The 72,089-nt window shown below is 39.6% G+C and overlaps 1 long non-coding RNA gene across 1 annotated transcript; it reads left to right on the top strand.

Annotated features, from left to right (window-relative positions):
- Nucleotides 1-35,656: 35,656 nt before the first annotated feature.
- On the top strand, nucleotides 35,657-63,722 carry LOC144583322 (uncharacterized). Its single transcript, XR_013537046.1, has 3 exons — nucleotides 35,657-38,723; nucleotides 56,062-56,169; nucleotides 56,381-63,722. It is a non-coding gene; the product is annotated as an uncharacterized LOC144583322 (long non-coding RNA).
- The last annotated feature ends 8,367 nt before the right edge of the window (nucleotides 63,723-72,089 follow it).

Here is a 72,089-nt window from a genome sequence, read left to right as displayed (position 1 = left end):
ATGACACAAAATTGGGTGGAATAGCTAATATGCTGGAAGATAGAAAGAAAAATTCAAAATGATCTAGATGGGTTTGAGTACTGGGCTGAAAACAACAGAATGAAATTCAACAGGAATAAGTGCAAAGTACTGCACCTCAGAAAAAGAAATCAAACACAGAGTAACAAGATGGGGGATACCTGACTCAGCAATACTACAAGTGAGAAGGATCTTGGAATCATAGTTGATTACAAGCTGAATATGAGCCAAGAGTGTGATGTGACTACAAAAAAAGGCAAATGATATTTTAGGATGCCTTAATAGAAGTACAGTCTCCAAATCTCTCAAGGTACTAATTCCCCTCTATTTGACACCTGTTAGGCCTCATCTTGAATACTGTGTCCAGTTCTGGAAATGCATTTCAAGAAGGATGTTGACAAATTGGAACAAGTTCAGTGGAAGGCAGCAAGGATAATGAGGGGGCTATAAACCAAGCCTTATGAGGAAAGACTGAAATAGTTGGGCATGTTTATCCTTGAGAAAAGAAGACTGAGGGGAGATATGATAGAACTTTTCAAATCCTTGAAAGGCTGTCATACAGAAGAGGGGCAGGATCTGCTCTCAGTCATCACAGAGTGCAGGACATGCAACAGTGGGCTCAAGTTACAGGAACCCAGATTTCAATTGAACATCTGGAGAAACTTCCAAACCGTTAGAGCAATATGGCAGTGGAACCAATTATCTTGAGAGGTGATGAGTGCTCCAACACTGAAGGCATTCAAGAGAAATTTAGACAACCTCCTGGCAGATATCCTTTGATCTGTATTCCTGCATTGAGCAGGGAGTTGGACTAGATGGCCTTACAAGACCCTTCCAACTTCATTATTCTATGATTCGTGGAAAACAAATGAAATTAAAACATTTAAATCATCACCTCAAAACCTGTGCAGACCAAGATTCTCAACTCCCAGAATCTCTACTAAATAAGCATGTGTATTTATTAAAATCCATTTACCCTATCTTTCTCCTAAAAAAGGACCCAAGGCAACTTACATAATTAAAAGCACAATATTAAAAGTTAAAACAGCAAATTATTCAAACATAAAGAAGAATTAACATCTCCACTATATTTAAATGTTAGGTAAAAGCATTAGATTTAGAAGTCACAAAATATAAGCCATTCTGTTTATTGTCTCCTTGATAGTCAATCACTGAAGGAAAGCCTGCCTGAAGATCAAACTTGCTCACACTGACCACCAGTCTGGACACTTCATTCTGGACCCTGTGTAGTCTCTGGGTCAGGCTCAAGGGCAGCCCCACGTACCTACCCCCCCCTATCGTATTGCAAGGTTATCCAGCAGTGATGCTATGTGGGCTTGGGGCAGAGAAGGTGCCTCTGTGATCATTTCCAGTTATTTCAGTATTTTCTTAAGGCTGTAATCTTACATACACTTTCCTGGGGATAAGTCAGTGGTGATTAGCTCTGAATAGGCATGTATAGGATGTTGCTGTAAAGCACTTGTTTGGATCAGAATCGGTGCATCAAAATAAAATATGACAAGTCCTATGAGGTCAAAGGCCTAGATTCTTGGCTTGTGGAGATGCACACAAGTTATTTCATGGGAGGAAGCTGCTTTTGTACATAAGGAGAAGCTTCACTTATGGATACATAGGTCCTCCTATACAAACAAAAGGCATATTTGACAGATGAGATAGTGAAAAGTATCTTAACACAGAATGAAAAAAAACTAGTGATAATAGAGACATTTCCATTTATTATTATCTTCAAGAGAATCTGAAATGTGCTTTTTAGTATAGTATGATACATTTGAAATATATGTTTTAAGTGTAGTGTTTGAATGTAGAATGTAACATAGAATGAGCAGTGTAGAATGGCGTTTCCAAAATTTATTTTCATACCAAGTGGAACATTGCTGTGAATATGACAGTTCAAAAACAGAAGATCTTTCTCAGATCTTGCAGCATCTAGAGATTTGGGACTACAGCTCTCATCATCCGCAGCTGAACCCTATTGTTTACGGTGAGTGGAGTTAAGACTTTTGGAGAGCACCAGCTTGGGAAAAGATGCCTCAAAGATTCCATGTCTTCTCTCCCATTCATTTCTTGCACAGTTCATAAGTCATAACTCTTCTGAAGATTTAGACAATGACATTGATAATAAAGATTTAGATAAAGACATCTAAATATTGAAAATAAGATCAGAATATTCAAATCCAACATTTTAATCTGAGAAACTACATTTCCCCCCCAGGAAGTAACTGCAGCAGAAGTTGTTTAGAAGACAGGACACGATGCAATCTTAGTTATCTCTCACAGCCTGGGAGAAATAACTAAAATGGTTCCAAGGCCTCGTTTTAGAGCAGACCTGAGTAATATATGGCTCTTGGGATGTTGTTGTATTAAAACTCCCATCATGCCTCATCACTGGCTGTGTTGTTGGTGGCTAGGGACTTATGAAAGTTGAAGTCTGGGGGGCTACATGATTTCCACCTGGTCTGTTTAATTTAGAACCATAAAACTCCAGCAAAATAAACAAAACATAGAAGAGGGGCACACTGTAATATACATGTATCTAAGCTGCTGCATTTGCCTATGTTTCAGTGAAAGAGATGAGTAGTGTTAGACAGTAAGGATGCAGTGCTATGCAAGCAATATTAACATAGATTCAGCCATTTGAAACCTGGACTGATTATCTAAGTACACTTTCCCCCTTGTAACAGAATTGTGACCACATGTGTTTCTAAGAGGTGGGGGGGAAGGTTTATCTTTATTTATTTATTTATTTGTTTGTTTGTTTGTTTGTTTGTTTATTTATTTATTTATTTATTTATTTGTTTGTTTGTTTGTTTGTTTGTTTGTTTGTTTGTTTGTTTGTTACATTTCTAACCCGCCCATCTAGTCATTTTGACTACTCGACTACTAATACAGTGGTGCCTCACTGTAAAATCACTGTAGAGCGAAAACATCGTCAAATGAAACGAAAAAATCCCATTGAAACGCATTGACAACCCGTTCAATGTGTTCCAATGGGCTGAAAAACTCACTGTCCAGAGAAGATCATCCATACGGCAGCCATTTTTGGTGCCTGTAAAGTGAGGAATCCATCCTAGAAAACAGTGGGGGCCATTTTGAAAGCCGGTGGCCATTTTGAAACCCGATGAGCAGCTGTTTGCTGATCGTCATAAAGCGAAAAATCGGTTCCCGAAGCAGGGAACTGATCATAGCTAAACGAAATTCCCCCATTTAAACCATTGTTTTGCAATCGCTTTTGCAGTCGCAAAAACTTAAATGTAATGCGGATTCGTCGTAGAGTGGGGTAATCGTCCAGCAGGGCACGACTGTAGAGAAATATACTTGAGAAAGGAAAGTGTTAGAAGTCCTAGCTCTGGATAACTAAGTTGGAGGTGTCAGGAGCCACAGCTGCCCCTTTCATCTCTAGAGAACAAATCCAAGATGTCTCCTTCTTGGGGACAAGAAAGAGGTGCGAGAAGAAAGGAACCTAGGATTGCTAAAAATAGCAATCTAAGGTTGTATCTCTTCCTTAGTCCTTTGTGTGTCAGTCCTTCACAAAGGGAAAATAAACTAATTTTGCACAGAGGCATTTTGTGCAGATCTCAGTGGGGTATTTTTGTGCAGGAGATTCACTCTGCCAGTGAATCTCCAGCAGGCTATTGCAATGTGTCAAGATAGCCAGCTTTGTCAAGAATGAGACATTTTTACAAGTATTCTTCACATCCTTGTTTACAAGTCTCTAAATTGGCATCAGTAGTAAAACATCACACTGCAGTAGTAAAATATCAGATTGCATGATGTGTTCAAAACACATCTCAAGCGTAATAATACTAGCATGCACAGATAGGTGCTATTCTCCATATGACATTGAAATTGCATAGGAAATGTCAGTGATTTTAAGCCGTTATTTTCTCACTGTCATAAAAGCACAAGGATTGACTTAAATTTCAAGCAAGAGCAATTCCTTCATTGATGATGTTCTATATACTCCTAGGATGTCATCTTTTAATAAGGCACCAGAGTCATGCTGAAAGAGCAAAGATCAATCTTCAGCAAAGCAGCCAAAAGCACATAGAACTTGAATCCAAATTAGTATAGCTGAAAGGCTCACCTTGGTTCCCCTGTCCAAGTTAAACCAGCACCTCTCCACTTAGCTCATGCCATGTGATTCGTTTGTACACTCTTTCTCCTACTCCCCCCCTTTTTTTGCTTCTTTCCTCCTTTGAAGCTGTGTAGGCTCTGGTACAAAGGATTTATAGTTACAGTAAAAGCTGTAACTGCCTGGTTGAAATGACTGAGTAGAAATATATTTCCCAACCCCCCAAAAAGAGAAAAATCTCATGGCTAGAAAATTTAGTGACAAGAACGCTGGAGTGCAATGAGCTCAGCAAATGAGTGGGGACCAATAGAAAAATGTTCTTTGCACTGGTCTACATATTCTCAAGAGTGACCTCTTTGCTACCCAGTCCCATTAAAATATGTTTCAGGTTCAAGTCAGTTTAAGTTTGGGTTGAAAGCCAGTGTGATGCAGTAGATTGTGTATCAGACTAGGACTTAGGAGAGCTGTGTTTAAATCTCTGCTTCATCTTTGAAAATCACTTGGGGCAGTAATGGCAAACCACTTCTTGAGCATCTCACATGCCATGAAAGACTAGTAGGGTTGCCGTAAGTTAGAAGTAACTCTAGTTCACACAATAACAAATTTGGGTTCAGTATGTTTGCTACCTGGGGAAACCCATATGGAGCACTCTAGAAGTATATTCAAATTAGAGGGTTCATGACATTTTGCTGCCTGAGGTGAAGGGCAAGAAGAGATAGGACAATAGGTAGTTACTGGGTCCAGGAGTTGTATGATCTGTTTGTCCTAAGATACTACAGTGGGGGAAAATATGTGAAATGCTATGGGGTTGGGATGGGTTGACTCACATTTCTTTCTGTTGATCACACAATGCAAAGGGAAAGGTGAATCAGCCCAGAGTCCCCTTCACTGTACCTGTAGTTTCTTTCTTCACCACTGGGCCTTCTACTTAAAAAAAAAATTAAACAGTTTCCATTGGATCTGATGCAAAAAATCCACTGTGCCAGTACACTCAGGAACAGCAAACAAATCCCATTGATGAAGCAAAGCCTCTTTTTGCTTGCAAAGCTGGCAAGAATTTTATTTAATTTTTTAAACATCTTGGTGCCAGTGCCAAGGGCACCTAAACAATTCTTTAGGGGGGCTGCCCTGTGTTTAAAAAAAACCTGAACTACTTTGGTTGCCTGTTAAATACCATGCTGTTAGATACCATGCTGGTTTTACTTCTGGCTTACAAGGCCTCATATGGCTCAGGACTAGAGACAGGGGTATTCTTATACAAATACAAATACCCCCACACAGCTGGACTTAAGAAGAGTCTAGCAGTGGCAGCCTCAGTCAGCCTTCCAATTGCTCCTGGAATACCACTCTCTTTCTGCTCATTTAGCCAGCTCCAGGCAGGGGGATAGAGGACGAATCTTCCTACACAGCTGCCGAGTGACTAGATGAGCGGAAAGAGAATGATGTCCCGGGAGTAATTGGAAGGCTGGCTGAGGCTGCCACTGCCACTGGACTCATGAGGGGACAGTCCGACCCCAGGGGTTGGAACCTCATTAAGTTTGGCTGTGCGGGGGTATTCATATTTGTATACAAATACCCCCATCTCTACTCAGGACTAGGATATCAAAGGGACCATCTTCTCTTCTGTAAACTGTCCTGGTTATAACATTCTGAGAGGGATCACTGCTGACTATGACATGGCCTAATCAAACTCATTTCCCTATTGTCATACCTAGGACGTGGAATGGTCTGCACCATTGGGATCATCTTAGCTGCCAACTGAATATCTGTATGTTTGTCTAGATAATTTCCTGATCAATGCCACTTTTTCATAAATATATTGTTTTAATTGTATCTTCTAATCTCATTTTTTTTTAACACAGGGCAGCCCCACTAAATCAATGGTTTCATTCTGTTTCTTATTTGCAAGTCTGCTTTCAGATTTTTCACTGAAAAGTGACATAGAAATGGTCTTAAATAAATAATGTTGTGAAATAATTAATAATAAAGGCAACAATGTAGTACACGTATGTGTTTTTATGATTATTGTAATCGAGTGTTTTTAACTCACTAGTCGAAATCCTGTTGGTAGAGTTGTGCTGTACAACAAGGCAGAAATGAAGGCAGAAATCATCCAGTTTTAATTTTTTGTCCTCCCCATCCTGTTCTGCAAAGGCTGTCTGACAAAGGGAATCCCTAGTGATCTCCCAGACCTGGAGAGGCTCGGGGAAGTTTTATATTGCCCTGAAACAGCCACCTCATGGCTATGGCTGATGACATCTTCCTCATGGCATGGCATAAAATTGTGCAACAGGATTTCAGTCACTGCGAACTATGTTGTTGGGGTAGTGTGACCAGAATGGTGAGCAGGATTTTTTTTGAGTAAGTGACTGAATGAAGAAAGTATTGGGTTTCCAACTGTGATACCTCCATTGTCAACCTCAGTGAAGACCACACAATTCAACTGAGTGCTACCCTTCTGTATCAGCATAGCAGGCCCAATAAAAAGGATTAATTTTGTAACCTCTCCTTGGAACTGAGAGGGCAAACCTTAACATAGCCTGTTTCAAGTCTATAGTCAACTTGTAGGGGTAACTCACTTGACAAAGATTTTTAAATCATAATATCTTATGGCCATCCTTTGTAATGTGACTTTAATGTACAAAGAGGTTTTCAGAAGGCAGCAGCTTCAGGAAAAAATGTTCAAATGGGGTGGAACAGAGATATTTGGGTATTTCTCAATCAGCTACAGGCCGTTCAAAAAATCCCCACTCAGCCTCATATTGGTCTGCACACCCCCACAAATCACTAAAGTTTTCTCTGGCAGTTTTGGGATTAGAAATGCAAACATCTGAGAAATCAAAGGTTGGAAAAAATTCTTGGTGGCTGTTGCTTCGAAAAAGAAGGATGCGCCACAGTTTGCTATATTTAGGATTGAGCATGTGTGTATGACTATAGGAGACTCACTCTCTTGTGTCAACTTTGACAGCTTGCTCCTCCCCACCCCATGAGATTAAAAAATATTTTACTTTTCAGTGCTTCCTGATGGGTGATACAGGGTGGATTCATGAAAAGGCATGGCGTAGAGCAGAGTAAGGAACAAGTGCATGGCCCCTGAGTAGTGAGGGAAGGAAAGAAGCCAGCAAGCCAGTAAGGAACTTGACGTGAAGGACCTCCACATTACCAAAACTGATGATGCTGTATAGCACCCCTCATTCCAGGTACAGCTGTTTGTTTTCCACATCTGCAGTTCTTGTTCTCCCATCTAGGAACTTGCAAATACCTGTATGAACCTCAGTTTACCTCACATCCCAACCAGCCTGGAGAGTGTCAATCCTGACCTGTGCAGCAAATATTCAGATACAGATTGGATTGGATAGTACTCACACACTCAGTTCTCAGTGTCCTTCAGTGAAATACAATGCTGAGAGTATCCGTACTTCAAGATCCTATTACTGTATTTCATTGTCTGTGTGAGAGAAGTTCAAGAACCTGAACTCAGCTCTTCTCATGTGATTTAGCTATAAACTCTACTTCCATATGTAGGATTTCAAAACTTTTAAAAATTGTTAGTAACATTGGCACCGATGCTACAATCAAATTACAGTCATTCCCCCTTTCAGGAAAATGATGGCTCAACTTGTCCAGCAGAGTGAGAAATATTTTAAACATAAAAATGACAGTTGTTGCCTGTTTGTGGTCATGTCTCATTTCATGAACATGTATTCTTCAGTAGTTTCAGAGCTTCTTAGGAAAACTGTGAAGCAAAATAAAGGCAGTTTCTTTGCAATACTTCTTTGACCTGCTATGTTGGCAGCGGGCAACACTGTCACTGCAGAGTTTCTGTTTCAAAGTGTGCTGCAAATTATTTTGCTCACAACATGGAACATCTCAAAATACGTTAACTGTGACACAGCTTGTTTGGTGCATTTTCATCTGTTTTTAAGGTACATGTTGCAGTCTAAACAAAACATAATATTTTTGTACAAAGATGCAGAACCAGTCCATGGATGGAGTACAAGGCGGCTATTTAATTTGCTTTTATATTTTAGATTTTGATGCTCTTCTTCTTAGGCAACATTAAGACAAGTTAATCAGGCACAGCAGAATTTTTAAGTGATAAGAAATCAGCTCTGATAGTTTCACCAGATAAAGAATGTTCTTTCTATTAAAAGATAAATGCTTTTACTTAGCAGTAGTTGATCAAATCTATAATAAGTTATAACGCAGCCCCCCATCGCACTTTCTGACACATTAGATAAGACTACTATATTTTGTTGGAGACCTGTCAATATGATTTCTTGGGAAAAGAACCTTCTAGAATTTTGTATCTCAATCCTATAATGCTTGCTCAGAAGTAAATTGCACTGAGCTGAACAGGAATACAATCCGTGTATATAATGTGTATAGGATTATGCTGTAATTCTATATATACTGCATATATATACATTGCCTATTTTTCTCAGTGAGAGATAGGTGGTACGAACTACCAACTTTATTCTCATGACTATCCCATTAGGCAGGTCAGGCAGAGGGGATGTCTCTGTCCAGTGGTCACTCAGTGAGTTTCCACTGGACAGAGCAGGGATTTGAATCACACCACAGTAAAGGATTAGGATGCTATCACAACGGAGGCTGCTCTTTGAGCTTTTCCTGTGTATATAGCATTCGGTTCACTCACTTCTTGATCAGCTTCTTCATGGTTCTTTCGCATTAAAACACTGGCTTTCCTCTTTCTCCATAATTTGTGCTGGAGACCAGCCAGTCACTTTCCAAAAACCTGCCTACACAAATGCTGGAGCCACTGATGAGCTGAGGCTTTGGGCAGCACAGCTAGCTCTTTGCCTCCCACCCTTGGATAGTGTGAGACTTTATTGGTCTGTTGAGACTTCTGAGTGTAAGGGGGGAATGGCAGGTTATTTAAGGGGCATTCCCCGTTCTAGCCGCCCTCTTCTTTTTCGGGCACTGAGAAAGAAAGAGAGCTCCATTGCTAGCTACAATATCGTGCTGCATCATCAAGAGGATCCGTGTTCCTGAAGGAAGGGAGGGTAGCATCGGCTCCCTCCCAGGGTGTTGTTATTTATTTAATTACCTACTGGACTGCTAAATTAATTTAATCAAGATTGTTGATTGCTTGGTAAGATGGCGAAATGCGAGGGGGGCAGCAATGGCAGAGCAGCTTGCGCCGGCTGCGCTCACGTGCAAATGGTTTAAAAAAATTAAACTGACCTTTCAACAGCAATTAAATAAACATAAAAAGGTGGGACTGCAGGCTCAGGGTCGCGGCACCGGCTGCTGGTTTGGGTTAGTGAGTCTCTACCCAGCCAACCCTCTTTTCCTATTTTGAATAGCATTTGGCACGGATGGGTTTGGGTGTGATTTCAAGGCCTCGACCATTAGGGATCAAACCCATGCCACCCTTTCCCCCTCCGTTTCTATTTATCCATAGCCACTCTGAAGGTGGGCCCGTGGAGAATTAGGGTGAAGGCTAGGCCCATATTGCATTGGGCTAACAGCTACTAAATAAATAAATAAATAAATAAATAAATAAATAAATAAATAAATAAATAAATAAATAAATAAATAAAAATAAATGATAGCTAGATAGCTAGCTAGATAGCTAGATAGCTAGATGCAGAAAATAATAATAAATCTGGAATCAAATTAACAAATTAAATACTATTAAAATAATATATAAATAAATATAAATATAAATATAAACATAAAAGGGTGGGACTGCAGGAGTGTGTGTGTGTGTGTGTGTGTGTACACACACACACACAAACACACACTGCGCCTAGAGACCTTCAGGTAGTGTGGGAGGCATATAAGTTAAATAAATAAATAAATAAAATAAATAATTAATAAATACTATATTAAATAATTTAATTTATTAATATCTATATAGTAAATATATTAATATCTATATACAACTATAGTAAATTAATTAAATTTTAAAAATTAAGTAAATGGTTAATAATTAACTATTATTGAATAATTACTTAATTTAGCCAATAAATGACATTTAAAGCTGTTTATTAATTAAATTAATAATTAAATTTTAATAACGAGATTGATTGAATAGGACAATTAACTAATTAAGTATAAAATTGGTAAAGAGTTCAATAATTTTGGTCCAAAAATTTAATAAATGGCCAGGACCCTTTTTACTACTGTGCAAGTGATTAGTATGCAACTAGGGGGTGCTAAGTTAGGAACTCAGGCTGCAGGGTTTGCACATAATTACTAAACAATTATTCATCAGTGTTAAGTGGCAACCAGTTGAATCTATGGCTGAGGCAGGGAGGTTGCCTTTTTGGGAGTGCACAGCTGGAATCAACAACGGGTTATTTGTCTTAACCTGTACTGAGAAGATTTTCAGCTGACTTGGCAACTGTATTGCCGAAGCAACTGTGAGCGCTTACCCATTGGGAATCCTATTTCCTAATGGCAGCATGGAATGGCCAGGGCAACAAGGAGGTGAAACAACCGGCCAAGAAAAGGCCAGCTCCTCAGGTGTCACCTTCCCAATCCTCTTCTGGTGAGGAATCCTGGCCGGTATGGCAGGAACTGTAAGAGCGGATGGTGAGACAAGCTCCACAGCTATGCAAGGTGCAGCCTCGCAGATCAGCCACGGACACCAAGAGCCACTGTAGCGCTAAGCTCAGGGCAATAGCGCATGATCTAATGGCCAGATTTGCTGTTCTTGAGGCACAGCAGCTACCTGAAGTGACCAACAGATGTGATGCAGACGGGGCTTCTTTGACACTGCAGTCACGGTGTACGGAGAAGGGGAGAAGGTTGTAAACTCCTGGGATGATGAAACAGTAACTGTGACCCAAGAGCTGCAAGTAGAAACAGATGAAGTTGGCCCTGACAAGCTATATGCTGGGGATGGACCAAGTATGGCAACAACCTCATCAGGTGAGTTAGCTGTTACAACGGGCATGTACATACCAACCCCCGCATGGCCTCGGGCCAGTGATGTCCAATCACACTTTACGCACAATACAATTCACAGAGTGGGGGACTTCCCAACACTGAACGGTAGGCCCCAGTCCACAATTCAGTGGCTGGGGCATGCCATACCTTCATTTCACATTGCCAGCCCAGCCTAGCAATGCGGCTAGCACAGGCGTTTGGCCTTATCCAGCTGTCCCTGACATGGGCTATAATATCATGCTGTTGCGTGCATTGCTGTGGTGATTACTTGATGCCTTTGGGCGATCACCTCACCCCGGCAACACATATAAAAATATGGAGAGGTCAATATGTGGATGTTTTTGAGTTATTGAATAGAGAAGTAGAAAGGAAGGATCTCGACACGGAAGACGGAGAAGAAAAGGAAAGATCTATGAGAGAGAAACCTGACAGGACATGATCAAATTGGCTGCCTGGGTTTTTGATTTACACGGGGGTGATACTCAAGGCTCAGCTGTGGGGGGCTCAATCCCTCTTCAGTACCTGGATTTAATTTATAGGGCTTATGTTGACTTTGTAGGGCAGGTGTGGCTTCATTATGACAAATTGTTCCATAGGCGGAATGCGATTCACCTGAGTCTTCATTGGGGCAAGCCCCTACCGGGCCCATAGCTGCAGCACATGACCCCCAACTAGGCCAAATTTTGGTGACAAGTTTGACAGCGGATATTTGAATAAGAAAGTCACTCTTGGGCAGAACCCCCACCCTGGAGAGGGGCAACCCTGTCTACTCTGTTGGGAGTATAACTCCAAGGTCATTTGCACAAAGAGACCTGCAATGCAAGACACTAGGGTTGAAGAGGGGAAGGTACAAATTATTATTCAGTGATCCAAGGCCAATCAGCTAGGAAAGGGTACCCAAATCACCCTAGCGCAGTGCTGCACGAATAACATCTTCCCTGTGAAAGCCTCACAGACATCTTTGAAGGTTAAGGGAAAGGACCCCGGCTATTGCTTTCAGCATACTGATAATTCACTTTTGACAAAGTATCAGTTCTGGAAATTGATGGACTTGGCATTATGCAGAGTAGGTGTCCTAGGTAAGGGGTTAGGCACATACTCCTTCAGAATTGGGGCAGCCTCCACTGCAGCAGCCCTGGGTCATAGCTCAGAAGAAATTAAACGTTTGGGTCAGTAGTCTTCTTCCAGTTACTGCATATATATAAGAACAAGACAGGAGCCTGATCTTGTTGTGTCTTCGCAGGTCCCATAGGGTCGGTAAGACGGAGGCACACTGTGATTGTCAACTACAGCGATGTATGCTGGGCAGAGCGTTATGTGGCTGCATTCCCATGGGGAGCAACCTGGGTCTCGGAGCCAGAGTGCACATTGCATGGAAAGGACTGTGCAGCATGCTGTGGAGCCAGCTTTATAGTGTGGTGGCCTTAGGCCAGTCTCCACTGGATGTGTTGGTGGTACACCTTGGTGGCAATCATTGGTCAGGCATCATGGAAAGGCACAGATCCTGGATGATATACGCAACCTGGAATGGTTGAAGGCTAAGCACCCAGCCATGCGCATCGTGTGGTCCACGATCAAACCTCGATTGGTGTGGAAAGACGCTAGTTTTTTTCCTCAACATTCACACGGCACCCAGGGGTGTTAACCGTGAGGGTTTGCAGTGCAGTCTGCAGTGGCCTTGGATAGGTGATTGGTCACCAGAAGATCTGATTGGATAGGCCTGTGTTCTTCCTCAACGTTAACATGGCACAAAGGGTTGTTAAACGTGAGGTTTCAGAGCGGTCTGCAGTGCGCTTGGATCGGTGATTGGTCACCAGAGGATCCGATTAGATAGGCCGGTTTTTTTTTTTTGAATGATGGAGTCCATCTGTCCAATTGGGGTTTGGATGTCTTCTTGGAAGACTTCAAGGGGGGTCTGCTTCTTGAGCTTGGGCGGCTCAATGGCGGGCATGGGACTTATCTATGCTAGTCCCTATGCTGTGGCAGGTAGTGCAGAACTAACAGGCATTTTCCGGTGAGTCCCACTGTAAGATCAGGTAAGCTGACAGCGCATCAGACCTCCTGGCACTGCAGATTGTGCAATTACAGTGCTTGTGGGGAAAGATGCACTGGGCCACTAGCAGACCACCAGTCATCAAGTAAAGATGGCTTGAGGTCCGGAGGTGTTTATTAGTGGCTGGTTGGGTTCCTGCTGTCTTTAAGACCATGAGAACCTGGGGCCAGGGACTTGCCCATCTGTTAACTATGGGGTATTTGGATACCTCTGTGATTTACCTGTTTCCACACTACAGCAGGCCCCCCTTTGCCAAAGGATGGCAAATCTGCATTATAATCAATGAAGTGTGGCCCCTGTTTTAACCCATATTATTTGTCTCGCGTCTTTATTCTGGGGTTGGGAGAGCAAAAGTTCTTCGCCTGCTGGCAGAAGAACAGCATGGAGGAAGCCAAAATGGTTTCCCTTAGGAATGAGTTCCACAGCCTGACAGCATCTATCAAAGATGACCTCTCCCATGCCTTTGCTAAGATTGCAGATTTAAGCTAAGCTGTGAATCAGAAAATTCACAGTTACATCTCACCTTTCCCATATCACTGTATGGCTTTAAGCGTGGTATTTTCCATCAGCATCAGTCCCTGCTCTAGGCAAGCTATAATTTAGGTGAGAAGAATAAAACCAACTTCTTCATTCATTTCAGAAGTAATCCAATGGTGCTTCCTCGAATGGAAGGATCTGCTGATAGGTTCCTATTATTGCCCAGGGGATGGCCAAATGTGTTCACAATCCTCACACTCTTCAGGGAGGCCCCTTCCACATCGCCCAATACCATCTTATGTTACAAAGCTGTTGAACTGTTGTCAAAGTGTCCAGACGCGTATGAGAATAAGAGTTTCAGGAATAGGATGCTCAGGTGAAAAGACAAGGTGGTTGGCTCCAACTGTAATAGCTGCATATAAGAGTGGATTTCAGAATGTTTAACATGTTACACAAATGACGTCGTCTCGTCGTCGTCTAGTTGCTTAGTCGTGTCCGACTCTTCATGACCCCATGGACTAGAGCATGGCAGGCCCTCCTATCTTCCACTACCTCCCATAGTTGTGTCAAATTCATGTTGGTTGCTTCGCCGACACTGTCCAGCCATCTCATCCTCTGTCGTCCCCTTCTCCTCTTGCCATCACACTTTCCTAACATCAAGGTCTTTTCCAAGGAGTCTTCTCTTCTCATGAGATGGCCAAAGTACTGGAGCCTCAGCTTCAGGATCTGTCCTTCCAGTGAGCACTCAGGGTTGATTTCCTTTAGAATTGATAGGTTTGTTCTCCTTGCAGTCCAGAGGACTCTCAAGAGCTTCCTCCAGCACCACAATTCAAAGGCATCAATTCGTTGACAGTCTGCATTCTTTATGGTCCAGCTCTCACTTCCATACAGCACGACAGGAAAAACCATAGCTTTGACTATTCAGACTTTTGTTGGCAAGGTGATGTCTCTGCTTTTTAAGATGCTGCTGAGGTTTGTTTGCTGCCTCCATATCTTCCCCTTCAATTTCCCAGGAGGTGATGGGACCAGTGGCCATGATCTTAGTTTTTTTGATGTTGAGTTTCAGGCCGTTTTTTGCACTCTCCTCTTTTACCCTCATTACAAGGTTCTTTAATTCCTCCTCACTTTCTGCCATCAGAGCGGTATCATCTGCATATCGGAGGTTGTTGATATTTCTTCCGGCAATCTTAATTCCAGCTTGGGATTCCTCCAGTCCAGCCTTCCGCATGATGGGTTCTGCATATAAGTTAAATAAGCTGGGTGACAATATACAGCCTTGTCGTACTCCTTTCCCAATTTTGAACCAATCAGTTGTTCCATATCCAGTTCTAACTGTTGCTTCCTGTCCCACATTTAGGTTTCTCAGGAGATAGATAAGGTGGTCAGGCACTCCCATTTCTTTAAGGACTTGCCATAGTTTGCTGTGGTCCACACAGTCAAAGGCTTTTGCATAGTCAATGAAGCAGAAGTAGATATTTTTCTGGAACTCTCTGGCTTTCTCCATAATCCAGTGCATGTTAGCAATTTGGCTTCTAGTTCCTCTGCCTCTTCGGAATCCAGCTTGTACTTCTGGCAGTTCTCGGTCCACATACTGCTGAAGCCTACCTTGTAGGATTTTGAGCATAACCTTGCTAGCATGTGAAATGAGAGCAATTGTACGATAGTTGGAGCTTTCTTTGGCACTGCCTTTCTTTGGGATTGGGATGTAGACTGATCTTTTCCAATCCTCTGGCCACTGTTGAGTTTTCCAAACTTGCTGGCATATTGAATGTAGCACCTTAACAGCATCATCTTTTAAGATTTTAAATAGTTCAGCTGAAATGTCATCTCCTCCACTGGCCTTGTTGTTAGCCAGGCTTTCTAAGGCCCACTTGACTTCACTCTCCAGGATGTCTAGCTGAAGGTCAGCAACTACATTGTCTGGGTTGTCCGGGATCTCCAAATCTTTCTGATATAGTTTCTCTGTGTATTCTTGCCACCTCTTCTTGATGTCTTCTGCTTCTGTTAGGTCCCTCCCATTTTTGTCCTTTATCATGTCCATCTTTGCACAAAAGCTTCCTCTAGTATCTCCAATTTTCCTGAACAGATCTCTGGTTTTTCCTTTTCTGTTATTTTCCTCTATTTCTTTGCATTGTTCATTTAAGAAGGCCCACTTGTCTCTCCTTGCTATTCTTTGGAAGTCTGCATTCAATTTTCTGTAACTTTCCCTTTCTCCCTTGCATTTTGTTTCCCTTCTCCTCTCTGCTATTTCTAAGGCCTCGTTGGACAGCCACTTTGCTTTCTTGCATTTCCCTTTCTTTGGGATGGTTTTTGTTGCTGCCTCTTATACAATGTTATGAGCCTCTATCCAAAGTTCTTCAGGCACTCTGTCCACCAAATCTAGTTCCTTTAATCTGTTCTTTACTTCCACTGTGTATTCATAAGGGATTTGGTTTAGATTATACCTGAGTAGCCCAGTGGTTTTTCATACTCTCTTCAGTTTAAGCTTGAATTTTGCTATGAGATGCTGATGATGAGAGCCACAGTCACGGTCTTGTTTTTGCTGACTGTATAGAGCTTCTCCATCATTGGCTGCAGAGAATATAATCAATCTGATTTCGATATTGCCCATCTGGTGATTTCCATGTATAGAGTCGCCTCTTGTGTTGTTGGAAAAGAGTGTTTGTGATGCCCAGCTTGTTCTCTTGACAAAACTCTATTAGCCTTTGCCCTGCTTCGTTCTGAACTCCAAGGCCAAACTTCCCTGTTGTTCCTTTTATCTCTTGGCTCCCTACTTTAGCATTCCAGTCCCCTAGAATGAGAAGAACATCTTTCGTTGGTGTCAGTTCTAGAAGGTGTTGTAAATCTTCATAAAATTGTTCAATTTCAATCTCCTCAGCACTGGTGGTTGGTGCATAAACTTGGATTATTGTGATGTTGAAAGGTCTGCCTTGGATTCGTATTGACATCATTCTATCATTTTTGAGATTGTATCCCATTACAACTTTTCCCACCCTTTTGTTGACTATGAGGACTACTCCATTCCTTTTATGGGCTTCTTGCCCACAGTAGTAGATATGATAATCATCTGAGCTGAATTCGCCCATTCCTGTCCATTTTAGTTCACTGATGCCCAAGATGTCGATGTTTATTCTTGCCATCTCCTGTTTGACCACCTCCAGCTTCCCAAGGTTCATAGATCTTACATTCCAGGTTCCTATGCAGTATTTTTCTTTGCAGCTTTGGACTTTCCTTTCACTTCAAGGCACGTCCACAGCTGAGCATCCTTTTGGCTTTGGCACAACCACTTCATTAGCTCTGGAGCTACCTGTACTTGTCCTCCGCTCTTCCTCAGTAGGATGTTGGATGCCTTTTGACCTGAGGGGCCCATTTTCCAGCGTCATATGTTTTAGCCTTTTGTTTCTGATCATGGGGCGTTCTTGGCAAAGATACTGGAGTGGCATTGCCATTTCCTACTCCAGGTGGATTGCGTTTAGTCGGATCTCTCCACTATGTCCTGTCCATCTTGGGTATCCCTGCACGGCATAGCCCATAGCTTCTCTGAGTTACTCAAGCCCCTTTGCCACGACAAGACAGCAATCCATGAAGGGGCAAATGACACCTGCCAGAATTTCTGATTAAAAGTATCTCTGGACTACAAATTCACAACACATATTTCATTTTGTGTGGGATACACCCTTCCTGTTGTAGATATTCAGTATTGTTAGTTTCTGATCTGAAGGACAGGTGAGGGAACTCAGGGTGAGATGTTCCCTCTGCTAACAACATGAATCACCCCTGAAACCAAGCTGTCATGTAACAATAGCACTGATCACTTGACAAATAACAGTTAATTATAGTTTACCATACTGATTCCATGAAACACAAAATAATTTGATTCTAAGTTAAATTGAAGAGTCTTCTAATCCTCATTCACATTGACCCTGATTTCATTCCAACAAGTTTAATATTTTCTAACCAATATTGTAATTCAAGCCAACATTGATTACGAATTAATTTGTATTTTCTAAACATACAAATTCTGCTTTTAGCCTTTGCAATCTTTTCACACATTTGCAGAGAGAAAGCAGTGTTCCTTCCTTGATAAAGGAATATGAAGTTATGAAGTTATTGTGTCATTACCTGTACAGTGGTGCCTCAACTTACAAATGTCCCGACATACAACCATTTCAAATTATGACCAGCTCCAGCCGCAAAATATTGCTTCTACTTGTAACTGGAGCTTCAAGTTAAAACCAGAAAAAGGCAGGGGAAAAAGGCAGGGAATTCAAACTGCTAACTGTTGGTAACAAAGAGGCTGTTTCTTTGTAGCTCTTTCACCCCAGCAGTTAAAGTGTGCTTCGGACTGCCTGGTACGGTGCTGCTTTCTACTTTTAAAAAACTGTTCTGGGTGGGTTTTGCATCGTGATTATTTACGCTGGGTGGTGGGATTATGTTTCTACACTGTGAGAGGTCTTGCAGGGTTTGTTTTAGGGTTTATTTTCCCCATTTCCAATGGATCTTGCAGGGTTTGTTTGTTTTTTTTTCCCCATTTCCGATGGGTCTTGCAGGGTTTGTTTGCTTTTTGGTTCCCCACCCCCATTTCTGATGGGCCTTGCAGGGTTTGTTTGCTTTCTGCTTTGCTTTTTTGCATTTCTGATGGGTCTTGCAGGGTTTGTTTGCTTTCTGCTTTGCTTTTTTTGCATTTCTGAAGGGTCTTGCATGGTTTGTTTGCTTTTCTCTCCCCCCCCCTTTTTTTGGCCTGTTTCTGATGGATCTTGCAGTATGTTTTTTGTTTGTTTGCTTGCTTGTTTGTTTGCTGTTTTTTTTTTCTTCAGCCGGAACGGATTAATTGCATTTCAATGCATTCCTATGGAAATGGTGCTTCGACTTACCACCATTTCGAGTTACGACTGGAGTTCCGGAACCAATTATGTTTGTAAGTTGAGGCACCACTGTACATAGAAATGAGATGTTATTTCCCCTATGTACTCCATTTGCTTTTTCTATCCCATCTTCTCACACGATAGAAAGGATTTTCTGCTATATGGGAAGTGCACTTTCTGCAGCAGATGCTCATGATTTGGTGCCAGCTACAACTGACAGGAGGGAAGAAAGAAGGTTCCTTCCTCATTATTCTCATAGACGTCTTTCCAGCACTAAGTGACACATTTGATTTTCTAGGCCCCAGAGATTTTATGATTATGCTGGACAGCATCCAAGAGAGGATTCATAGACCATTTTAAGGGTCGGTGTGTGCATAAACTCAAAACTACTACAACAACACAAGCTGTAAAGGAACTGGACTCAGGTGGAACAACAATCTTGGCAGCATATGCTTGATTTGAAAAAACAACAGGCCCCTGCAGCTCTCAAGACCAGCTGTTGTTGCTACTTAGGTACAGAACTTGGTTCAGAAAGGAACAGAGGTCTAATCTAAAATATGTGACTGCCATAATATCAAGGAGTCGCTGAAAATTGCAGTCTCTTTTACTACACTTGAGAAAGTTGAGACTGAATCTAAATACATATATTTACAACCAGTATAGAAAATCATGTAAAAATAAAGTGATAGACCCTCTATATATTTCATCAGGATTAGTATAGCTGGCATTAGTCATCTATAGAAAACACAGTTTACATGCATTTGCAGGGTCCAAATGACACAAACAGTATTATGTTCTTTTTAATAGAAGCGGTACGTATTCATTTATAGTACAGTTGCAAGAATGCCATGTCTTTGAGATAGATAGATAGATAGATAGATAGATAGATAGATGATAGATAGATAGATGATAGATAGATAGATAGATAGATAGATAGATAGATAGATAGATAGATAGATAGATAGATAGATAGATAGATAGATAGATAGATAGATAGATAGATAGATAGATAGATAGATAGATAGATAGATAGATAGATAGATAGATAGATAGCATGACACTGTGTTCTCTTTAGTTCATAGATGATTTTTTTTGGGGGGAGGAATAGTCCAATGCACTGCTGGTAATTCATGTGGAATCACCAACTAATTGTTGCAGCCTGATTCAAGACATGGATGCTCGAAACCAACTCCCACAGATTTTAATGGGCTCTTCCTTTTAAGCAATGCTCCCTGCTCCTGTGCTAGGTTTTGAGCTTTATATGGCTTGCTGTTAAAAAGAAAGAAAGAAAGAATCTCAAATTCTGTTGCTTTACATAGTAAATTTGACTAAAATAGACTTATTGAACCAGGGGTGATTTTGTGCATCAGCTCTTCCATAAATTCAATTGATTCAAATGGGCCTACTCTAATTGTGACTTACTATGCTAAAACATGGTACTTTTATATAATATAATTCCAAAATCCCCACCCCCTTTCCACACATATTGGGTACTTCTTAGTTAAGCCCTCAAGTCTTCTCACATGGCTGTACATCTCCTGGTGCTTTTGTGAGAGAAACTCAAAGCCGATAACATATGGAGTCCTACTCAAATCAAAATTAATTGTACACTCCTGAGAACACTTTTTCTAGGCCAGTTGCTTTCTTGTTATACCAGTTCTTTATCTGAAGTGGGCCAGAAAAATAATAAAAGTCTTTCTAGCTATATGGTAGGGAACAATAAAACAGACAATGTAAAATGAATTGTGCCACTATCAGATAGGTTTAAATAGGTTTTGCTTTTTAAAGTCATTGAATCCGATTTGGTGAAAGAAATCACTTACACTGGGGAAGAAAGATCAAGATGCTTGCTTTTCAAATTGTCTTGCTTGTATATTAGCACTTGTAAAAATTGAAAACACATACAGTTATTCCTTACTTTTATAAAATAGACATTCTGCAAGGTCTACTATTCTTGGCTTGTTTGTCTACATAGTGCTGACATCTGTGAGGTAAACACATGGATACAATGGTGTCCTAAGATTAAAACTACAGAGACCCTAATTTACAACCTGCTAGAATATAAAAATGCCAAATCTCTAAATAAGATTAAGTGATTAAATGATTTATTATTTATTGGTGGTGAAACAGGCACAGAGAAAGAGAGATGGAGCAAAAATTACTCTGGAAGCTTAAGGTTTTTGGAACTCTCTTAATATTGCCCACAGGGCTAAATGGATGGTCAGACAAATAGTCATGAATGAATGCTACTTTAGAAATGCTTGATTCTTTTTCACTTCAGTCAATTATTTCCTTATCCAGGTGCAGGTATGTCTGTGATAACCTTCCAGCCATATTGAAAACATGGCTTGTACATTGTTGGCCTATCAAGTATGCAGATTAAGAAATGCACATGGAAATAATCAAAGTTAATCATGCTCTGATTACCTTGGACCCTACTTTCATCCTGTGTTTCTTCCAGTGTGAAAGCATGATGCAAGGAGAAAACATTGGTAACAACAAAAATGAACAGGAAAAAAGAAGATGAAAAAGAACCCCACAGGACAAAAGAATTACTATTACAGTGGAAATATAAGAACAGGTATTAGGGGTGGGAGGAGTGAGAGTCCACATCTTGCATTCACAAATTGGTATGCTGAATAATGTCATCTCAACCCACTACATTGGGAACCAAACAAAAATGCATAGTTTTCTCTGTCCTTTGCTTGCTATCCTGAAAATATATTATCCTATAGTTGAATTGTGTGCCAGCCTGTCGCTCTGAAACCTAAACAGATTATGTCCACTCCTTCATCCCTATCTTGTTCTCTCCTTTTGCCTTCCAATAAGACAAAGATTTATATTCTTACTCTCCTCAGTTGAGTACATCAATCTTAGTCAAGTTGCCTGTCTCCGCTATGAACCTCCATATATCAGAATTGGGTTAAATGTAATGTTGATAAATGTGAAGAGTATTTTATGGACATATGGCATCAATATATTCCATCATTCTTGATACTTGACACATTACCAAGTGACAGCCTTTGTGTTGTTTCATGAGCCAACTAAACAGGTATAATTTGAGTTAAATTAGAAATACAGTTGTGGGCGAGTAAAGATGATTATAAAATTTATTTGCAAACACTTGTAAAGAATTTCAGAAAACCAAATCAAGTGCTCGCAATATACTTCTGGCTTTTACAGAAGCTTTCTAACATGGCGGTGAACCCCTCCCCTCCTTCTTTTTTCTCTTTCGCTTTCTTTAATACAATCACTCCACACACACACATACAAAGCTTTTGAAGGCCACAAAAGTGTCCTAAGGAAAAGGAGAGAAAGTTTTCATGTTATTCCTATATGTCTAATGTCACTTTAACCCAGTGTCTTTACTGCCATCTAGCTGAGAAACTAGGCTAAGAAGAAATACAAGAATTTCTAAACTGCTTTTTTGATCGCATGCTCAAACCTTCCTCGGTGAGGTAATGTTCCAAAAAGTAGCAGTATTCCTCCCTTTTTGCTTCTGGCTTTGAATTTCTTATCTGTACCAGCTTCAACTTATTTTATTTGCCTGTAAGTATGGGATACAAAAAGGCTGTATATTGTCCCCCTGCTTTTTTAACTTATATGCAGAATACATCATGTGTGAATGACCAGACTGGAGGAATCCCAAAATGGAATTAAGATTGCCAGAAGAAATATCAACAACCTCCGATATGCAGATGATACCACTCTGATGGCAGAAAGCGAGGAGGAATTAAGGAACCTTGTAATGAGGGTGAAAGAGGAGAGTGCAAAAAATGGTCTGAAGCTCAACATAAAAAAAACAAAAAACAAAACTAAGATCATGGCCACTGGTCCCATCACCTCCTGGCAAATAGAAGGGGAAGATATGGAGGTAGTGACAGATTTACTTTCTTGGGCTCCATGATCACTGCAGATGGTGACAGCAGCCCTGAAATTAAAAGACGTCTGCTTCTTGGGAGGAAAGCGATGACAAACCTTGACAGCATCTTAAAAAGCAGAGACATCACCTTGCCAACAAAAGTCTGAATAGTCAAAGGTTTTTCCTGTAGTGATGTATGGAAGTGAGAGCTGGACCATAAAAGTATTTTTTTTTCCAGATGATTGCCAAAGAAGTGATGCTTTTGAATTGTGGTGCTGGAGGAGACTCTTGAGAGTCCCCTGGACTCCAAGGAGAACAAACCTATCAACTCTAAAGGAAATCAACCCTGAGTGCTCACTGGAAGGACAGATCCTGAAGCTGAGGCTCCAGTACTTTGGCCATCTCATGAGAAGAGAAGACTCCCTGGAAAAGACACTGATGTTAGGAAAGTGTGAAGGCAGGAGGAGAAGGGGATGACAGAGGATGAGATGGTTGGACACTGTCATCAAAGCTACCAACATAAATTTGACCCAACTCTGGGAGGCAGTGGAAGATAGGAGGGCCTGGTGTGCTCTGGTCCATGGGGTCACGAAGAGTCGGATGCGACTAAACGACTAAACAACAACAAATGGGATACAATCCCTGTGTGGGATTATATCAGATTTGAACTTTCTTCTCTGTTTTTTGTGTTGTTCCAATGCAAACCAAAGAAATGAACATGTGAGTACCAAAACAATTGCAACTGCAACAATTTTCTTAGAGAAGGGTTGCAATTTGCTGACAAAATTGCAAGGGTGCCAGTATTTTTGACTATGATTGTAGTAATGCATAATTCACCAAAAATGCATAAAGTACCACTGGATTTTTAGCATATTTTGATGTAAGAGGCTACCACATCTGCTCCTTTGGAGAATGTCACCCAAGAGTAAACAATTCTAAGAGAAAATACTTGTAAGAGTAAAAGCAGTAGCTCAGTGAAGATTCTACTTTAAACATTCATCATTGTCACCCAGTCATTAATCATGTGTCAATCTCTGCTTTGAGATGTAATCTTTTCTACATAGGAGGTCCACAGTGTGACCTGGTAGAGGTGGAGGTGACTTCTCCCTTTTAAAAATGGTCCTGGTACCACGGGTGCCAATGTCTGTATCCATTCCTTCTTTGTTTCATGCTCCAATCTATTCTTATCAAGAGCTATCTTCTTCTTTTGTGTAAGCAGAAACAGCAAAAGCTAACACAAAGCTTTTCTTATATCAGGAAGAAGCTTTTAATCAGTATGATATGCTAAAGATTCTTATTTAGAGGATTGTTTGTTGAGTTTCTTCCTTACATTGTCTTTCTTTGACCTTCTCCTGTCCTTTGTACAATTCATTTGATGCACACATACCAACTGATTTGGGCTTCCTTCATGTATTTTTATAATTTGTTATCACACAGCCTGCTGTGTATGCCTAGCCTGGGAACCAGGGCAATACTCACATAGCTCTTACCCTGAGTTTGCATCATCCCTCTTCATATATATCCCTTGGCTGGTGAGTTGTAAGGAATTTGCAGCCCTTGGTTTCTTAGCTTGAAAACTGGGAAACTATCAGCACATTGTCTCTTCATCTTGGTGCTACCTGAAGGAAGAAACCTGCCTATTTTCTCTAGATTTCCCACATGTCTAATTCTGTGCAGCCTGAACAGCAAGACCTATGTGAGATAAACCATGGTTAATTCTAAAGCATGGCTAAGGGACATGTAGTGGCTCTCCAGATGTTCTGACACAGTCGGCAGCAACTTTCACTGGCTCAGCAACCCTGATCAGGCCTAGTCAGCATAGCCAGTGCTGAGAAATGATGAGAGTTGTGGTTCCCCAATATCGAGAGGGCCGCACGGTCTCCAGCCCTGTTGCAAACAAAGTAGCTGGCCTCTGATACTTTAAGTTACATAGGATTTATTTTAGATGAATGTGTGAAGAAGCAGAGAAGAATGAAAGAAGAACATAGAAGGAAATGATACCCAGTGTGGTATAGCAGATGGAAGTTAACTTCTTGAACAAAAATGGTTGAAAGCTAAGAGGTATGATTTGGGTAGGTCTTTTAATGAGGAAATGGAAATGGCAAGGCCATAGACTGAATGGTGCAGGCTGGGCAGAAAGGTTTCTGGTCAGGCAGAAGCTGTTGCCAATCAGGTCCATCTTATAGATCTAAGGGTATACCAGACAAAAGATGTGTGAACACATCGATTTGAGTGGCCTACAAATATATGCTGTATAGAATGGACTACCGACCTGTGGAATAGCCTGGTTATAGAATGACATTGAATATGTCTTTGGTTTGTTTCATAAACAGCACTATTGGCTGTTTCCTGCTGGCAAAAAGAACTGAGGATTCCTTCCAGCCTGGACTTTTGCATGATGGAATGAGCAAAAAAAAAGACAATACATGATTGCTGTGGTAACCAAGCTTTCGCCAAGATGGAAGAAAATGGAACAGTGTTGGCAGTCTATAATGTTGGATACTTTCAATGACTCCAAGCCCACAGTGTACCTTGATAAGATGCTACAGCCACATCGTGTGCCACAGGGACAGTGGGATAAATTACTTTCTGAGAATAAAGAAAGGTAGTGCAATGCACCATAGGATTGGGTCGTAACACAAGGGATCCATGGGTACGCTGCCCACCCCATGAATACCTCTGGGCTGTTTTCTCTACCTTGTAGTTGCCCTAGAAATGTACAAATACCCCTGATTCAGTTCATTATTACACATTTATTGGGAAACAGTGAACATCCATGTTATAAATATATTTTGAAAGATTAAGTAGCTTGTTGCTCTATTCTCTCTGTGGAAACACAAGAATGACAAGAATTACTTCAGGTTTACAACTTTTCCTGCGGCCCAGAGTTCCTCACCAGAGTTCACATTCAAATGTGCATGTACCTCACTGTTTTATTTTGTCTTGGCAATTTTAGCAGAATGTGTAATGTACTGAATAGTAATGCATTTACATTTAATATGAGATTGGGAAAATCCTGCTTCTGTCGTTCTGATCTCCGATGCTACATATCTAAGTTATTATTGATGTAGCATACCTGGATGGCTTAATCCTCAGTTAGGCTCTCTTGTGACTGTGTTTTGAAAAGACGCATAAGCTGCCAGAAGTGGTAACTGATATTCTCAAGAAATCCATTGACAATCTCCCAAACTGGATTATAGGTTGCAATTCGTGGAAGTGTCAAACCGTAGAGGCAAAGGGCTTTTCTTCATGTGACTGAAGTGATGCTATACATATTTATTTTAGAAAATCAGGGGAATATTCACTTGGTTGCACCTTTCTGTAGTTGTCTATGTCAAGGAAATCTACTGAAAACTGGAATTTCCCTGGCTTTGGTAAACATATTAAGGTCATCTGATAGTTATAGCCATTCCTAAATCTGTGACTTTTATGTAATTTGATAATACGAATAAGCAAAAGATCTCACTACAAACATGAATTACACCATTTGCTTTCATACCAACATTTAAAAAACAGTAACAAAATCGGTATTTTACCTTTTGAGTCAAATCTTGGGCAATTTAACCCCAGCTGTTTGTCTTGCATGCATGAATATGGCTATGATGCCAAGTCCCTTTATTCTACAGTACATTTTATTTCTACTCCACTCTGCTCCACTCCACTCCCAAGTTAGGATCTTTTGAAATAGTATGCAGTGACAAAAAGGAGTGTTTGGAATTGACAGAAAGATGATGCTGTTAAGGTGCTACATTCAATATGCCAGCAAGTTTGGAAAACTCAACAGTGGCCAGAGGATTGGAAAAGATCAGTCTACATCCCAATCCCAAAGAAAGGCAGTGCCAAAGAATGCTCCAACTACCGTACAATTGCACTCATTTCGCACGCTAGCAAGGTTATGCTCAAAATCCTACAAGGTAGGCTTCAGCAGTATGTGGACCGAGAACTCCCAGAAGTACAAGCGGGATTCTGAAGAGGCAGAGGAACTCGAGACCAAATTGCTAACTTGCGCTGGATTATGGAGAAAGCCAGAGAGTTCCAGAAAAATATCTACTTCTGCTTCATTGACTGTGCAAAAGCCTTTGACTGTGTGGACCACAGCAAACTATGGCAAGTTCTTAAAGAAATGGGAGTGCCTGACCACTTTATCTGTCTCCTGAGAAACCTATATGTGGGACAGGAAGCAACAGTTAGAACTGGTCATGGAACAACTGAGTGGTTCAAAATTGGGAAAGGAGTACGGCAAGGTTGTATATTGTCCCCCAGCTTATTTAACTTATATGCAGAATACATCATGTGGAAGGCTGGACTGGAAGAAACCCAAGCCGGAATTAAGATTGCCGGAAGAAATATCAACAACCTCCGATATGCAGATGATACCACTCTGATGGCAGAAAGTGAGGAGGAATTAAAGAACCTTGTAATGAGAGTGAAAGAGGAAAGTGCAAAAAACGGTCTGAAACTCAACATCAAAAAAACTAAGATCATGGCCACTGGTCCCATCACCTCCTGGGAAATAGAAGGGGAAGATATGGAGGCAGTGTCAAATTTTATCTTCCTGGGCTCCATGATCACTGCAGATGGAGACAGCAGCCCTGAAATTAAAAGGCGCCTTCTTCTTGGGAGGAAAGCGATGACAAATCTGGACAGCATCTTGAAAAGCAGAGACATCACCTTGCCAACAAAAGTCCGAATAGTCAAAGCTATGGTTTTTCCTGTCGTGATGTATGGAAGTGAGAGCTGGACCATAAAGAAAGCAGACCGCCGAAGAATTGATGCCTTTGAATTGTGGTGCTGGAGGAGGCTCTTGAGAATCCCCTGGACTGCAAGGAGAACAAACCTATCAGTTCTAAAGGAAATCAACCCTGAGTGCTCACTGGAAGGACAGATCCTGAAGCTGAGGCTCCAGTACTTTGGCCATCTAATGAGAAGAAAAGACTCCCTGGAAAAGACCCTGATGTTGGGAAAGTGTGATGGCAAGAGGAGAAGGGGACGACCGAGGATGAGATGGCTGGACAGTGTCTGCGAAGCAACCAACATGAACCTGACACAACTCCGGGAGGCAGTAGAAGACAGGAGGGCCTGGCGTGCTCTGGTCCATGGGGTCACAAAGAGTCGGACACGACTAAACGACTAAACACACACACCTCCCCATCCCTTCTGCTAGTGATATTGTCTACCACGTGAGCCTGAGTCTCATTTCTGGAGAGCGGAGTCTTTTGTTTCTCTCTTCAGGTCCAAACTTATGTTTTGTGCGAATGTGTTTTCTGAGGGTTTTACTGTTAAAATCTTCCATCTGAGACATCGGAGTTGCATATTATATGGAATAATAGATCAAATCCATCTTTTCTTTAGCAAAATGCTATTAGAAAAGATGGATGATTTGGGCTCCTTCAGATAATGTGATTGTTGTGAAATATGCTCGTTTTTCTAAATTTTGCTTCATCAAGGACCTCATCCAGATTCCATTAAAGTTAACATTGTATTTCCCATTGATTGGAATAGAGCCTGAATCAAGATACTAATCGTCTTGGATATCCTTTCAAAGATGATCATGTAGGTACCTCTTAGTGATTGTGGCAACTCTGAAGTATTAAAAAAAAAATCAACAGTCCTTCCTCCCAATTATCTTGCCACCTTATAATAACTGCAGTTTTCTTTTCAATTTCTTCCATTGCTTCCTGTAACTGTGGGTTCCTTTGTGAAGGAAAGAGTCCCTGCAACTTTATCTTCTCTTAGTTTTCATAACATATGCATTAGAGTTGATTATGTATTACATTGATTATATTTATGCAGTGCCCTACATTTAAAGGGGGAGGGAGGGAAATAGGACTGATGTATAAATTATTAAAACAACAAAATAGCAATAGTTAAAATATTAAAACAATTACATCAGTAGAAAAAATGGCTGGCAAGATAGCCAGGGAAGGCTGATTTGAATAAAAGTGCTTAATTCAGTTGTTTTTCCCAACTACAGTACACCCCCTAAATCAAACAGACTAAGGGTGTGATTAGATGGTGAGAAAGGTACACATCAGATTGTGCCAGAAAGAATTGCTTTGCCAGGAGTGATTTCCTTTATAGCAACCCCTCCATCCATCAGAGAATCGCTGCATTCTGGCCCCAAGACGTAGTAGCCCTGCTGCTGGACCAAAAAAGATCCAGTTTGGGCATGTGTCATAGTCTGGCTAGAATGCTATTGCCCATATCTCATGTAATCATTGGGAAATAATTTGGACTAAACTATAATGCAGATTCAATATAAGCCCATGTGATCACAACTTTATAGTAAGTGTTGACTTAACAAATTGCACTGATTCAACTAGTTAGTCTATTTTAGTATTATCTCAAAATTGGATTTATCCTAAGTAGTCTTAAGCAGATGCCAGAAGCAAAGCAGTGTTGTCATGCTGAAATCAGCTAGTAGGGAATTTCCCAAAATGAAAATTTATACACTAAAACCTCTGTTTTCAGTATGTGCTACCACTGCGTTCTTAGGGCCAGGTGGATGTCAATTTGAGTGGCCTACATATGTATGTCAAGACTATATAGAACTTCCAGTACTGCTTTTTCCTGTGGTGACCCACTTTTTGGGTGTATAACCTGGATGACTGAGGCTCAATCTTCACCAAACTTGGAGGCATTGTAGAGAAGAGGCATGGAAAAGTGCTCTGTGATTTTGGTGTCACTAGCTGCCTGGGGGGAATTTTCCCAGGGGGCCCTCTTTGAGGGGGATAACTCAGACATCTGAAAACTGAACTTCATCCAATTTGCATGGCTTGTAGAGGAGAGTCAGAGGAAGCACCCCTGCAAATGTGGTATATCTAGGTCCTTGGGATTTTAAAGGGAAAAAAAAAGAATGATGACTCAATTCATTGATTTATCAGGGAAAAAACATAAATTTGTTATTGGTGATTCATGAACTTTGATGGATCACAAATAAAAACGAATCACATTTTTTTCTGACTCACACTCATCTCTAATCTCCATATCATTAAGAGCAATCATCAAAATAAACAGCTACAGAAATAATTCAAAGTTCTATTGATAATGAAGAAATCATTTTTACATAGCATTCACACTAGATTCTGGTGTTCTTTTTGATTGAACACAAGCCTCTTTGCAAACTACCACAGAGTTCCATTTGGAACATGGCTTTGTAATTGTTGCAGGTAGATATAGCATTTACCTCAGCAATGATAAAAATGTTTTTTCTATGCTTGTGGCTTCTCTTTTTGTATTTTTAAGAGGGCTTTTAAAACAGTTCCCTGTGTTGAGTTCTCTCCCCTTCAAAGTAATTCACAAGTCTTTTACATTTTGTAAGATGTAGTACACTCTCATCATTTCAGAACCCAATCTTCTTTTTACTATCTTCTTTTTTGGAGGGAGGCTTTCTTTGAATGTATGTACCCTCCTTTTGCAACCTATGAGTATATACGTTCTCCTTTTTAAAGAAGAAACTCTCCCTTTTTACATTGAGGCAATTGTTCCTTATGCAAGGTGCCCTCTGCCATTATAGCATCTCTTTAAAAATCCTTTAGTATAGTTGTGATGTGCCTACTACTGTAAGCATAATATGAAGAGAAGATTACTGTACCAAGTAATCAAAATACATATTGGCACTGGTACATAAACATCACATTTTCAAGCATGTTTTTGCAATCACAATGGAATAGAATGTGAAGAAAGATCTCCACACACAGAGAGACACTGTACCATATTTTAACGTACCCAATTTAATATCTTGCATATATGGGAGGTTACACTTTCATTTCATTTTTCCTTTTAAATTCACTGTTGACCTCACCCCTTTCTTTCTATTTTCTTGACAAATTTACAATTACAAAATCTAATCAGGATGCTGATTGCAACTACAGGTCAACATGTTTTTCATCAATACAGAATCCACAGAGTCTAATAAAAAGCAGAAATGCTGCTATGAAAAATAACAAAACACTTTTGTGTGACCAGCATCTATAAATAAGTAATTAATTAATGCAATGTTGTTTTAGTCTTCAAGCTGATCTAAAATACACACATTCTCACCAAAATAAACCCAGATGCATAATTAAAAAGCATAATGTGTCAAATCCAACAGCGGAGACAAGCTGAGCAAATAATAAATACCATTAAATAATGTCATTTTTATTTTAAAAAACAACAACACCCTAAGCTAATGTTAGTGAAAGTATCCCAGGTCTTTTCATAGCACAGAGCTGAATGAACCATTATACATAGTAGACTTTAGTATTGGGAAATTGTAAAAAAGTTGGTCACATGTAGTAGTCCAAAGCTCAAAACTGTAACAGGAGCTAGGATTTGGATGTCACGTGTACATCATAATACGTATATTATGAGAACAAGGAGAAGTGAAAGGCAGTGCTAGTCCCTGGCATTTTTCTACCCTAGGCAAGGGACAAGATGGCATTTCAACACTAGAAGTAGAAGACATTCTCTTGTGTAACTAGATAGACTGTTCGGTGCAGAACAGGCTAGCTCAGGGGACTCAGGGTAAGATGGAGGACTTCTGCACCCCCACCATCTTCTTTTGAGGCAGCTGTCTTACTCACTCTAATGAGTAGATTGGTCGGAGTCTGATAGATTCAAATGCTTCCTGGTGAGGAATCACAACATTCTTCCTCAGACACAGTTGTCTGAGGACAACAAAATCTGTGGTTTTTGTTAATATCCTCATTAGTGCTGCAATCTCCTTTCAGCTCAGGGTACAACAGGCGTTGCCTTCTTCTATGATGGAACATAACTATATTTTCACTTGTGGCAAAAGTGTTGAGGATAACCACCACCTTAAAATGGGAGAACTGGAAGGGACCCTGTGGATCATTGAGTCCAGCCCGTGTCAAGGAGGCACAGTGGGGAATCGAACTCCCATCCTCTGGCTCTGCAGCCAGAGACCTAAACCACTTTATTATCCAGGACTCTTGCACCCCGTGGACCCTGTTTTTTCCACATCTTCCTCCATCCATAAAACCAGCATCTTCTCATCAGCTCCACAATAGGAATAGATTATTGATGGGAGGATGTAGATAAAGGCTGAGTCAAGAGGTCTAATCTCTTTTCATTTCTCTTGAAGTGCTTTTCTTTAATTACCTCAGTCTATTACATGTTAAAAAATAGTTATGGCAGAACGAAGGAACAAGCATTTCTCAACAAAATATTTATTTATGCTCTGCTCACAGTTCTCTCTTCCAAGATTTCCTGGGCTGTGAAATCTGCAGATCTAAGAGGCAGGTTCTCAGCACCAGTGACTTGGAGCAGCTGAGACAATCCACCAGTCTTCAGACAGCTGCTGAAGGTTTCCCTCTTCTACATTCCCGGAAAGGCCTGTGGTGATGAAAAAGCATCTCAGTGCTGATGTTCTTTTTATCAGCCCCGTTTCTGTTTTCAAATTCTTTTGAAATACATAACTGTGGACTTGTCACCAGAGTGCCACAGCAATTATGTGGCCACAACATTCTTGGGGATTTTGACCATTATTTTTAAATAGACATTTAGTGCAACGAGATCCAGACCAATTATCTAGTACGACCAGGAAAGTCTATACCAGGAATTCTGAAATGATCCATCTGAGCTAAAAAAAATATGATTAGTGAATCTAGTTGATATACTTAATAGCTGCCTCCTCCCCCACATCCCTGTGGAATACATCCAAGAGTTGATAGAGTTGCGAGAGTCTGCTGTAGTCATGTAACTGTGTGCTGTCAAGCAACTTTAAAATGGAGCTTTGATAAATATCTCTTGACACATATGCTGTGGCCCATAACAATTAATATATCACTCCTAATCCCTGCCAGTGACTAAGGTACAGATAGGACATGTGGATCAAAGACACAATATAGTGTCTTTGGCTTTCTAATCATCTTTCCTCTTGATTAATCAGAGCCCTGTGTTGTACTTATTGTTCTCTTGCTGTGTCATCAGCTTCAATTTCAGCCTTTTCCACAATGTTTGTGCTTCCATTCCATCAATGATGACAGCATCTGAGGATCTTCTTTCTTTCTCCCTCTGTGTACATGAGTGTGCGTGTGCACACATGAGAGAGTGTGTGAAAGAGAGAAAGAGAAAGAGAGAGAGAGAGATTTGTCAGTCTTCTTACCTTCAAGGCAGACCTTTGTTTTCATTTTAAGAGTTAGCCAAGTATTAATACGGGGGTTGTGTGCTTCAGATTTGAATCGTCTCCACATCTAGAACTGCCTCCAAAGAGGATGAAATCTAAATCTAAGATTCATTGGCCATTCAGATCCAGAGCAATGCAAGGGGGGGCAAATTATGCATTACAGATGTCTCATTATTAGAAGAAGACATTTTGTAAATTTTTGGGAAAATCTCACATCTTTTCTTGCTTGCCAGCTAGCTTGCCTGTTTTGTGAGCAGCTATCACAGACTGAGGGAAGCACAGGCTTTATTTGCACACATGACTGGTCAACCCCAAAAGTCTTCCCAAATCACTTCTGAGGAACAATGACAGATTTTGGCATCTAATGATGGCTATTTGTAATGTATAGTGTAGCCCAAAGACACAGCATGTCTTCAAAAACAAAATCCCCTCATGTTTCCCATATAAAGAAAACATTAGTGGTGGACCTAGTGCCAGATGAACAGAAAGCAAATCTACAGTGCTTTAGCGTCTCTCTTTTTCATTCCTCATAACTGACTAGAAGCTGTACCAAAGTTTCTGAAATCCTGCAGGTTTCTTACATGGGATCTCCTCTGTAACATACAGGTATATGGTTTTTTATGACATATGGGGAAAAATATGGAGCTGGGTAAAGGGTAGCAAAACTCTCCCCTAGCTCCAAAATTTCAATACCCCCAAACTGTCCAAAACACTGCACCTATCCTTCTGAAAGGAGTCTCTAGTATTTCCAATGTCACTTTATGACAATTGTCCACAAAATAAAGAAGAGAAGAGGTATTTGAGACCGATCTGGAAAGGTGCCTCTTGCTCAAACTTCCATTTCCTTTCTGAAGAAAGGCAGGCTTCATCTCCTCTGAAGTGGCAAGTACCTATGCAACCTTCAGGCAGTTCTGCTACTGTTTTCCCCAAAGTGTTTGAAAGTTTCCTTATTTTAAATGTCATAATTTACAGCCACATGATATAAAAATCCTTGTACTTGTTTTTCTGAAATTTGGCAGGGATAACCCTCCCTAAAGGGTTGCTATGCCTGCAAATCTCATAGATATATGACAACCCTGGGCTGGGGCATAGAGATTTCTTAGTTTTAGCTTCTTAATTCTTAGTGAAAGAATCACAAAGATCTGGAGTTCTGAATTCAGAGTGAAATTAAAAAACAAGTTGAGAAATATGGCCCCTAAATCAGTCCCAATGCAACTGTTTTTGAAAACATTGAACTGACACATTAATTAAACCTCATGATTAGTGCACATACCTCTAACTGATATTACTATAAACTCTGTATGGGTCCATAGTGGAGGTATTATGTTTGGACAAGGGGCTTGGTGCTGTTGCCCCAGGGAGAGTAATTCCCAATGCATCAGCTGTAGACTTGGATTCTGAAGGGTCAAGAGGAGAATCATTGCATAATTCCTTGCTTTTCCTCTTCCCTTTACCTTTTCCGATGTGCTGGGCACTACTTAGACAGCGAACATTTTAGTTGTATGTTATTGTATTTGTCTGTTTTACTGTACTCAGTATGCCAATAAAGGTTTCTGACTGACTGACTGACTGTATGGGTGGATGGCATTACTGAAGGCAGCCTGCCATGGAATATTTATTTATTTATTTATTTATTTATTTATTTATTTATTTATTTATTTATTTATTTATTTATTTATTTATTTATTTATTTATTTATTTAATTTAATTTAATTTAATTTAATTTAATTTAATATACCACCCATCTAGAATATGTCTACTCTGGGCAGTTTACATATAACATAAAAATAAACTAAGGTAAAGTCCAGATTAATCACAGAGTCCAAGATGGGAAAGGAAAAAAAGAAGAAAGAGAGAGAGAGAAAAAAAAAGGGGAGATAGGCCATGTAATGGCTGCAGGGAAGGCCTGCCTGTATAGCCATGTCTTCAAGTTAGTCTTGAAGGCCCTCAGTGAGGGAGCCAGGCAGATCTGTACAGGTAAATTGTTCCAGAGGTGAGGGGCCACTGGAAAATAATGGTCTCATGAATGTTAATCTATATCTCATCTCAATTTTTCCAGCGATATAAAAAAAATCCAATTACAGCAAATACTAAATTATTAAATACAGCTGTGTAGGGCAGTCCTCCTTTTCTTTTGGATTAATGTAGCAAGAATTGTTGTGATAGTGAATTCTAGCAATATCTGAGGCCTTGGCTTTTTCTCTTTCTGTGGTCTCCTAGGGAAATACTATTGGATTTCCAGGTTTCCAACAAGGCTGGTAAAGGAAACTTTCTTGTCTGGAAGAATGATGAGAAAAGTGAAGTGGTTTATGCTGAGATTCTGCTCCTGGGGTATCCTGAATCATTTGGGAGGCTTCTTTGGGTTGGAAAATAAATCACAACACATAAATGTTTATTAGTTTGTATGCCACCTATTAATTATTCAAGGTGCTGAGAGATTAGGTAAATGTTTGATAAACTGGTATACATTATACATAAATAACCAGCTTCATTTGAGCATTGTTTCTTTAGAAAAGCTGAAGATTCACCACTACGTCAGGTGAAGCCATCAATTCAAAGAGTGAGCCCTCCGCTAAGTCCTCGGACTTGGAGCTGGAGGGCGGGGTTTGCCACCCACCCCGGAAGGGCACGAGACATCGCGGGAACGGGCTTGGCCGGGGGTGGAGAGCAGGCTTTATAAGGGGGCTCTCCACCCGCATCGGCCTCTTTCGCTTTCAGGCACCCACCCGCCCGCCCTTTGATCTAGTGTGATTTGTGGTCGCCTATTTTGGGGCCGGATAGGAATTTTTGACCTTTATCCTGATTGGCCTTGGATGGGGGGATTTTTCGCCTATCCCACACTGGATCTGGGTTGTTGCCAGTGGTTAGGATTTTACTATCGGTCACACTGGCGGGTAGTGCGGAAATAACCGGTATTTCAGTGTGTCCCAATGGATAAATCAAGTAAGCTAACAGCGCGTCTGACCTTCCGGCATTGCGGATCGTGCGATCACGGTGCCTGTGGGGAAAGGATGCGCTGGGCCACTCATAGACCAACAGGCATCAGTTAAAGATGTCTTGAGGTCTGGGGTGTTTATTAGCGGCTAGACAGGATCCGGCGGTTATTCGACCGAGGAGCTTGGCGGCCGGGGACTCGCCCCTTTTGATCATCTAGGGGTATGATTATACCCCAGTTTAATGGTTTTCCGCACTACAGCAGGCCCCCATATATCTGGTTGGCCGAAAGGCAGGTTATTTGGATTACTAAGTTGAATAAAAGTGTGGCCCGCATTAACCCAAACTAATGTCTCGTGTCTTTATTTCGGGGTTGGGGTGGCAACCTTGTATGTTAGAAATCTTGATGGAGCTCTCACTGTGCTTTTTGCGGTAGGGTGCTCCATAGAGAACAAAAGAGTGTGCTCCCATACTAATGATGTGTAGAATGAGATTTGTTCATGCTTTGTATGACTAAGAGTGATTTACTGTAATTGCCTAGGATAGCATTGTGTAAAGCTGTGTGCACTGCAGCTCCCCATGGCTGCCCTAACCCCACAAGCAGCAGGAAGAGGAATTTGTTGCATTAGGATTGCCAGGAGGATCAGGGGGATTGTGAGAGGATGGTCCATAATTCACCCATTGACCATGAGCAAGAATGCTGTTTCCAGAAAGACAGCCCATGTGTTGCCCACCTTGTTTAGAATATGAAACAGTTTAAGCCAAGAAAATATTCTTCTATAAGTACATATAAACCTAGTTCACATGTCATGTTACGTAATGGTTTAGTGTTGCAATAATCTGCAATAAATCTTTTGTTCTTGTACTTTCCCCCTCTACTCTTCCTGAGTTGAAGCTGTAGGAAGTGGAAGCTTTCACTTCAGTTCTAGATTAACAACAGTTTAGTCTCTAGACTGTAGTTAATCTGAACAAGGATTAGTTGATATTTATTGATATCAGAAAAGCTGGTGTTGAGACTGATGATGCCATAAAGATACAAATATGCCGGAACTAGTGAATTATTTGTTGACATACATCAGGCTACGGTGTCTCCCCGAAAATAAGACAGGGTCTTATATTAATTTGTGCTCCAAAAACACATTAGGGCTTATTTTCAGGGGATATTTTATTTTACAGTCATGTCATCTTCTTCTGGTTGCTGCACAAGGGTGGAGGGCGGGGTTTCACTTAACTGGGGCTTATTTGGGGGGTAGGGCTTATATTACAAGCGTCCTGAAAAATCATACTAGGGCTTATTTTCAGGTTATGTCTTCTTTTCGGGGAAACAAAGTAATACTTTGAAGCCACCTTATATTTGGATCAAAGCCAGTCTAAATAGAATAATCATGGTTGAACATTTTAACAGTATGTACCTCTGATTTCAATGTAAGTACAACCAAATATCTGGAACAAAATCAGTGTGTTCCAGAAGTTACATAGATGTAGGATACTAAACTGATGAAATCTGAAATGGTCAAATTTCTTGGAATTCTTTGTGAGAAGAGTTGAGAGAAAATGACCATTTCCAAAGAGAGAGAGAGACAGAGAGAGAGAGAGTGTATAGCCCTTCAGCCATTTGCAATGAACAAATAAAACAAAAGCAATTGAAATAGCCCAACACAACAAATGCTCTAAATGGTTTCCCCAAATTCAATTAAAAATGTAACTTCTCATGAATTCTGCAGCCTCAAAATTATTCAACCCTTCATGGCAAACATCTTTACTATTTAGTAGAGCATCCTTTTGCTGCTATGACTTGCTACAAACAAGATGCATAGCCAGACACTAGCTTCTGGCAGCGTTTCTGAGGAATCTTAGCCCATTCCTCATGACCAATGGCCTCCAGTTCAGTAATATTCTTGGGTTTGTGTGCTGCAAATGCCTTCCTCAAATGTCACCAGAGATTTCCTATGGGGTTTAAGTCAGGTGATTGTGATGACCACTGTAGAATCTTCCTGGATTTCTTCTGCAACCATGTTTTGGTGGAATTTGAGGTATGCTGGGATCATTGTCCTGTTGGAAGGTCCAATGTCACCCGTGCTTCAGCTTCCTCACAGATGGCACAACATTTTCTCCTAGGATTTTCTGTTACTTCAATGAATCCATCTTGCCTTCCACATGCTGCAGGTTTCCAGTGCCAGAGGATGCAAAGCAGCCCTAGAGCATCACTGAGCCACCACCATGCTCAATTGTAGGCAAAGTGTTCTTTTCAGCATATGCTTCGTTCTTCTTCCTCCAGACATACCGCTGATCCATTGGGCTGAAAAATTCCAGTCTTGTTTCGCCAATCCACAGAACAGAATCCCAAAACTTCTGTGGCTTCTTTATATGATTTTGAGTGTAACAGAGCTGACTTTTCTTGTGCTTTTGGGTCAGTAGTGGTGTATATCTTGGAATTCTGTCATGGTAACCTTCTGCTTTTAGTATACACCTTACTGTGCAAACTGAAACTTCAGCCCTGTTGCCACCAAGTTTTGCTGCAGGGATTTTGCAGTCCCTGAAGGGTTTTTCTCAACCTGCCTTCCCAGAAATCTGGTTGCATCCATTGGTAGCTTCCTTTTTCTGCCCTGTCCAGGTAGTGTAACCACTGTTCCTTTAACTTTGAACTTGCGAACTATGCTTCCAACGGTGTCTCTAGGAACATTCAGTGCTTTCGCTATCTTTTTGTATCCTGTTCCTTGCTTGTGAAGGGCAATGATCCTTTTGGATAACTTTTCGGATCATTCTTTTAGCTTAGCCATATTTCTAACATGCAGTTAACTGTGACACTCGCCAAACCGCTGCCAAGGTCAGGTATTTTATGTGTTCCTGCTCAAGTGCACCTGGTGCAACTAATGAAGACCTTGATTAGATGCATCAGGTGTGCTTGAGACAATACCTGTTTTGTATATTGGTCCTGTTGTGAGGGATTCTATTCAGGGGGTTGAGTAATTTTGAGACGGTAGAATCCATTAAATGTTACATTTTCAGTTGAATTTGGGGAAACCACTGGAAACATTTGTTATGTTGAGCTATTTCAATTGCTTTTGTTTGATTTGTTCATTGCAAACAGCTGGAAGTCTGTAATTTTTGACAGTAAGCCTGATTTACAATAGGGGTTGAATAATTTTGATTATTACAACTATATAGCTTTAAAAATCTGGCATATTGGCAATATAGTGAGAATGTGAAGGGGGGGGGAAGCTAACTTCTGGAGATATTAAAAAAAAAGAAAAGAAAACCAAGCAAAAGTGTTTTCTTCTTTCTGTTCCAGGCATACCACAGATGAAAATAAAATTCTTTAAAAACTGAAAGAAAAGAAAAAAGACTGGAGAGAGAAAAAATGCCCAGTAAGACTATTTTGAAGTTATTTTCTTGAATGTGCCCTGGTCAGCAACAACAGTCCCAGAGAGCATAAATGCAAGTCCCACCGAGCATGTGAAGTTGGTTTTCTTTTTTGTCAACAATGCTTCTTAGGAATGCTTGAGGTGGATTGCTTCTGCTTTCATGACATCACCTGCAAGTGATTTATCAATAAGAAGAAGCACATGATCTGCTGTAGCCCCCAAAATAAAAGGAAATAAAATTCTCTAGTTACTGTTGCCATTGGGATATCAAGTAGTTTTACCCAAAGTAAACCCTATCAGAATAGTTCTTTATATTGAGTCTACAGTTTGTAGCTGTTTACTTAAAAGAACATCTAATAGCGCCAATAATTGGGAAGATTTCAGGGTCATCCCTAATTAGACAAAGAAGAAAGATATTTTCATGCATTTATATGTCAGCAAATGTTGGTTGGAAAAGAATATGAGAACTACAGTAGAATGCCATTGGAAAATAACAGTGCATTAGTGGGCTCATATGCTAAGTGAGGATGGAGGGTAGTCTGAATTTCCTTACTTTTCCAGGTGCATCTTGTATCATAATAGTTTGATTAAACTGTGATTTCGAAGTTGTAACCACATTAGTTTGTGCAAGCATTCCTCCTACAAATGTCTCAGAGTCATTTGTTGAGATTTTAAGTTCTAGTTAATGAGAAAGGGGTGGACTCTGTGGAACTTGTAGCCATACTCTTCTGCGAGTCTATATTTCTGTTGAGTAGCAAAATGGAATTTGATGAGAAATTCAGAACTCTGCAACAGAGGCAATAGGGGAACTTCTCATCAGTCATAACTACGCAGTGGCCTTCAACATATCACTTCCTGAAATGCCTATAAATCTATGTAGACATAGATCTATGTAAGACATTGTCTTAATGTATATCACTTCCTGAAATGCCTATAAATCTATGTAGACATAGATCTATGTAAGACATTGTCTTAATGTATAAGACAATGCACATACTCACTAGACTGAAATCAAGGATTTCAGATTCTGGTTAAAATGGAAGCCAAGCTCAATAGTGCCTTGCTTGGGCTATTGAGAAAGGGATGGAGAAAATTCACCTCTTGCATGAGCATTGGGAGATTTATACCTAAAAAATTCTTTCAAAGCCATTATTTACCGATGCTTCATTTTTAACAGGCTCATTGTAGTGAATACAAGCATTGTCCTATGCTGATTTCAAAGAATATGTTATAGCATGGAGCTCTCTCTTATACTGTACTGGACCAATGGCAAAATATTTTAAATATTTTTTAAAAAAATTAATATTGTAAGTTGCCTTGACTCCTGTTGAGGAACAAAGACAGGGCATAAATATCTTAAATGAACAGATAAATAATAATTATTAAATTGCAGTTTGCTAGCTATTTTTTTTTAAAAAAACACCCAAGCTTACAATGCATTTCAGTAATCTAAATGGGAAATTATCAGCACATAGATGACTGTGACCAGGTGTGACATTCTTCATGTGTTTATTTCATCTACATTACACAACATCTGAATGGGGCTTGTGAAAGAAGCCAGAGGGTTGTATAATGTTGCTAGAAGGGACAAAAAAGGCAGTAGACAGAACAAAGGAACAGAAGAATACAGCATCAACCCATCATGTTTTACTATATGAGATAGCACCAGATGCATAACTGCCTAATTATCCAAAGCGGTGTAAAGGTAAAGGTTCCCCTTGACAATTTTTGTCCAGTCGTGTTCGACTCTAGGGGGCGGTGCTCATCCCTGTTTCCAAGCTATAGAGCCAGTGTTTGTCCAAAGACAATCTTCCGTGGTCACATGGCTAGTGCGACTTAGACATGGAACGCTGTTACCTTCCCACCTAGGTGGTCCCTATTTATCTACTTGCATTTGCATGCTTTCGAACCGCTAGGTTGGTGGGAGCTGGGACAAGCGACGGGCGCTCACTCCGTCGCATGGATTCGATCTTACAACTGCTGGTCTTCTGACCCTGCAGCACAGGCTTCTGCGGTTTAGCCCACAGCGCCACCACACCAAGCGGTGTACATAGTGCTTAAAGCCGCCAAGTCATTTTGGCAGAAACTCTGCTCAAGACCTCTCTTCCTGCTTGACAGTAAAAATTACCACAAGAGTAAACTAAATAACTAATAATTTGCCACTCTTTTGTGACCCTAAAAATTCTGGCCATCTCACTTTCTATTTAATTGAAGCACAATACATGAAAGTTTAGAAATGTATCACATATTCTTTATCTCCCCCGTTTCTATATCCATTGCCCCTATATCTCAAATATCTGGGTTTTCCCCCTTATAATAATCAAAACCCAAACTTACAACAGTGCAGTTTCCTTTTGTCTTGGTTAGAATGCAGATATAATTCCTTACAGCTTCTCCAAGCCTAGGGGGTGGTAAAGTGTTATACAGAGACCTTCATAATTGTCTGAATGGGGCTGGAATTCATTTTCTCCCAGTATAATTTATGTGGAGAGTTAGAATTTCACCATAATACCTTCTTCTAGTTGTGACACGAGCAATACATCAAATGCTGCATAAAGCTTCTATGGGAACTTGTTTGGGTTGACAATGTCGTAAAAAAAAAAAGACAGCAAAAAGTGCCAATGGTTTTTAAGTAGTGGCATCCGTCTCAAATTTTCCTTTATGATCAGCCTAGACAACCACCTTTGTTTCTCTGCTGATGAGCAACAATCCACAGGATTAATGTTCTTGGTGAAAATAATTTCACCATGAATGGAAGAAATATAATTTAGAATTCAACTTTTTTTCCAATACCCTTTTTTCCCATATATGGCAAGCAAGGCCTGGAGCCTCTGCCAAGGAAATTTATATATTATTGATTATTACTATTCACATTTATAGTCCATCTTTCTTCTAGGAGTTCAGTACATTGTGCAATCTATCCTCTCTACAACAACCCTGTGAGGTAGGGATTGATTGAAAGTCAGCTACTGAGTTTTATAAATCAGACACAAACCTTGTTCTCTTAAATCCTATCCCAAAATTCTAATCACTAAATCACACTGGAGTCACAATATTTATGTTTATTTCAACATATTTGAAATAGTTCAGATCTGCTAAATGCTAAAGAAGACAGTAGAATCACCCAAAAGTTATGGAAGAGTTTGTTTTGTTGATCAACTGCAAGTTCATTTGGTTTATCTCCATAGATGTAATGAATACTCAGAGGTATTCTCATCCTTGACAAGGACAAAAAAAAGGACAAATACTGCACTGTGGAAACTAAAAGACCATCATTCCCAGAAAAGCTGTTTTTTTTAAAAAAATTTTTAAAAAAACTTGCTTTTTTGTTAACATTTTGTATTCCATGCCAAGTACAAGAATTTCTGTGGAAAAAAAATCAGGTTTTCTGTGCAAAGTGTAGTGTGTGTGTCCACAAACTTTGGTAGAAGTTTAAAAAAAGAGATCCTTATACATTTGCCCAGCAGGGAGAAAATTGATTAACTGGTCATTCATTCATTCATTCATTCATTCATTCATTCATTCATTCATTCATTCATTCATTCATTCATTCATTCTTTTCTGGAAGAGCAGAATAAGCATTTACATATATTGTTACTATGACTGATTTCAGTTCTGGGAGGCTAGGACTGAGTAATCATATGTAAAAAATGTGAAGTGAATCCTTTTTTTCTCCACTTGTGTTTCACCCTTCAGAGTACCATAGGAAGAGCCTAACTTTGGCTTGGAATTGGATCAAACCAAGGGTCTCCCTAGTCCAGTATTTTGATCACAAGGTGGTCAACCAGTTACTTGGCAGAAGCCCACCAGATAGACATGGGTATAACTGTGCCTCCACCACAATTAATGTTCTACACATACTGCCTCTGATACTGAAAGTGACATATGGATCTTGACTGACAGCCAGAGATGACCCTTACCTTCATGGGTTTATCTAATCTCCCTTTTAAAACCTTACAAGTTGGGCACTGATGGCTACATCTTGTGGCGGTGAATTCCACAGCTAATCATGAGGTCTCTGAACAAGTGCCCCCCCATTATGTGCCTTGATTCTCTCACCATGTGGCTTCAGGAGACAACCTTGGGTTCCCTTATCACAGAAGAGGGGGAAAAGCTTATCCTCATCTGTGGTCTCTACATCATACATACTTTTATACATCAGTAATTTCTCCTGCTATTCACTTTTTTCCTGTGTTAAACAGCCCCCCAAAAGTATATCTTAAAATGCCAAGATATGCAATTAAACCAATCATGTGCAAAATATAGCATGTGCAGAATATATCATGAGGAACAAAAAAAGCCTGGGAATGTGATGTTCTAAATATCTTGCTTTCTGAACTACATACTTGAAAAAATTGCAGCTAATGTACTGGAATTTATATATCAGGAAATACTTTTGGAGATTTTTGTTTACCTGATAGGCACCACCAAAACAATCAAAAGAACAATGCTGAATTTAATACACTGTGCACACTGGATTATATCCAAATTTTAATTATTGCTCATTAGTTCATTGGCTGCTTTGCACTCTCCAGTTCCTAGCAAAACTGAGCCTGGCAGGATCTTCTTTTCTTATTATTTGGGCTGCTAAATTGTGAACATCTCTCCCAAAATCTTTAGAGAGACATTGAGCGATATGACAATTGAGCATCATTATGTGTAAAATTGTGCTCCCGAGCTGCTTGCCTACATCTCAGTGTGCCAGACCAGAAACGGAGTGCAAGAAGTGAAGCGGCCAATGCTTTGGCTGAACATCAGTTTGGAACATCTCAGTACTTCCTGTCTTCATGCTGACATGTGTGTTACTTGAAGGATGATGGGAATCATGCAGGAACATGCTGTGGTGTGGTCCTTTTCCACAACTGAAACCTGTGAGAAATCCAAAAGATGTAAACATTGACCCTTCCTTCAGTTTCTGATGCCTCCATTTCCTGTTTTTTCTGCTTAGCCCCCAAAAGGGCAATGAATACAACTGAAGAAGGCAGATAACTGAACATTTTCACCTTTTTATAGAATATTCCTACATACTGTATATGCTGGAGCAAACACTGGAAGATTCCTTCTGTTGCCCAACGTTGAAGCTAAAGACAAAACAAGCCATGATCAATGTGCTATTACAGCAATCTTGCCCATTAAAAAAAGAATAAAGACACAGAGAAAAACAGCTCCTGTGAAATTCTGTAAGCAGGAACAGGGCGCTTTGTGATGCAAATAATGGAGCTGTGTCTGTGTAACAATTTTCATCAGGCCTCAAGCAGCCATTAGAGGTGGGAGTATTCATATATGAATATCCCTGCACAGCTGGAGTTAACAAAGCTCCACCCCCTGAGGCCAGATGGTCCGGCCTCATGGGGTTTGGCAGTTACCAGAGAGGCACCTTACATGGATCTCAATGAGATTTTGATTAAAGACCCAGATTTTTGCTGGGGGAATTCCTGCAGACATAATAAAAAATGTGAAAGACCTGTGCCTATAGAATACTTTGACCACTCTAGCAATGCAGTCCTAATGCATGTTTATTTAGAAATAAGTCACATTGCATTCCATCAAAGAATTTGTAGGATCTTGCTTTTAGTATTGGTTCACCCAATATCCCTAATACTGCATATTTCTGCCCAATTAAGCGTTTAAAATTCTGATTAGCACCTGTCAGTTCTCAGCAGCTAATTACCCATGACAGAGTTGAATGGTAGCACTTTTGCTGTTAAAAAAAAGATCTTGAGCACTAATTGGATGATTAGCAATGAGAGCATTAAGCACTGTTCTAATGCTAATCAGTTGTTTGAGCTGACCTTAGGTTCAGTTGGATCTGGGAAAAATAATGCAGTAAGTGAATTGCAGCAACCACTAGTTAAAACACTTCTGAAGTCCAAGTGGCCAGCTGTTTAACAGGTCATATATTTTTCTTCAACCTGCTTCAGTGTCCTCGAAATCTGTTGGGCTACATCTCCCATCACTGCCAGCCATTCATCATGCTGGCCAGGCATGGTCCGAGATGGAATCTAACACATCTGGAAGGTACCCACTTGAGGAGATGGTTGTGATAGGCTCCCTCTCCATTTTGCAGTCATTCTTTTTTGCTTTCCAACATTCAGGATGTTCTCTACTCTTTTCCTCAAGTATTGTAACTCTGGGATTTTTATTTCTGCATCATGCCTTGGAGTGCAGTATCTCTGGGTAACTTGCAATTATGTAAAAACCCAAATTACAGATAAGCACTTTGGTGCCCAATACTGGGATAACTCATACCATACTGATAACTCATACCAAAGCACAGCTGGTGCCTGGCATCTTTACACAACCATCACAGCCATAGCACCAAGAAAATTCCAACAGCTAATGCCTACCGTGTCTTCTTCCTTCCTTTGTTTTCTGTCTGAGAACTCTAACCAGTGTCTAGCTTTTGGGGGCTAGCCATTGCCTTAATTACCATGCCACTTGCACTATAGCTTCATTCTTGGGACTCAAGCTGTTTTTGGCTTTTAAGTGGAAAAATGTTACCAGGAAAGGGAGAACTGACAACAATGTAATTCTCATTATGACTACACACATAAGCATACACACAAGCATGCATGTGCGTGTGCACACAAAACACCTACACTAATCTGATACTATTCTAAACTGGCACAGCTCAGTTCCATGGATTCTTATGATTTGTTCTTTGAAACAGTATGTGGCGAACACCCTAAGATATGCAATAAGTTATGTATTATTCATGAGTTATATGCTAATATGGTTAAGAGGTGGGGCCGAAAGGGATGTTAAAAGGTGGCGCCTGAGAGGAGAGTTGAGTTGAGTCAGAGTCTGTGTTAGGAATCAGAGAGAGAAGGATAGTTTGGGGAGTGATTAGTTTGAGTGGTGGCGCTGCGGGTAAAACCACAGAAGCCTCTGTGCTGCAAGGTCAGAAGACCTGCAGTCATAAGATTGAATCCACACGACGGAGTGAGCCCCCGTTGCTTGTCCCAGCTCCTGCCAACATAGTGATTTGAAAGCATGCAAAATGCAAAATGTGAGTAGATAAATAGATACCACCACAGTGGGAAGGTAACGGTGTTCCGTGTCTAGTCGTGCTGGCCACATGACCACGGAAGATTGTCTTTGGACAAACACTAGCTCTATGGGTTGGAAACAGAGATGAGCACTGCCCCCTAGAGTTGGACACGACTGGACAAATTGTCAAGGGGAACCTTTACCTTTACCTTTACCTAGTCTGACTGTAAATTGTGGTAATAACTATAGAAGGTTAATACTGAAGCTTGATAAAACTTGAAGATTGTGCTTATGAATTGTTCCAGAAACCAGCTGTATTCAATAAACCTGTTTTGTTAAAAAGTCAGTACTGAATGAACCTTCATCTTTTCGAAGTAAAGTACGTTGATAAGGAGATCAATTGGTGGCAGCGTGTCAATAGGTGTTTTGGTTTGCCTTCGTGAGCTCTGTGTTTAGTGAGACAAACAGGGGCCATGAGGGCAAACGTCACACAGGACTTATTAGGGATGGGAGTTTTGGACTACAAATCCCTAATTCTCCATTCTGAGACTTCTACCAGACAGCCGGACACCTAAGTGTGGTTCAGCTAGGAAAAAGACATAAACATGAAATCTTTGAGGCCCAGCTCTGCCCCAGGGTTTCTGTTCCTGCCCTTGTGCTAGCTGGGAGCTTTCTTTATGAACAATGAGTTAGGCAATGCTTAGTCTAGTTAGGCCTTGAACCTTTCCAGTTTAGGATTTTGTTCCAGGTGAGCCACATTTAAGTGTTCATAAGGGGTTTGCCTGTCACGTAGAACTCCCAGAATGGAGAATTATGGGATCTGTAGTCCAAAACCAACCAACCAACCAACCAACCAACCAACCAAATCCTACCCCTAGTACTTAGAGTTCTCTGTTTGCCATGAACTTCAGCAGAGAATTCTGATCTCAACAAGAAGCATAGACATCTAACCATAGTAAATTATGCATCCCAGGATGTTGCAGAATGGAGCCTGGTGGTTAAACTACTATAATTGTGCAGTTTAGATACACTTTATTTCTGCACAATGGCAACAACAAGGAACATTACAATCAGGTTAAAACGCTGTACTGCAGCTAAAACTGTGCTCATGACCTGGGGTTCAAATCCCAGGTAGCCGGCTCAAGGTTGACTCAGCCTTCCATCCTTCCGAGGTCGGTAAAATGAGTACCCAGCTTGCTGGGGGGGCAATGTGTAGCCTGTATAATTAAAAATTGTAAACCGCCCGGAGAGTGCTTGTAGCGCTATGGGGCGGTATATAAGTCCAATAAATAAATAAATAAATAAATAAATAAATAAATAAATAAATATAACCATGTATATATGTGCCCATTGATTTTGTAAGAGCAAGGTGAAATCTCTGTGAACATTTTCTTTTTTAGCGCTAAATTGATGAACTTCCATGAAATATATACATCTAGAGGTTGTCCAGGACTAGATCCCCTTCATCAGCTTGATAGTACAACCAGAACTATTTATGAAGACTTCCTTGTGAGCAACAAAACATATAGATGTTATTATTAGCAAATAGGTGTCATGGGATACATGATACTAATGAAATAATTACCTTGAACTTTATTAAGTACATCTTCTTGGGAATTGTCATAAACAACTTTGCCAGCCTTGCCTGCCTCATCTTCAGCAACATTTAATACATTTCTTGGAGAGAGATTATGCAGTGTACTAAAATACATAATGCATTTTATAGTGGAGAACTAGGACAATTTCTAGCAATGGGGGAACAGTCTGTGCCTGAGCTCCATGATGTAGCTAATTATTGGTTGTGATTTAACTTACAATTAATCAGCAGTTTGCCTGTCATTGTTTTCATGCTTGAGCAACAGTTACAAATGATAGGCAAGGCCAGGACCTACACAAAGCTCATGGACATACTGTATGTCTAACAGTTTGTTTTCTATTTGCATTGGCATCCATGCATAGCCAGGTTAGGGGTGAGTGAGAATTTCAGTTCAGTTTTGTTCTGATCCTAATTTCCCTGACTTTACAACATTTCAGGGGGGAGACAGTGAACCTGACTGATCAGCCAGCCTGTCACTCACTGAGAGGGAATTTTGTTTTCGTTTAATTTTAAACAGAATAAGGAGACCATGGAATTGACAGATTTCCCCATCCTTCATCTGGAAACCTACCTACTTACTTACTTACTTACTTACTTACTTACTTACTTACTTACTTACTTACTTATTTATTTATTTATTTATTTATTTATTTATTTGATTTTTACCCCGCCCCTCTAGACAACGTCTACTCGGGGCGGCTTACATAAGTTAAAACACCTATGCCTCATCTTCAGTTTGGGGTGCCAGTTTTTCAAGCCTCTTTAGGATGCTTTGTGGCAGTATTCAACAAGGAAAGGGAATGATCTCTTCATGGTTGCCCAGTATCTACTGTTTCTAGTTCCCATTGAATTTAAAACAGAGTGTAAGACGAGAGAAACTGAACAAAGCAGAAGCAATAAAAGTAACTGAGAATTTTAGATGACAAATAAAAGATTTCACATATTTTTGAATTTTTAATATTGATCTTAAAAGATGATTAGCTTATCTTATTCAATTAGGGAATTCAAATCAGATATTCATTACTTCAACATAATTCCCATGAAGTTAGCAACGAAAAGTCCTCAGATATTTCAAAACACATCAAAGTTTAATAGAAAATACAGTCTAGATTAGGGCTTGTCTACAGAGACTTATTTGGTGCAGATTGATGTGGACTCCATAAGGTTGCTTAAGGTCAGGAAGTGATCTGATACACCACTGGGTGCAATCCTTGTTTTCAAATAACATACACACCTCAAGAGACCCCATTAAGTCCAGCTCTTTTAAGAAAACAAGATTTCCATCTTTGCCCTCTTCTGTCACCACCTGCTTCCAGGAGGAAATTTTCAATTTTTCTTTTATTTTTTCAAAGTGATGCAGTGCGTTAGTACTGTCCTAACACTTTTTAAAAAACCTTTTACTTTCACTGTCCCTCCATGGAGGAGGGGACGTGTTTAATTTCCTGATATTTTCTTCTTAAGTTACTTCAAAATATTGGCAAATTGATGATGGAGGGCAAATCAACAGCCACAAGCTCCACTTTGGTTCATTTCCAGCAATTGCAAGTGCTGGAAATGAACCAAAATGAACCTACCTGCTCAAAAAAAAAAAAAAAAAAAAAAAAAAATCAAGCATATTCTGCCTGAGTCTTAAAAAAGGAAAGTCTTGGAAATATCCAGCTTGTTCCTGCTGTAACGATTTCCTTTTCCAAATGAATTGTGAAGACATATTGGAGACATTTTTTTAAAAAAAGTAATGACCAAACAATCATACTCTCTAACTAATTTACTTCATCCTTCATTTTACCACCTGCCCAATATCCCAGGACTGCTATATGGTCAGCTGGGTTTTTACCCAGAAGCTGGACACATTTATCAAGATTCCCCCACTTTTATATTTCACCATCAGTTTGCCCAGTTCCAGTCTTCTTTTACAGCTTGCCTGCCCTGTTTCTGTGACATCATGAGGACAGGCCCCAATCTCATGGTTTGGCCTTGAATCTCAAGGAATGGCATGGTACTGATTAAGAAACCCTACTATTGTAGGGAGTGAAGTGGGAATACACAAAGGCCCGTACCTCCATGTCCACCTCCGAAAAATAAGCCAGACCTTTGAGGCTTCACACAATTGAGTGAAAAGAAGTGTGTGAGTGAGTTCAGTTGAATGCACTTATAGGATTTCTGTGATCAGGAATCATGAACAAGGGGGATATGAGGAGAAAAGGCTTAGGTATGTGCCCCCATCCCCACCATGCTTAGACCCTTTTTCATACATTGATTTGTTTCACTTTGGACAAATCCTAAAACATTCCAAGCAGCCTTCATTGGTTCTAATCCACACCTTCAAAATAGTTGTTTGTGCTTGTGGTGGACAGCCCACACGTCACTCCTGTCAGTCATTTTAGAGCTCTAGTGCAGGAGCCTATGACAAGACAGGAGTCAACAGAACTGTGTGTGACAGAGGGTCAGTTAGAGAGAAGACTGTGAAGTGTTTAGACAAGATATTGGACAGTTGGGATGTTAGAGAATATTAAAGAGTTAAAAGGAATTAGAAGTACATAGACATGCAGAATATATTGAGACCTTGATTAAAGTAACTGAATACATGCAATCTTACATGTAATCAAATTCATGTTTATTGAATGAAAGATAATAGAACATCCATGATTTTCCTACTTACTAATCCATAAGTAAACCTTGTTATATTTGGCAGCAAGATTGTAAGATTCATAATTGATATAGTGAGGATAATATCCTCTGGTGGCAGCGAATAAGGGGAAAAGAACAAGTTGTGTTCAAAGGTGAACTTGTGTGAGAGGCAAAACATACAGGGGGCACTAGGGGTGCGCGACAGCGCCTACTTTACATATATATTCTATTATTTCACAATAGTATCATGTAATGCTGCAGGGTCTATCTCCTTTCTCTACTCCCTCCTTTTATTGACTGTTTTCCTGTTTTCTCAGGTTTTTGTAAGGAACTAAGGTTTTTCATGTGTGACAAAAATACATGACACATTTCAGCAAACCGTGGTTAGGAATAACCAGGTTACCCGAATCATTTAAATCTGTTGACTTTTTAGCCACCTTGATAGTTTCAGTTGTTGGGATGACTATAGGAATAATCTAGCAAGAAATTATTCTATGCAAATGCCATTGAAATTAATGGCACTAGTTAATTGTAAATTAATATCAGTTCTACCAAACATCAGCATTCTCTTGCATATCCTCTTTTTCTTCTTTTGAAACGTGATACTCCAATTTCGCAGTAGCTTTTCCTTCTCCTCCCCTATATTTGAAAGGGTAATTGTCCAAAATTTTCTATATATCAAGTCAATCACCAATTTAGTTTGCAAGACCTGTTATTGAGAGAACCTTTTGGAGGTCCTTAATCCATAGTGTCATCATAAATCAGAAGTGAATCGATGGCACATACGTACCAAGGAGAATCTGAATCTGCTTGCTCCTGGCATCTGTAAGGAACCCTTATTTTGGCAGTTGGAAAAAAGATATTCTTCACTGTAACATCAAAATTTTGGAATGCTCTCTGTGGTTTCAGCCACTATCCAGGCTCACTGATTTTTGGAAGAAGGCCTAGGCACTTCTGTGTCCACTTTAGTAATCAAGCTGAAACTGTATACATAGAGCTGGTCTACAAGTATAAGATTAAAAACTATGTTGAAACCTGTATGGGATTGTAGCCTAAACTGATGCACCTAGTGACCGGTTCAGGACAAAAGGACCTCTGGAGTCCTCTCAATTATTTAGTGAGAGGAATTCTCCCTTCTCTTCTGATCCGCTCTTCTCTTCTCCTGAGTGATGCTATGATCAATTCATTTATACTGACAGAGGGCTTTTGGAATAAATGTCATCTGTGTACTGTTAATCAACAAAGGTGATCAGGACATTTTACTTGGATTGCTTGATTTTAATGAAATAAAGGGGTGTTGCCAGTTTAATAAAATGTTCTTTCTAATCTCATGGTTGACTACAAGAGAAGATAGCCATGATGGATTCTTTGAGAACCCCATTCTAACTGGAGAACAAACAGAAAACAAACAAACAAAGCACACACACACACACAGAGAAACATTAAGGGGACCATTATCCTAAACAGCACAGGAGAATGAAAGCCATTTTTCAGTGAAAGGTGGGTGGACAGGTGCAGTATTGTTCAAGCACATTTTAACTACTTCCTGAAATGCTGATTGTGAGGGTATAATGAATTTTTACAGAGCTGAGCCTTACTCCTCTGTTTGTTTGAGGCAAAACAAAGTGAATGCAGATCAGGCTGATATTTCTGCAAGTGATACCACGGAGGTCAGACTAGAACAGATGATTTATGGAATTGTTAGTAACCCTGTGTGATTAGGATGTGCCCTATTCCTTTTCTCCCTTGCTTCTTCTGTTGTTGCTTCTCCATTTATCTTCCCTTAGTTTCTAAAGGTTCCTGTACTGGGAAAATGTAGGCTTGATAGGAACAGAAGATTGAACATCTCTCTTTTAATTAATATGATTTATTAGGCTGGGAACTAAAACAATACGGCTCCCGATTTCATAGCTCCTCTCATTACTGACTTCTTTTATTGAATCCCCCTTTCTGATTTTTCTTGTTAGCTTTGATAAAATTCTTTTTTTAAAAAAAGATCTAAAAATAAATAAATACCAAACCCTGTGGAGCAGAATGCCTTTGAGTTCTGAATCTATTTATGAATCTGTTCGCTTCCACACTGGGATTATGACAATCATTTCAGAAGGCAATCATATAACAAGGAAGTTTATTATATTGCAGAGAAAGGAGAAGGTGGCTATTTCTGTCAGAATACAAAGTCTCCTTTGGCCTCCATCAAAAAGATATGTCCCTACACTGTCTCACTGCCTTAATTAATATGTGCTAGCAAACCTAGCTCAGCTCTTTCATTCTGGGGATATTAATCATCCACCGTATTGTCCTCCAATTAACTCCTTCTATAGCTGTACAGATATTTTTTAAAAAAATACTGCTTGTTGCAATAATTCCAGACAGCCTTTTTCTGGATCTGTCCCACAGAAGTGAGACTCATTTAATATAAATGTCTTGAATTACAATACTAGCATGCTATTACAGAGCTGTTGAAAAGGCTATCTTTGGTTTAGAGGGTTTCATCTCAATCTGCTGATATTTCTCTGAATTGATTGATAGTGTGCTGCCCTCAAGTGGGCAGGAGATACTGGTAGGACATGTCCTAGTGTGGGAAGCCAAGGAGCAAGGAAACTGGGCCAATCCAGTTGCACAAGTATTTGAACTAGTCTTCCAGCTTCTTGGGTACTGATATGTTCCTGGCCTCTCTTCAGGCCCAAATCGAACCCATCACAAATGGTCATGCTCCATGATTGAGGCTGGTAACATTTAGCAGTTGTGGCACACATACATTTCTAAGGAACTGTGTGGATCAATTTATTGCATATGTGTTATAAGCAATATACAAAAGAAAAAGGTGATTTTCTTGTTTTCTTTCCCCTTTTTACTAATCAAAGCTATCAAACTACACAGGCAAAATTGGAGCATCTCTCAAAATTCTTAATTATCTAGCTGCTAACTAAAGTTAGCTCTTCCTCTGAGGGGCAGTGGTAGTAAAGTTGTGCTAAAGGAAAGATCTATGATAGGTGAAAATGGGACATAACGTGGCAGGGATTATAAAGAGTTGGAAGGCATTAAATGTGATGTTTAAGTTTAATGTCACCTTAAAAGTTATGTGAATGGCTACGCAACTTAATTTTATAAAATATGGTATAAAATATTTCTATCTGATATGACAGTGGAAAATTACTTCAACACACAAAGACAGTTTTTGTCTCTGACACAGATCAGTGAGGTGTTTTTTTAGAGCTTACAACTCATATGAGTTTAGTGACATTACAAACAGGCTCCAAGTTTGGTCCCCTCAAGGCACAAGCCTTCCAATCCATACTTTTAACATGGGTATCTCAGGCAAGGAGTCATCGATTACAAATAGCACACTGCTGGAAACTGGAAATCCATCAGTGTTTCAAAGAAGTGACTTTGGTAGACTTTTGGAACCGAAAAATAATAACTCCTATCTGGGCACTAAAATTTGTTCAGTTTGGAAAGATGCATTTCAGCCTCTGTGTCTAGGAACATGATGATGGAGATGGCAAGCTTGGAGTACTCACCTTGCTCATATGATCCCCTTACTTGTGTGATGAGAACACATTAATGCTAACACTGGCAAACAGCTATAATTGCAAACAAAGCCTATGCTCACCTCCCTGTGACCAATTGCAAAGTATTTTTATTTGTTTGTTTGTTTTCCAGCTTTTACACCACTGTCACACTCCCGCAGTCCCCCTGTTTGTTTTTCTACACACCCAGGTTCCCATTCGGGCATGACATGTACTTTTCACCCTTTTTCGCTGCCACCAGAGGATATGTTCCTCTCTGTACCAAATATGACTATTAGATCAGTGTTGTCCAATATAACATTGTTTATTTATGGGTTTGTAGGTAAATCATATAAAGAAAATCATGGATGGTATATTATTCATTCAATAAACGTTGCTTTGGTTACATTTATGTTTGCTTATGTAGATTCACTTTAATCAAGGTATTTATATATTCAACTATTTATTTATTTCTTAGCACTTTTAACTCTTTCCAATCTTAACCACATACACTTTCCAAGACTTGTCCTATTCCTATCTCTTTCTCTATCTCTCTATTACTCTTCTCTCTAACACAACCACGGCCCTAGCTGCCTAAACTGTCTTTAACTGTCTTTCTTTCTCCTTTTATTTCCCTGGTTCTGCCCCTCCTGTCATGTCATAGGCTCCCACATCTGAGCTCTGACCTGACTGACAGGAGTGTTCTGAGAGCTGTCCGTCACAACCGCCCATCTAGATTCAGCGAATCTACTTTGGGCGGCTTACAGTCTGAAAGTAAAACAAGCTGATTTACAAACTACAAAAGGTGTGAAAAGCTCCTGCTGTGACAAGTAGACATTTTAAGTACATGAGATAGAAAAGGTGATAGAAAACCTGGAAAGAAAGAAAACTGAGATAAGATACCTCTATAATTTCCAGAGTGCATCAAAAGAATTAAATATCAGTCAGGGATTCTTATACAGTTTGCTGTATACATTAATAAACAGATCTCCTTATAGTCTTGTTTGCTCTAAACCCTTCACCAAAACCAGACACTGACTCTGGGAATTGATCAACTGGGATTTCATTGTACAGCATAACAGACTCAATGTGGCGTCCACCCTAAGTTATGCATTATAAGTTATGTATTATTCATAAGTTGCATGTTAATATGGTTGTGAGGTGGGGCCAGAGGGGCTGCTGAAGAGGCGGAGCCTGGGAGAGAAGTTCAGTCAGCGTCAGACTCAGAGAGAGGGCTAGAGAAGAGAATAGTTTGGGGTTTTGAGGCAGAGAGTGTTTAAGGAGTCATTGGGCAGTGATTAGTCAGAGTGTGACCGGTGTTAATTAATATAGAAGAGATTAAAGTAAAATATTGAAGCTTTGTGGAACTTTAAGAATGTGCTTAAGAATTATTCCTGAAACCACGTGTAATCAATAAACCTGTTTCTGTTAAAAAGTCAGTACTGAATGGACCCTAGTCTTTCATAAAGAAATATAAGTTGATAAAGAAATCAACTGGTGGCAGCGTCTCAAGAGGCATGTTGGGATAGCTTTGTGAGCTCTGGGTTTGGTGAAACAAGCAGGGGCCATGGGATAAACGCTACACTCTGCAAGAGTTGGCTTTTGCTTGAGGTTCCTGCTACTTCACTACTTTCAGATTGCATAGGACTATCCACTGAAACCCAGATGTGTATGCAAACAACATTCTTACTGTTAGTTACTTGTGTCAATAGTGCTATTGTCACCTTGCTTCTTCATTACCCATGCCTGCCTTGTATACAACCAATAGTTTTGCTTCACTCTACCATATCTGAAGAAGTGGATGGGGTCACAAAAGCTCACACTGGAATATAAGAGTAGTAATTAAGGTGCCACCCCATTTTAATGTATATAATTTTTGTTTCATTTTTGTCTGGATATATTTTGATCTGAACTTACCTCATTTGCAGTTTATACATAAACTGGAATAAAATTGGTCTTGGACACTTATCTACATGTTGCTATAAAATCTGCCAATAAAATAGAGCCCACACAAGAAATGAAAAGGGTGCACACAGTGTGGGGGGTGGTGTGTACAGGATGAACATATTAGGAAAAAGTGTGCACACAAAATCAATTTGTGTGAGCAAGTGTGCACATTTCGAGAAATGTATGCACAAAATGCATATGTTGGGAAAAACAAAGTTCACATATTGCTCCAAGAGCAGGAACTTAATGGTGGAAATCTCTGTTAAAACAGACATAGCCTTCTGATGATAATACAGAGTGAGTTCTTGGACAAGCTATGGACATGACTGGCAGCTATGGCTATTCTAGCCCTAGAATGGATCATCTTGGAATAGATCTGATTCATTTAACTCATCTGTTTCCTGTTGCCCCACTTTCTGAGTAGGTGAGCCATGAACATTTCAAACTCTAGAAGAACAATCCAATGTAAAGAGTAAAAGTACAAACAAAGTATGCATGCAGATTGTGCATTTCCATAGCCCTCATTCATTTGAATGGATGACTCCAGTACATTCTGATCAGTACTTGTACCAAACAATCTGAATAACTACCTGACATTTTAGGAACCTGATATTTGTCGGAACATCTCTCCCACAGAAGAGTAACCTATCCCATCTGCTCCTTACAGTTCATGATGTTAAAAATGGTGACACCTAAGGAATACAATAGAAGCAACACAAGCCACCATGCTATTTTGGTTGTGGCCCCTTCCCTTTGGAACAAGCTTCCAGCGGAGGTATGTTAGGTTCCTGCTCTGTCAGTTTTAAAGAAATTAGTAAAAACAGTATTATTTAAAGCCTTTTATTGGTGCTTTATTGCTTGAGATGGTCAAATCTGTTTTTAATTTGTTCAGTTCTATTTAGAAATAGGTGTGTTTGTTTTCAGCTAGGGACAGGGTTTTATCTATTTTATGGTATTTATTGCATGTGATTTTTTTTTCTTTTTAGATATGTGATTTTAACATGTTGCGAACCACCTTCCAGTTGCCATGATTCAACTTCCAGATCACCACACCTGGATGACAGAGACTCTTCACGGATACACCTAGAGAATGTGTGCACTATGGGGCATTCAATTGTTCATTCAATTTACATCAATAAATTTTTCTGTAGTTTTCTCATTAATTTTAACTTCCATGGATATAATGCACCTACAATGCATGTGACAATGATAAACTTGCAGCTTCAGAACAAAAAAGTGTTTCCCACCTACTAATAGCTCTGAGTCTTGCCTAAATCACAAAAAGTGCACAGGAACCAGCTCCTTTAATTTTAATGGAGTCAGTCTGACAGAAGAATGAAACAATACCATGGAGGATCAGACGTGCATGATTTCATCCCCAAATGTACAAGATTAAAAACTTTGCAAGCCTATGAAATCCCAATTGCCATTTGTCTGGCATTAGGATCAAAGCTAGCTTTGCAGAATTCCACTTTGCTACATGTGTTTAAATGCTATGCAGCTATAGATCAAATCAAGCTCAAGAGGCTGGATCTTCTCCCAGGAGGCACACTGGGGAATCAAACTCCCCACTCTTGTTCCAACTCAGTGAGCTATCTATCTCGAAGACAATAATTCCATTGGTTTCTCTATCCCCACTTCCCCATTGACTGCTGCTGATGGGAAAATGTGTAGCACAGTGAATCCAAAACATAACAGAGGAGGCAGAGCAACTTGAGGGCTGTTATTTTCTAATAGCATACGGTATATTCCACTGTCAGTATCTAGAGTTATTGCTAAGCCAGAAAAGTGTTCTTCTTTAATAATGAGTTACTAATAGAAATGCTGGTACTCGTATCAGCTGTGCATCTGAATCCTCCACTTAGTTCAAAACCTAATGCCTTTCAATGCCTTTCTTCTAAGAGGAGGTAGCTGGTCATACACTGTAGGGAAAAATGAATTATTTATTACTTAATTTATATACCAAGTTTCTGAACTAAATGTCCCCGGTGTCAAGCTGTAATAAAATAAGCATACAAAATAGATAGATGTAACGACAACAGATAAAACTAGTGGCCAAGCCAACTGAAAAAAAAAGTTTTGCTCTCTGTTTACCTCATGAATTATTGTCACAGACATATTCTACCCTAAATCAGAACAGATTTGATGGCATGTAATTACAGTATTACTATTTAGACCTACTGTGTTATGAGCAGTAGCCTCAAAACATGTTCAGTGGAACAGGCCACAGGACCATCTGAAATTCAACTGTTTGCAGAAAGCAATAAAAAAGTGGTTTTCCATAAAAATGAAATTGTACATGGGCACAGCTATTGTGCAGGCCCTTTCTCATGTTCCTGCCAAACATGCTTCACGTATTCATGTGCCATAAAAATGGGTCTGTCCAAGATAATCCCTCTCAAGCTTCAGATGACAGAACAAGATCAATCATTTTAAATAACCAGTTCACAAGCTGTTTAGAAGTATTTGTGGAACAAGTACAGTACTTCTCTTCTCTTCTCTTCTCTTCTCTTCTCTTCTCTTCTCTTCTCTTCTCTTGCCCCTGGGTCATCTTGAACAGTTTGAACAGACTGTTTTGGGATTATGGTGGTCTATATTTTCATAAATGCAGAGTATGGCAGACGATGACTATGTAAAACTAAGCCAATGTCATATAACAGTCATAGTAGTCAAAAAGCAGAAGGAAGTTGGCCTGTGGCAGCAGAAACCCTATAAAAACTGTTGAGAAGAATAAGATATCTGCATGGTTAGTGAGAGAACAAATAAAAATTCCCCAGTTAGTTACACGCAGCAGAAAAAGAGAAATGTAGGCAGTCTGCCTAAATTTTTTTTGCAACTTTTAAAAACAATGACATTTTAAGAGTAGCCCTGGCTTGTATGCTCGCCCATCCCCATTGTACTATATTATTCTGACAATGAACAGGTACATACGAGTACCACCTAATTTTATATATCTGAGCTCCTCTACATTACCCAGATCAAAATGCACTTAGGGAGAAAAATACTAATCCGAATAAACAGCCATTTAATATGAACCTTGAATATCAAAATAAAGAAGAATTGTGAAGAGAGAATTGCTGTTTAGAATGGGTAAAGTGTCAATTAAAAATGGTTACATGCAGTTTGTTCAAATGAATTGCTGGGCCTTATGCAATAGTCAATTTTCCTCCTTGAGTGATTACTCTATGGGTTTCCTCTATAGTTGAGATTGCTATAATGAGAAGACCGTTTGTTGTAAAGGAAAGGCTCTTCTGAACGAAACCAAGGGATAGAATACAATGAGCACAGAGGCTTATTGATGTGGTTTCTAAACATAACCTCAAGAATGGGGTTAAGAGTTAAGGCTGATGTGAGCATATAACTGGACATGAACTCTAAGACTAAAATCCAACTGTCTGCTTTCATTATCTATTCTAAAGCTAGCAAAATAGGGAATTCCTTCTTCCTTCTACTAAACCATACATGGTGTCCACAAATCCTCTCCACAGGATTTCTCAATATGTTTTTGGGAAGTACAGGTGGCCACAGGAGATAGAAGGGGCCATCAGTCCTGTTGGAAACAGGAGAATTCACATGTACAATTGAATTCAGGCTTAAATATAAATTACTATATATTTTACTTACATGAACTTACAAAATAATATCCTAGATATTGTAAAGAAATCATGTAAGTTTTTTAAATCCACTGAAATCGGGCTCTCAGTCTTTCAAAACTGAATAGCTAGCTTGACAATGTAATCTGTTCCAGCTAGATTTTCAGATGAGGGAAACCAACAAGTTGCTTAAAATGAGAAGAAATATTGACTAGGCTAGTCATTTTCATCTGGGCCCTGGCAAGGCTTGCAGATCAGGGAAAGAAGTGGTAAGTAGAAACTGAAAGAAAGAGTGGGTAGAAACTGACAGAAAGTTGTTAAAAGCAGTATGAAACCTCACTCTCTGAAGTCAAGTTTGCCAGGTCAGTACCGGTGTAACTTTGAATAAAAAGAAAGAATAAAAATTCGGCATTGAGACTTGTAGGCAAATGAAATTGTAATGCTCTGATTAGTGAAGAAGCACCCCAGGGCTGCTTACATTTCTCACTGTGAGGAACAAGAGAAAAACATTATAGTTGGAAAAAGAGATTCAGTTTGGATACCCTGCTAAAATCTTTCTCCAGTGTGGGAACAAACCTGAGAAAAGTTGGTCTTCTAGTTACAAGGTGGGGGATACTTGGCTCTGTAATACTATGAGTGAGAAAGATGCTGAAATTGTTGTTGATCACAAGCTGAATTTGGGCCAACAGTGCAATGTGGCTGCAAAAAAAGAGAAATGCTATTTTAAACTGCATTAAGAGAACTATAGTCTCCAAATCCCATGAAGTACTAGTCCCTCTCTATTCAGCACTGGTTAGGTCTCATCTAGAGTAGTGGTCCCCAACCTTGGGCCTCCAGATGTTCTTGGACTTCAACTCCCAGAAATCCTGGCCAGCAGAGGTGGTGGTGAAGTCTTCTGGGAGTTGTAGTCCATGAACATCTGGAGGCCCAAGGTTGGGGACCACTGATCTAGAGTACTGTGTCCAGTTCTGGAAACCAGACTTTAAGAAGGATGCCAATAAACTGCAGCAAGTTCAGAGCAGAGCAACAGGGATTATTAAAGGGCAGGATCTCTTCTCAATCATCCCAGAAAGCAGGCCATGTAATAATAGGCTCAAGCTACCAGAAACTAGATTTTGGATGAAAAAAAAAAAACCCTTCTTAACTGTTAGAGCAATACGACAATGGAACCAATTACCTTGGGGGGTGGTTGGCACTTCAGTGCTGGAGGCCTTAAGAGAAAATGGCCAACCATCTGTCAGATCTGCTTTGATTTGGATTCATGCACTGAGCAGGGAGCTGGTGATTACCTTGATGGTCTTAGAGCCCCTTCCTACTCAATTTTCTATGATTCTATGACTATAACTCCAGAATCTGCCAGTTATAATATGATTCTTCACTGTAATTTGAACAAGTCTGTCTACATGTAACTGTTTACAATGTTCTATTGCTCCATCTTCATCCGAACAGTAAGAAGCACATCCACTTCAATTTTGCCTGGGCTAATCTTCTAGCTTTGCTTAATAGTACGGGGGCATATTTTGAAATGGTAAATGTGGAATCCAGCAGGAGCAATTACTACCCAGATGAGAATTCTCTGATTAGTTCCTTATTTTCCCCAAGTGAGTCCAGAGCTGTGAATGTTGCACAATTATCTGCTTCAATCTTCTTTAACTGAAGCCTGTTTAAGTACCGTGAGTCATCAAGCTCACCAAATAGGCACATCAGGACCTTTGCGAAAATTGGATAAAATTCTGAAACTAGACACTGCCTGCAAGCCTCTCTTTCTATTACGAAAGGGGTGAGCAACATATGACCTGTAAGTGATTCCGAGGGCCATCTTTTGTAGCATGTCTGGGGCCTCTCCTTTTGCTGCTACATCTGGATGGTTTGATGATCATTGCCATGCTACACAAATTTCTATTCTGGCAGTGAGGGTGGCCCCCAAAAATTGGCTCCTAGACCTATATAGATCTCCCTTATGTTATAAATATAAAGGCTCCTACTATAGTGAGTCTACTGACCCAGCAAGTTCTATACTTTGTGGTTTAAAGCCTATTAACACATTGCTCAATATGTAGAATTAATCTCTGCAAGAGAGACTAGAGCTGAATTTCCTAGCCTAGATCTCCAACAAGTATATATTGAACAGAAATGTTTGTAAAGCTTCTCTTAGTGTGAGCAGCTGCTTGTGTATAAGTATTCCACACATCTAGGACTCTGTTCAACTGAGGGTTGCCGGTAGTGTTGAGTACCAATGTACCAGCAAGCATTAGCAGCGGTCATGGCATGACACATGGCATAAGGGAGCCTATATAAACTCCATGTGATAGTTATATGCAAATTTACTGAGAAGTAGGGATGTAAATCCTTGCTTCTACAATCCCTGCACTGAGGACAAAAAACTACAACATTATGCTTCTCATCATAGGATGTGATAAAGTGTCTTGTAGGATTCTCAACCAGAGAACAAGAATTATTTTTGAGCGATTTAAGCAAAATTGCACAAATAACACAAAAGGTACAAAGTGACAAAGGTGGCTGCTTTGTTGCATAGACTTTGTATGGATTAAACGTTTGTTTGCATTTTTATAAACAATCAATCATTGACTGAAATACATAACTGACAACTAGAGTAGGTCCATTGAATCAGTGGGATTTACAGATTCCCACTGATTCAATAAGCCTACTTTAGTTGTGACTTACTACTGGATTACAGCCAGTGTGTGCTTTGTTTCTCAAGGAGAAATGGCACTAATCTTGTTCAGAGACAATTTGCAGACATTGAAGTGTCTTGTGAAAAAGAATTTCACAAGTATTCTTAACTTGCTTTCTCAGAAATACACACTCTCGCCACTACTATTTATTTTGACTCTAGAAATATTAACCGAACAAATCAGAGATAAAAAGGAATTGAAAGGATTGAAAGTAAAAGGCCAAAACTACAAACTTCAGGCTTTTTAGACGACTTAGTCATTATAATGGAAGATCCAGTGCATTCAATAGAAGATCTGATGGCCACGTTGAAAAACTTTGGTGATATGGCAGGAATGAGAATAAACCAAAAGAAAACAAAAATACTTATTAAAAATATAAGAGAACAAGAACGGCAGAAGTTAGTAGAGAAGACGAACTTCCAAGAGGAAAAGAGAATTCGATATTTAGGGATCCAAATTACAAAGAAGACGAGAACACTATCTAAAGATAATTATATGAAATTGATGAAGGAGATACAGAACAATTTGGAGAAATGGGATAAACTACAATTATTGTTGTTGGGAAGGATTGTGATGATTAAAATGAGTGTCTTGCCAAAAATTTTATTATTTCAGACAATTCCTATCATATTAAAACAGACCTTTTCCCAAGAACTTAATAAGATAATCATGAGATTTGTATGGCAAGGTAAAAAAACCAAGAACTAAAATTAAAGCAATGCAAGATGCCAAACAAAGGGCGGGCTTTGGTCTTCCAGATTGGATTTTGTATTATAGATCTTGTATTTTAGATTGGATAAAAGAATGGATAACTTTGGAAAATGATAGATTACTCAACTTGGAAGGACATGATTTACAGCTAGGCTGGCACGCTTATCTACGGTATAAAAAGGATAAAGAGCAAAAAGCATTTTAATTTACATATGATAAGAAGAGCTTTATTGGGAATGTGGAGAAAGATTATAAAACAAATTTATCACAAAACACCTGTACTGTATGGGTATCACCTATAGAGGCCTTTACACAACCTACAGTAATCTCATGACAAAAGCAAAACTTTTAAGATAGCAAGATTTATTTTAAAAGGATGGTAAATTAAGGTCTAAAGAAGAGCTAGAGACACACAATATTTATATAGACTGGTGGTCGAGAGCACAGCTGGAATCTAGATATATGAAAGACAAAATAGAAGGTTTCAACTCAGAACAAACGATGTTTGATAAGTTTTTATTAGGTTCAAAAGATAAAATAGCTAAGAAAATCTATAACTATCTGTTGGAAATCAAAACATAGGGCATAATATTGATATTGATCAATGGTTGAAAATATGGCAAAATAATATAAAGCTTACAAGATCAGTTAATTTAAAGGAGAATATATACAGGATGTTTTATAGGTGGCATATGACTCCAGAAAAGTTTTCAAAGATTTATACAGATGCATCAAATGTGTGTTGGAAATGTGAAGCACATGTGGGAAGCTATTATCATATGTGGGGTCATGTAGAGTAGCAAAACAGTATTGGAAAAGAGTACATGCTGTAATGCAAAAAATATTGCTTTGTAAGGTGCCATTAACCCCAGAACTGTTGTTATTGAGTATGATACCTGATAACATAGATAAGACAAAGGAGTATATAGTTATATACATAGTCACTGCAGCCAGAATTCTTTATGCCAAAAATTGGAAAGGTCCGACGGTACCAAAACAAGAAGATCTCATAGAGAAGATACAGGAAACAGCGGAAATTGACATTTTATCAGACGTGATGAAGGACTGTCCTTTACAAAAGGCAACTGAAAGATGGGACTTATTCTATAAATGGATTAACAGACAGCGTATGAAGAGCATACATTGAAATGAGAACTTAAATCTGGAAGGCAGAAAATAGTAAAAAGAGTAATTTGGAATTTTGATATGGCAATATGTATAGAATGGATGTTAGTATGTTATTGTTTCTCCACTTCCCTCTTAACCTCAATTCCCTTTTCCCTTTTTGTCACCCCTTGTTAAAAATAAAAATTAAAATTAAAAAAAAACTTACCTTCTCGGAAATAAGGATGGGTCAGAATTTAGTTTGATTCATTTTTTAATCAGCTTTTTCCTAAATCCCCAAATTTCTTCAAAGATTCAGTGAAAGAGTTTGAGAATAGAGATGGACACATGCCACTGGTTCGATATGGTTTGTTTCCTGGCTGAACAGCTGATATGCGGTTTGGCACACTACCTCCTCCTGTGGGCACCCTCTCAGTGGCAACATTAAGAGGAAGTGGGGTGGTACATTGTCAACAAGTGGGTGCTCGCTGGAGGGGGTGGGGCATCAAACCACAGACTAACTGTTCAGCCAAAAAACAAATTGCGCCGAATCAGCAGTTTTTGCCCACCTCTATTTGAGATTATTTTTTAAAACCTGTCTGTGGCAGAAAGCGAAACTGGCAAATCTTTCTATCTCTGCACAGAAATAAGATCCGATGTGTTCACTGGAGCTTAATCACTGGTTGGTTCACATATTGACTGTGAAACAAAGTGTGAGGTGGGGAGCCCGGGGGAAAAATAACAATAGACGGATTGCCTTGTAAAACCTCATTCCAAGAAATCATAAAATATCTATCTCTTATCTTGAACTACACGACAATATTGTTGAGTGTTGCTCAGAAATTACTGTTTTGATATATAGATCAAATTGCAGAAAAATACTCTACTTTAAGAACAATTCAGTGCGAAGTTAAACAATGTGGTATAAACCATCGAGGAGAAAATCTTCACTGTGCCAGTAATATAAATCTGATTTTTTTAAATAAAGACTTCCTGTGGCATGCAATTGGGGAAAAGTATATTTTGGAATGAAAAAAACTGATCTGATTATTTCTTATTCCTGTCCAAAACAACAACAACAAAAAGTCTGTAAAGTTCTTGGTGATGGAGAGACACTCCCCTGCCTACAACTGCCACACTTCTAGAAACAGGATGTATTATAGATTTTCATTTTGATGTTGTTACTTTCCTTGGGTAAGAGTAATAATTACATGGAATCTCCCATCCAGCATGGTCAACACATTTATAAATACTTTATGATCAAAAATATATTAAACATATTGGCCAGGATCCTGTTCCATACTTTTGCATGGTCAATGGAAATGATGTCATCACCAGCAGCAGAATGCTACTCATTTAAGACTTCCTTTTTTTTAGTTTCAGGGATACAAAACTTGTTTCATTGTTTGCGAGTCACTGTTTTAATAGTATAAGACACATTGGGTCCTTTTTAGGAGAAATAAAGGTTAAAAATATTTTAAACAAATACGTACTATTCTAGAAATATTTGGAAATAAGTATTTTAATAAAGATATGGACTTAAAATAATTATCAGGGTGGGAAACAATTGATATATTGATAGCCTATCAAGAAATAGAAGCTGGCAGGATAACTTCATGGCTGTACCAGGGGTTAGAAAATCCATTCTCCACTGGGCCTCCTGAGAGGTGGACCCAGAGTGCCACCTAAAGAAGGGACTGGGAAGCCATTTTTGAGTAAGTTATGCCTAGAAAACCTTGGCAAGTTGCAATTGACTTGATGACTCATAATAATTTTTTATTATCAATAAAAAGCAAAGCTAAGTGTGCTGCTTATACACCACTCCATAGCACTAGAAGCAGGAAAGTTTTCAATTTAATTATGCAAGCTACACATTGCATCCCCACCTACCCAACCAGCAAGCTTGGTACTCAATTTACTGGCCTCAGAAGTTCAGAAAGCTGAGTCAACTTTGAGCTGGCTACATGAGCCCACTGGGATCAAACTCAGATCATGAGCAGAGTCTTGACTGCAACCTTGCTGTTTAACCACTGTGCCAGAAAACCCCTTATAAATATATCCAGAAACATTTCCTCTGTATTAGATTTTTAAAATCTGTTATATTATGTCAACTCTTCTTTTAACAGATAAAAAAAGAATCCATTTCACAATCTGCTATAACTCAATGGCCTAAGGGAAGAATTTCCTTTACCCTGTTCTTACTAATTCTGTGTGTGAATAAAGCACATCACATTTCACCATTCAATTGAGATGTAAACATTTTATGGGTGTGTGTGTGAGGAGAGTACAGTGGTGCCTTGCATAGCGACATTTATCCATGCAGCAAAAATCGCTGCTAAGCGATTTTGTCGCTATGCAATTTTTAAAAGCCCATAGAAAGGCATTAAAACCTGTTTAATGCGTTCCTATGGGCAAAAAACTGACCTTAAAGCGAAGATCCTCCATACGGCGGCCATTTTCGCTGCCTCTTAAGCGCAAAAACACAGTGGGCAGCCATTTTTTTAACCCGGTGGCCATTTTGGAACTGCCGATCAGCTGTTTAAAAATCATTGCTTTGCGATGATCGGTAAGCGAAACAGAGAACCGATCATCGCAAACAGATAAAACCCCATAGGAAACATCGCAATGCGATCGCTTTTGCGATCACAAAAAGTTAATCACTATGCGGTTTCGTCGCTAAATGGAGCGCCCGTTAAGCGAGGCACCACTGTATTCAGAATTCCATTCCAGAGCAACTCGAATTCTTGATTTAGATACTAAATCCTTTGATTCACACATCCGTCCTAAAACTAAGCATATTTAGTGATTTGGGTAGTTCTTATTCCCAGATAATTGTGCATAGTGTTTCGGCCTCACTTTGGCCTCACTCACTAGCTACCAAAATTCAGACTAAAAACATTATTTCACCAACTTTCATTATTATTTTTTAATATTTAAAATGTGAAGGAGTGAGACATAATTAAAGGCTTTGTGTGTAAGGATAAGAACAGAAGCCACTTCTCAAGAAGATGAGACCAACTTATGTAATCAGTTGGTGAGGCAAGTGAGTGGAATGAAAACTTTAAAAAAAATATCACAATTTCCAGGGGACTACAAGGGTGTGTGAGATGAGGAGATCTTCCTCTTTTGCTCTTTCTGTCATTTTAGATGGAAGAGCTCTCACCATTTGACTTTTTAAGATTGACTCAAAGGGGAAAGACTGAACATTGGGGTTCGGGAAAGATAATGTACTGCTGATTAGGTAGTTGTATGTATATAAGCTGCATATAACAAAAAATTCAGATTTTAGTGAATGGGTCAAAAAATGAACCAAAACAAAAATCTGCCCAGTTTGTTCTGGGCACATTGATTGGGTAGACAGGTTACCATTTTATACTTATTTGCCAATGGGAAGCTTCTCAAATTTAAAGAAAGAAAGAAAGAAAGAAAGAAAGAAAGAAAGAAAGAAAGAAAGAAAGAAAGTGTCAGAGTATAGAAATTTTATAAGCCTGAACCTGTATATGTGTTTCATTAACAAGCTGCCATTGCTCACAGATGTGAGAGTGCTGAATCACTCTGGACATGATGTAATGACTTGAAACCAGGAGAAGACCAGGTGCAAAGCATGAAGTCATCTGTTTTCTGATTGGACAAAATATGCCATGTACATGTATATAAGTGGACTGTGTGTTTGCTTTTTTCTCTTCCTCCACTATCACTTGCTGCCACACATGCTGCCAGTTTGTATAAAGAGTTCCTGCTGTGCTGTTAAGATACCTGCCTGTATATAACTGTAAATACGTGTAAATACAACTGACTTGCAACACAAGAAGAACTGGTAAAGTGTCTTCAATAACTCTGCGTATTCTACTGTAGCCAAAAACCCTAACAGAAAGAAAGAAAGAAAGAAAGAAAGAAAGAAAGAAAGAAAGAAAGAAAGAAAGAAAGAAAGAAAGAAAGAAAGAAAGAAAGAAAGAAAGAAAGAAAGAAAGAAAGAAAGAAAGAAAGAAAGAAAGAAAGAAAGTGAGGAAAGTAACCTTGATTCAACTCCTCACATTTGCTGTATAACACTTGGGCTCTAATGGACACCTCTGTGGATTTTTGTTTTCTTTCTTTTTTAAAAAATATTCTTTTCATCCCAGATCTGAACACATTTGCAAAGGTTAGTAAATTTGTATCAAAATATAAAGTGTATTTATTTATTTATTTATTTATTTATTTATTTTATTGCATTTATACCCCGCCTATCTAGTCGAACAACCACTCTAGGCGGCTACCATCATATATAACAATATATAAAATGTAAGAAGTAAAAGAAAAAAGAAACCAAGTATAAACTGGAGGGAGAGGCAACTCATGAACAGCTTCCCTCTTTTAAACATCGATATTCCCTGTGCAGGTAATGTTCCGGTCTCCTGTCTTTCTGTAAAATGTTGTGTGTTTTATTTTTCAGGAAGAAAAGAAACCCATTTCCATGTGTCTCAAAGAACCACTGCATGTCATGGTTCATTTGCCATTGCTTGTCTTTCTCAAATCAAAATGGCTTTTTAACTGCTCCCATTACTAAGTTCAAATCATCCCAAATTCCTCTCGGTTGTCACTGTTTGACATTTCAGGCTTGATCCTGGCATGTCAGACCAATGGTGGGCTCCACTCCAGCAGAGAAACAAGCATAGTATAGCAAATCATACTGGTGCTCTGTTCTGAAGGAAGCCTTACTTCACAAGGTCAAAGTACACAGCAAGATCATATTGCCATAAGTGAAATAAAGTGAAGGGAGACCTCTGAAGAGTGACTTTTTTCTTTTCTTTTGGAGAGAAGTTCCATCTCTCAAGCAAGTCTTTAACCCCAGGGCAGCATCTCATACTTGCTTGTAAAGAGCATCTCACACAGCTGGTGATATATAAATAACAACAACAAAAAATACAGTGCAGAAGACATATTTTTCTACTTATTAAAGGTTTCTGAAGAGTGGTAAGAGGAAGTGGAATTAGAATTCCTAAACCTTAAACAATCTGCAAGGCAAATGTTATCCTGGCATATAAATGCAGAAGCATAAGAGCAGAGCTGAATCTTTCTGTGGAAAATCTCAAAGCTGTTGTACAGGAAAATAAAACCCTCCGTTCATAATAAATCAGGCAGACATGCATAAACTAAGTCAGCTCATCCAAATGCATGTTAGTTACCGTATCCAACTGTTTCATACATTGGAATGTCTTAGTAAAGGGCTGGAGTAGCAGAAGGAAGAAAAAAACCCTAAGCAGCTACTTTTAGCAGTTATTCTTAATACATTGTTGATAATAATTATTACTACATACTGTCAAGTTGATTCTCATTTGAGGAGACCCTTTTACAGCATTTTTAGGTAATGAGGAGTAACTGATCAGTTACTGCTGCCGATTGGTTTTCGGGCACAATTCATAGTGCTGGTTTTAATCTATAAAGCCCTAAATGGCCTGGGCCCAAGCTACCTCCAAGACTGTATCTCCCATTATGAGCTGGGTCGGGTGTTAGGATCGAGAGGCCTTTCTCCCAGTCTCACCACCTTCACAGGTGGAGACACAGGAGATGGCCTTCTCTGTTGCTTTTCCCAGACTTTGAATCTCTCTCCCACAGGAGACCGGACTGGCCCCATCTTTGCTGTCCTTCCAATGACAAGCTTTCTCTCAGTGACTTGCTACATGAGTGACTTTTAGGTGGACTGTTATGCATTACTACTCTGACAGGGTCTTTAGTACTACTTGTGTTTACCATCTCTAAGGGTGGTATTTGTTCCTTTTTAGTATTTGCATGCTTATTGTTTTAGCTTCAATATTGTCTTTTAATGATATCAGTTGCCTATTTATACTCCTTGCACTTAGCTTTAAATATTGTCCCTTAATGATGTAAACCACCATTGTATATTTATTGTATTCAGCTTTAAATATTGTCTTTCAAGAATGTAAGCTATTTTGCATCTTTTTAAAGGGAAAAGGTGGGGTAAAATATTTTAAATATGTAAATAAACTGATGAATACATTGAAAGTGAAAATAGGGGCTGTCTTAGAAGATCTTCTTGCAGAGTTCGACTGTGATCTGATCATAGGAGTGGAGAAGTGTGGCTAACATGACATTTTCGGGCTTCCACTCCCATCAGCCTTAGCAAATAACTAGAGCTGATGGAAGCCATGGTCCAGCAATGTATGGAGCTGACCTTGAAGATGAAATTACCTGTGTCTGTTTCTGTGGTTTATGTCAAGATGTGAAATTTTGTGTATACAGAGCATCAAAATAATTGGAGCAAGGCATAGAAAAAGTAGCCCTGAAAATGAAAGTGCTTTTAAAATTGAGTTTTGAACAGCAGTTTACTATAAATAGTTGCAAAACAAACAGCCAGCTCTCTAGCCATATATCTGTTGTTTTATCTGTTGTGGGCTGCCTTCGGTTCCCTACAGGGAGCAAGGTGGCTGCCTCTGCTGTTCTGGACCAAGTTCAAGGTTTTGGTTTTTGCCTACAAAGCCCTCCATAATTTGGGACCAAATTGTGACTGCCTAGTGGCCAATTGTAACATTGCACTTTCGAAATATTTACAAAAATGCTAGGGCCAAAGCAAAGAATTCTTCCCTCACCATTTAGGACTGTAAAGAAAATTGCATTAAATCTGGCAATGTTGACTACTGTAAGTGATGTTACTCATTACGCCTAAATAGTAACTGTAATTACTAGTTATATTATTTATTGTCCCTACAGCAACTACTTTACTAGTATTTAATTATATATGAGTTCTGGGTATTAGCAGTGAGTCAGCAGCCATAGATACTGCTGAGCTCTAATTCCCATGGAATTAGAGACCAGCAGTTTGCAAGTTGTGTAGTAAAAACAGATAGGGGACTCAAACTGCCTCACTTTCAGACCCACACCCATTGACAATGGTTAAACATAACTAACATTCAGGGCTTCTTTTCATCTCACCTGCAGGTTTTTAAAACTGCCAAGAGCATCAGATTGGCAAGGGTCTGACAATTAAGAGATCAGAGCAAGGTTAAAAGAAAATTAACTTTTTCCTTCTTGCGACAGCTCAGGAAAATCCATCTTTTCAAGTTAATAGAGGCAATTACTTCACTGAACACCACCTTCAGAGAAGGCATTTCCTCCTGGGACAGGAACAAGACTAAATTAGCCCCTCCCCAGTGGATCATGCTATCTTGAGTATTATCTTCACCCTCAATGCTGAGATGCCTGCAAAGTGAACTGGGAATTCTTGCCAAAGGTCCACTTTAGAGAGAAACGAAGTGTGAGGAATTTTGGTTGATTTTCACAAAAATATGCGAACAAATTTGTTGCAAAGCAAAAGGAAGCACTGCAGAAATGACATTCTTGTCAGCTCCAAGACAAGGCAAAGCTCAGTTCATTAAGGAGTTAGGTACCTTGCTGTTGTTCTTGTTGCAGAGTTTTGATTTTTGGTTAAATTCCTCTGATTGCACAGAAGTTCAAGGATATTCAGTGCAAAAAAGTTTCTCAGATTAGTCCATCCCTTTTTCTCATCAGCAGGCACTTACAGTCTCATTAACTCACTCTAAGACTTTGTAAGAATAAATAATAAAAGGTTTCATTTACTTACAGTGTAAACAGATCAAACAGCAAACAGAGAACAAACATGACTGCTCTCAGCAACAGGCCTCAACAGACCACTAAGAGGCTTCAGGAGAGGTGTCTCTCTTTGACTCAAAGGCAGACTGATTAAAAACTTATACTCATCCACTAGTTGCCAAGTCAGGTATAATCTTCAGGGGAACTTAACTCCGGGAATTCCAATTTGCAAAGGCGTGAAACAGGGCTGCATTCTTGCTTCAGCACTTTCCAAATTATTTTTAAACGATCTAGCCCCAGCCTTATACACAATCAATGGGCAAGCCCCTAAACTTGCTCACCGCCATATTCCCATCCTCCTATATGCGGATGATGCTGTTGTACTGTCATGCTCCCAAGTTGGACTGAAGCGTTTATTATGTCAAACTATGACTTACCTCCATCTTAACGATCTAACATTGAATACCAGGAAAACAAAGATCTTAGTTTTTTCTAAGTCATGGAAACCACTCTCATGGTCAATACAGGGAAGCATTATTGAGCAGGTCAAATCAATCAAATACTTGGGGATCAGTTTTTTTCTACAATGGGAGCTGGCTAACCCACCGCAAGTGCGCTCTATCACTGGCAAGAACTAGTGCTTCGGCTATTGCCCGTTTTTTCTATCTGAAAGGGAACCGATATGTCCCTATGGCTCTAAGGGCTTTCAATGCAAAATCTTGCTCCCAACTCCTATATGGTGCCCCCATATGGATTGAAGCCTTCGATCGCACCATCGAAGGCTTACAATCTGCCTTCCTGAGGAAAATACTCGGATTGCCTAACTGTGTCCCCTATGCCGCTATGTGCATAGAAACGGGATTGCTATTGTTGGAAACCCGTGCTTGGCTTTCGACATTCAAGTTCTGGCTCCGCCTTTTATTCAACTCCAAACAGAACTCTTTTACCTTTTTGATGTTGACGGATCACCATGCTTCCCAGTGGTTGACCATGATTCAGAAAAAAATCATGTCCTTAGGAATTTCCCTGGATACATTCCACCT

This window comes from Pogona vitticeps, chromosome 5 (genome assembly GCF_051106095.1).
Source record: "Pogona vitticeps strain Pit_001003342236 chromosome 5, PviZW2.1, whole genome shotgun sequence".
NCBI classification, from domain to species: Eukaryota; Metazoa; Chordata; class Lepidosauria; order Squamata; family Agamidae; genus Pogona; species Pogona vitticeps.
Note: the sequence above shows the minus strand (reverse complement) of the source record. Positions and strands in the feature narration are given on the sequence as shown.